General features: G+C 46.8%; 2 protein-coding genes across 3 annotated transcripts; one reads left to right on the top strand and one right to left on the bottom strand.

The window, feature by feature from the left end:
* Positions 1 to 38,244: 38,244 nt before the first annotated feature.
* Positions 38,245 to 43,460, top strand: LOC109759604 (ribonucleoside-diphosphate reductase large subunit). 2 transcript variants are annotated; one of them, XM_020318428.4, is made up of 17 exons: positions 38,245 to 39,029; positions 39,132 to 39,193; positions 39,282 to 39,369; positions 39,621 to 39,884; positions 39,965 to 40,205; positions 40,294 to 40,370; positions 40,718 to 40,888; positions 40,963 to 41,055; positions 41,152 to 41,301; positions 41,382 to 41,468; positions 41,542 to 41,706; positions 41,788 to 41,907; positions 42,120 to 42,322; positions 42,399 to 42,548; positions 42,633 to 42,780; positions 42,887 to 42,979; positions 43,080 to 43,460. In XM_020318428.4, the coding sequence occupies exons 1-17, from the start codon at positions 38,802 to 38,804 to the stop codon at positions 43,197 to 43,199; spliced, it is 2,460 nt and encodes an 819-aa protein (XP_020174017.1). In that variant the 5' UTR covers positions 38,245 to 38,801; the 3' UTR covers positions 43,200 to 43,460. The 2 variants fall into 2 exon arrangements, with proteins under 2 accessions (XP_020174017.1, XP_020174016.1); XM_020318427.4 differs by having other exon boundaries at positions 38,557 to 39,029; positions 42,399 to 42,780.
* A 684-nt stretch (positions 43,461 to 44,144) lies between these two features.
* Positions 44,145 to 45,122, bottom strand: LOC109759608 (CASP-like protein 1C1). The gene is made up of 2 exons (XM_020318433.4): positions 44,880 to 45,122; positions 44,145 to 44,776 (listed from the first exon to the last, which is right to left on the bottom strand). The coding sequence occupies exons 1-2, from the start codon at positions 45,032 to 45,034 to the stop codon at positions 44,443 to 44,445; spliced, it is 489 nt and encodes a 162-aa protein (XP_020174022.1). The 5' UTR covers positions 45,035 to 45,122; the 3' UTR covers positions 44,145 to 44,442.
* Positions 45,123 to 72,089: the final 26,967 nt, after the last annotated feature.

Genomic DNA, 72,089 nt, shown 5'->3' with positions numbered 1-72,089 from the left:
CATGAAGACATTCCAGCCGCTAGTGCTGAAGAAACTGAAAATGAAGAATTCAAGAACCAGGCTGCCACTGAAGAGGAACCAGAAATTCCTCAGCCTGAAGAACCTGAGATTGTGATTCCTGAGGTTGTGATGCAACTCACTGACACTCCTCTGCCCAAACCAAAGGATCCTTTCTCCAGGAAACAAAAATTCAAGACTGATGCCTTCTTTGGCGAGCATGTATTCTTCATTGATTACAACCCCTATGACTCTGCTCGCATAAGGAAGCGGCATTTCTGGACTACCAGTTAGGCAAATTTCTATTCCTTAGTGCTGTTTGACAAAGACAAAGTCTTCGATCATGAGCACATTCCTCACGTGGACATGGAATCTCTGTCGTGCTTCGTGCCAGTCCTCAGTGTTCTTCACGACGCTGGACCGTTAAATTTCTGCACTGACATCTGTGATTGGAATGAAGAACTTATTCTTCAATTCTATGCAACGCTGCACATCACCGGAAATTCTGAAGATGTGAATTCATGGGTGCTGGACTGGATGTCTGAAAACACTCACTACAAGGCACCAGCTACTGAATTGCTTCGTGCCTTACCTCTCAGTCCGCCCCTTGAAGGTGCTTGTTGCATCTACAATGAACCTGAGCTAACCGATCACTACATGCAAGTGCTGATGAAGCCTTTGAAGCCACGTCAGACCTCAAGAACAAAATTCCTTGTGAAGGAATTGTTGTATGTGCCTCGGACTGTCTATCGCATTCTGACGAAGACATTGAGTCCAATCAAGGGCCACGACTCAAATGAAGAAGAAGTCGTTGGCATCATGAAGAATCTGCTTTTCAATATCATTCATGGCATTCCCATCAACTTCCATGATTTCTTCATGAGGACTCTGGCTAATGTCGCCATGTCACCATTTGAGTTGAAGCCTTATGCACCTTGGATTATGAGATTCATCAGGACAAAGTCTTCACTCAACTATAAAGCTGATACACTGAACCATTGCAGCTACTTGCCCCCAATTGAAGTCCTCAAACGAACATTTTCCTCAGCGGATGAAAAGGGCAAGGCTACTGCTGTAATTGATGAAGGCAGTCATCCATTGGATGGACAATTTTGCAAGGCTGCATCCTACTCCACCAATGATGACTCTGCCACCCATGACTCTGCCGCCAACGCACCCAAGCAAAATCCTCAAGGCACAGCACCCAGGGTGATGACTGACCATGAGCTACTCCTCAGTCTTCACCAGAAGGTTGATCGCAATCATAAATGGGTCAAGCGTCAGCTTGGTTCAATTCTTCACAACATGACTGCTACCCACAATGCAGTGAAGAAAAACCACTACTACCTTCATGAAATCCTCAACCGCACCTGGGTTGTTCTGTCTCAAGTCTATAGTGAAGAAGATCTGAAGACAATGGGTCTCAAGGACGATCTTGACGGGGTTGCACCTCCTCCGAAGAAGTACAAGAAGGTCAAGGTTCCTTCCTTGGTGGCCAGCTCCTATTCTTCATCACGTGACACTGATGAAAATGAAGATTTGGACGACACTGCGGCAGGCCCTACTCCAACAACCGACCCCAACAACACTGACGCTCCTTCATCACCTTGATATTCTTCAGGGGCGTTAGTCCTCATTTTCAACCCTTTTGGTCATTTGATGACAAAGGGGGAGAAATTTGAGTTAGTCTTCAAGCGGGTCTATTATATGGGCATTTTTTTCTAAGTTGCAACTCTCGTTCTTTTGAAGACTTTGCTGGATCGAGTTGTAAACTTAAACTCTATGGTGACCTGATACTTTTGTTGTTTCTTCTGCATGCTTATTCCTCGTTAATGTTATTGCACGCATGCTGAATTACATCAGTCACCATATTTCATCATGCATTTCAAATTCTTCATATATTATGTCAAATGCGTGTATGAATTACAAGATATAGGGGGAGATCTCCATGATTCAACTCTTCAAGTGTGCATTGCTTCAAAAGCAAATTCCTCACTATGCACATCTTCAGGGGGAGTTCTTCTATATCTTGCAATCAAATTCCTCAATATCAGTATTTACACATCATATGTTTATCCCCGTTGAAAACTTAACATATATTATCATCAATCACCAAAAAGGGGGAGATTGTAAGTGCATCTAGCGCCCCTTAGTGATTTTGGTGTATTGAAGACTTATAGGTTAAGGGACTAATGCGCTTGTGAGTGTACACAGATCTATAAGTCTATGAGGAGTTTGATGATTACAGAGAAAGTCGACCCCTAAAAATGAAGTTCTTCGACTGAAGACTTTGGGTTTCTGAAGACTTTCTGAAGACCTTGGAAGTGAAGAAATTGGTGTGACCTTGAAGACTTGGTATTCATTTGAGGAACATGAAGCGTGAAGACTTTTGTTTTCGTAGTTTCATTTTCTCTTTCTTGAGTCATAGGAAACACCGTACTGTTAAAGGGGGTCGAGGAAATACTAAGGAAAAATTTCCATGTGATGCTCAACTCAAAATCCTACACCTACCAATCCCTTCGAGTGAAGCCATTGGAAATCTCATACAGTTCAGTCATATTCTTCAGTGACGGAGACGAAGTTCTTCTGGTCTCTGAGGAATTTGTTCTGACTGAGGAGTTAGGAATTCGCCAGTGCGGATTGCCTACACAGTGAGGAACATGATAGCCCTGAGGAATTTGAACCTCAAATTTCCAACCGTTGTTGTGCTATGCGCCAGCTGTCCCAAAATATCTACCCACCTAACGGTCATATCATTGAAGGGCATTTATGTCTTATCATGCGGGCTGCTCCCTAGGCTATAAATAGCCACCCCCTACAACCACTAGTTGGTTGGCTACTCCGAGAGAAACTAACACTTGTCATTTGAGAGCATCCCATCCTCCGAGGACTTTGAGCGAAAATCATCAAGTGAGGAAAAACCCCAAACCCAAACACCTACAAACCCAAAGTGGTTGAGCATCACTGAAGAGATTGATCCTGCGTGGATCCGACGCTTGTTACCTTTGAAGACTGTGCTTCTTCCAGACGGTTAGGCGTCATGGTCTAGAGCATCCAAGAGGAAATTGTGGATCGCCGAGTGACCGAGTTTGTGAAGGTTTGGAAGTCACCTGAAGACTTACCACGAGTGATTGGACGAGGTCTGTGTGACCTTAGTTCAAGGAGAATACGGTGAGGACTGTGTGTCCGGGACTGGGTGTCCTCAGGTTTAAATACCTAGCCGCTCCAACCAGACGTACAACTGAGACACCAGTTGGAACTGGTCTACCAAATTATTGTCTTCACCAAGCCAACTGGTTCCATTTCCTCAACTCTTTCATTTCCTCATTCCTGTGTTGTGCAATTGTTCATATCTGTGTTTGAAGACTTTGACTGAAGACTTTCTCAATTTCCTCAGTCTGTTTGTCGTCATCCTGTGTTATCCTGTGTTTACGCTTTCTGTACTCTGTGCTTGTTTTCATTTCATCATGATGGCTATGCTTGTGCTCTGCTATGCATACTTGTGAGTACTTATTCCGCTGCAAGTAGTTCTTCGCTAAGGAATTTCCTCACCCACAAATTCCTCAGTGAAAAATTTATAAAAATCGCCTATTCACCCCCCCCCCTCTAGTCGATATAACGCACTTTCAATGCTAGAATTGTATTAACCGGAAACATAATACTTGTGTGAATACATAGACAAACAGAGTGTCACTAGTATGCCTCTACTTGACTAGCTCGTTGATCAAAGATGGTTATGTTTCCTAGCCATAGACATGGGTTGTCATTTGATTAACGAGATCACATCATTAGGAGAATCATGTGATTGACTTGACCCATTCCGTTAGCTTAGCACTCGATCGTTTAGTATGTTGCTATTGCTTTCTTCATGACTTATACATGTTCCTATGACTATGAGATTATCCAACTCCCGTTTACCGGAGGAACACTTTGTGTGCTACCAAACATCACAACGTAATAGGGTGATTATAAAGGTGCTCTACAGGTGTCTCCGAAGGTACTTCTTGGGTTGGCGTATTTCGAGATTAGGATTTGTCACTCCGATTGTCGGAGAGGTAGCTCTGGGCCCACTCGGTAATGCACATCACTTAAGCCTTGCAAGCATTGCAACTAATGAGTTAGTTGCGGGATGATGTATTACGGAACGAGTAAAGAGACTTGAAGGTAACGAGATTGAACTAGGTATTGAGATACCGATGATCGAATCTCAGGCAAGTAACATACCGATGACAAAGGGAACAACATATGTTGTTATGTCTGACCGATAAAGATCTTCGTAGAATATGTGGGAGCCAATATGAGCATCCAGGTTCCGCTATTGGTTATTGACCGGAGACGTGTCTCGGTCATGTCTACATAGTTCTCGAACCCGTAGGGTCCGCACGCTTAAAGTTTCGATGACAGTTATATTATGAGTTTATGAGTTTTGATGTACCGAAGGTTGTTCGGAGTCCCGGATGTGATCACGGACATGACGAGGAGTCTCGAAATGGTCGAGACATGAAGATTGATATATTGGAAGCCTATATTTGGATATCGGAAGTGTTCCGGGTGAAATCGGGATTTTACCGGAGTACCGAGGAGTTACCGGAACCCCCCGGGGGCTTAATGGGCCATAGTGGGCCTTAGTGGAGAAGAGGAGAGGCGGCCAGGGCAGGGCCACGCGCCCCTCCCCCCTAGTCCGAATAGGACAAGGAGAGGGGGGCGGCGCCCCCCCTTTTCCTTCCTCTCTCCCTCCTCTTTCCCCCCTTCTCCTAATCCAACAAGGGAGGGAGTCCTACTCCCGGTGGGAGTAGGACTCCTCCAGGCGCGCCTCCTCCTGGCCGGCCGCACCTCCCCCCTTGCTCCTTTATATACGGGGGCAGGGGGCACCCCATAGACACAACAATTGATTTGATCTTTTAGCCGTGTGCGGTGCCCCCCTCCACCATAGTCCACCTCGATAATACTGTAGCGGTGCTTAGGCGAAGCCCTGCCTCGGTAGAACATCAACATCGTCACCACGCCGTCGTGCTGACGAAACTCTCCCTCAACACTCGGATGGATCGGAGTTCGAGGGACATCATCGGGCTGAACGTGTGCTGAACTCGGAGGTGCCGTGCATTCGGTACTTGATCGGTCGGATCGTGAAGATGTACAACTACATCAACCGCGTTGTGCTAACGCTTCCGCTTTCGGTCTACGAGGGTACGTGGATAACACTCTCCCCTCTCGTTGCTATGCATCACCATGATCTTGCGTGTGCATAGGAAATTTGTTGAAATTACTATGTTCCCCAACAAAACTCATGTGTGTTGAGCCTCTCAAGTATGTCAGACGGATCGAGTGTCTTGAAGTCAGGGTTTTCTTGAATCATCAGGGCAAGGGTGTCGAACAAGCTGTCAAGTGATCTCAGGAGTGTCTTGACGATTTCATGCTTGGTGATTTCAATGGCGCCGAGAGCACGAAGCTCATTTGTGATGTCAGTGAGGCGATCAAACGTGAGCTGGACATTCTCATTGCCGTTTCTCTTGAAGCGGTTGAACAGGTTGCGAAGGACACTGATCCTTTGATCTCTCTGGGTTGAGACGCCTTCGTTGACCATGGAGAGCCAGTCCCAGACTAGCTTCGACGTTTCCAGAGCACTCACATGGCCATATTGTCCTTTGGTCAGATGATCACAGATGATGTTCTTGGCAGTAGAATCCAGTTGAACGAACTTCCTGACATCAGCAGGGGTGACACCTTCACCAGTCTTGGGAATGCCGTTCTTGACGACATACCAGAGGTCGACATCAATGGCTTCAAGATGCATGTGCATCTTATTCTTCCAGTAGGGATATTCAGTGCCATCGAAGACAGGGCACGTATCGGAGACTTTGATTATCCCTGCAGTCGACATAGCTAAAACTCCAGGTGGTTAAACCAAATCACACAGAACAAGGGAGTACCTTGCTCTGATACCAATTGAAAGTGCTAGTTATCGACTAGAGGGGGTGAATAGGCGATTTTTATGAAAGTCTTCAAAACATGGGAGTTTCAAAGACAAACGATAGAAATGAACCTATTGACATGCAGCGGAAGGTAGACTACACTAGGTAGGCCATAGTCAAGTATTCAATGAAGTGAAAGCACGAAGACTAATAGCAGCTAGGTAGTAATGATCAGGATGGAAGATAGTGTGAAGCCAAACAACAATAGAAGTCACACGGTGAAGTCAAACAGGTAACACAGGCAGGCAATGACTTCACGAAGACAAACTGTAAATAAAGAGAGGGAGAAGATAGAATCAGTCACTTGGTGAGGACAGGGATTTGTTGGACCAGTTCCAGTTGCTGTGACAACTGTACGTCTGGTTAGGGAGGCTGAGATTTAACTCAGAAGACCGTGTCTTCACCTTATTCCCCTTAAGCTAAGGACACCCAGTCCTCGCCCAATCACTCTGGTAAGTCTTCAAGGTACACTTCCAAACCTTCACAGACTTCGTTCACCGGCAATCCACAATGACTCTTGGATGCTCAGAACGCGACGCCTAACCGGCTGGAGGATTCACAGTCCTCAAGTGTAACAAGTCTTCAGGTCACGCGGACAGAAAGACTTCAGTGATGTCTAACACTCTTTGGTTGAGCATATCTTCAGTCACTCTGACTTTGTTCACTTGGACCCCAATTAACAGTACGGTGGTTCCTACGACTCAACAAAGAAGAAAAGGAAACTACGAAACAACTATGTCTTCGCACTCCATAGTCTTCACGTGAATGTCTTCTCGAGTCATAAGCTTCGATGTGATTGTCTTCACATACCACCATTGTCTTCAATGTCTTCACACATTTTTAGGGGTCATCTCCAGTAGGTAAACCGAATCAATGAGGGACTACTACCTGTGTTATCCTGCAATTCTCACAAACAAATTAGTCCCTCAACCAGGTTTGTCATCAATACTCCAAAACCAACTAGGGGTGGCACTAGATGCACTTACACATAGTATCGGATCCGGCTTGCCTACTCCCTCCCCATGCTTTCATCCGTGCTCCCACTTTATCCTACGGCTGTCTTTTTCTTTTCTTTTCTAATCTAATCACCCCCCTGATTTTAAGGGGGTGGGGCCGGGCCTTATTTTGTTCCAATCAAATCAAGCAACGTATGCGGGAGCACGGATGGGCGCACGCGCGGGGAGCAGGCAAATCTCGTCCCATAGTATCATCGTAGAATGACCACAAGGATCCACTGGTCGGTTCTGCATAAGGGAACCAAAGGGCGTTACTACGTGTGTAACAAATAAATTTTGGTTAGGTTGTAAAAGTGACGTGGATTCATAGGACATGTTGATGCATGATTTATCTTTCTGAGCTCCCCACGCCCCGCAAAGTACTCGGATACACATTTTTTGTGGGGTGTGGGGGGCCTTGTTTTTGTCACTTTAGTTTCTGCCCACTTTATTTATGCCACTTTAGATTGTTCACATTTTAATTTTGTCACTCTTGGCAATTGTGCATTGTCAAAAGCTAAGAGTGTCGCAAGTGAAATGAAATAATTTTGCTTTTGCCACAAATAGCATTTGTGATACATTATCAAAAGCCAAGAGTGACAAAAATGAGATGTCAAATTCTAGAGTGGTATAAACAAAGTAGGCAAAAACTAGAGTGGTATAAACAAAGTGGACAAAAACATAGTTTTTCCTTTTTTTAGCTTGTACCAGGTGCAAAGGCACTCCTCGAAACAGGCTCGCGCCCCGCTTTATAGATAAAGCACCGACTAAAGTACACAGCCGAACGATACACCATGGAGAGGTAGCCCTCTTACAAAGCAGATCCTGAGATCTCGGTATGATGCAGACCTACTAACCGAAGAAGAACAAGGGGAGATCAGAGTACAACGCCACGCCTTAGCACACCTAGGCTCCACAACGGCGCCCTCAAGAGGGAGAACGGCGCATAGCGTCGCCACTGCCGAGTCCGAAGTGGCACTACTAGGGAAAAGCCTAGCAGTAGCGCGGGTATTTGCAGTAGCGCGGGGTCCCGCACTACTGATACGGCGCTACAGCTAACATGTATCAGTAGCGCATGTTGCCCCACGCTACTGCTATACATGGCTAGCAGCAGCAAGCTTTAGTTCAACGCGCTACTGCTAATAGCTGCAGCGCTTTTAACTTGGGCGCGCTACTGGTAAGAGCACGCTGCTGCTAACTTTTTCCCCCTCACTACTGTTAGTTTTATTAGTTTTTGTTTTTTTCTGCATATTTGTTTTGTATTTGAACAGGCTTTATACAATAATCTTTAGCATATCATACACATACAAATGTAATCATAGCATCAAATCATGTCATCATCATAATCATCATCCAACACAAAATGGTCTCTCGTCATCATCTCGAAAATAGCGATACAAGTCCCGATTACTTGCAACTACATCGTCATCCATCTAAACAATGATATACGTGAGAAGAGCTATCACTATGAGTGAGAGCGGAACTATGCAGTACATGAGTTCGTATCCCTCTCTCGCATTAGCATGAACCTAAACTAACTACTGGCTGTCGCTCGGAAACCGGAAACCGGTACACCGGGGCCTGACACTCCGGCCACTCATCGTATACTCCTGGCGTTGCACTTCTTCGTCATCGATGATCTATGCACCTGCATCGTCACATGAGTCAATGATATGCAACATACATAGTTGAGCAACGGAAAGAGACGGACTTGGCAAAAATAAAAGCAACATATCATCAGCATAAATAACAAAGTTCATCGTACCCAAAATGCCCTAACCAGAGTGATCTTCGCTAGTTGAGGACGACGGTTTAATTAAATCACAAATAAAGTTTCTCGTGCATAACTCAAAGTTTTGTCATTCGGAAAGTATGGACTAACGGACACATTGTCAATCACTCCAACATGTCGTTCCATCCATCCAAGTCAGGGAGATAGTCCCCGAGCTTAGTGTAAGCCTTCAGGCCAAGACGCTTAGCGGCTACGCGTGTTCGGACGTCTTCCCGCGACATTTGCCCTTCCTCGTAGAACTGACCTGCTTTGTCGAGGACCTCCTTCATGATGACTTGGGCAAGTTCACGCTGGATGTGACAGAACTCACCTCGAAGTCGATGATCCGGGATATCTCCTACGTTCTTTGCCCATTGCAGAATATGGGCATCGCCGGATTTAGGTGACATGCGAAGGTTCTGCTGATCCCGTCTGTACTCCAGCATGTGGTGTAGGACATAGAATCCATCACTAAGAGTATCACTCGGTTGCTGGATGAAACAGAAGTCGGTCTTATGGCCGAAGGCGGGCCTGTCGTCCCTTCTCTTCTTGTCCTTGACCTCTCCACCACGTACGCCGTAGTAAAACATAGCACTGTCGAGAACAGACTTGATATGGGTGTAATCCTTTTTGTTCATGTTCTTCCACGAGTCCAAGTAAAGAGCGTGGGAGTATCGGGGGTAGAGGATGATGAGGACGGCGCGCCCGCCGCTGCGCAAAATAAGTACACCTCAAATTAATTAGCCTCCACCGTGCAAATGAATGATTGATATCGAAGGAAGGATATTTGTACGGATGACTTACACGGGATGATAAGGCACGAGAATCGCCTCCTTGTCCTTATTGGCAACCATGAAATTGGCGATGTAGTCCCTCGCGTATTCACGGTGCTCTGCGCAGACTGCCAAGAAGCTCTCGTGCATGAAGTACGGGTCAGCGACACACATATAAGGTATCTGCTCAATCCCGATGACGTAGTTCATGTACAAGGCATAAAGGCGGACAAACGTAAAATCCAGCTTCTTCAAGTGAAACATGTCAAAGATGTAATCGAATCGAAGGAAGAACTTGTCGCGGTGCATGTGTGGACGTACGAACTTTGCCGCGGCACGTTAACCACGTAGAGTGGGTATCCTGGATTTTCTGAGGCGATGAGGCTTTTCACTCTCCGCAGCACATCGTCATGAAGTCTCCTTAGATCGCCGTGTGTGGCCTCTAACGCTGCCTTAGGTAGGATTGGTTCACCGGCGATATGCGAGTTTGCCGCACCGGGGATAGGTATACGGTCTTGAACCCGAGGCTGCTGAGGCGGCTGGATCATAGAAGCAGCTTTGTTGCCTTTCCTCGGTCTCTTCCTATGCTTCTTTGGTACTGGAAGGTCGTCTATAATACGTTCAGCCTCCGGAGGCGGCAATTCAGGCACCGACTCATGACGCTCAACCCCTCAGTACTCATCATAGGCGCCAGTATTGAGATACTGTTTAGTGTCATTGTCATCATCATCCTCATTTATGGCAACGTCATCAACGACTAATGGAGCCTCTTCCTCACCCCGTCCGCTATCACCTAGCAAGACAGCCGACGCTAATTGGGTAGGTGGGGTGTTGATGTTCATACCTTGCTCGGGCTGCATGCTCGTGGGTGTGCTCCAGGTCGCCTCCAGACGAAGCAGACTCTTTGGCCACAACAGGTGTTGTGGAACGTAGTAATTTCAAAAAAAGTTCATACGCACACGCAAGATCATGGTGATGCATAGCAACAAGAGGGGAGAGTGTTGTCCACGTACCCTCGTAGACCGAAAGCGGAAGCGTTATGACAACGCGGTTGATGTAGTCGTACATCTTCACGATCGACCGATCCTAGTACCGAACGTACGACACCTCCGCGATCTGCACACGTTCAGCTCGGTGACGTCCCACGAACTCACGATCCAGTAGAGCTTCGAGGGAGAGCTTCGTCAGCACGACGGCGTGATGACGGTGATGATGAAGCTACCGGCCCAGGGCTTCGCCTAAGCACTACGATGATATGACCGAGGTGGATTATGGTGGAGGGGGCACCGCACACGGCTAAGAGATCAATGATCAACTTGTGTGTCTATGGGGTGCCCCCTCCCCCGTATATAAAGGAGTGGAGGAGGGGGAGGGTCGGCCCTCTACTATAGCGCGCCCTGGGGAGTCCTACTCCCACCGGGAGTAGGATTCCCCCCCCCCCCTCCAAGTAGTAGGAGTAGGACAAAAGGAAGGGGAAGAGAGAAGAGAAGGAAGGAGGGGGCGCCGCCCCTCCCCCTAGTCCAATTCCGACTAAGCCTTGGGGGGCGCGCGGCCTGCCCTAGGCAGCCCCTCTCTCTCTCCCCCTAAAGCCCAATAAGGCCCATATACTCCCCGGCGAATTCCCATAACTCTCCGGTACTCCGATAAATACCCGAACCACTCAGAACCTTTACGATGCCCGAATATAGCCTTCCAATATGTCGACCTTTACGTCTCGAACATTTTGAGACTCCTTGTCACGTCCCTGATCTCATCCGGGACTCCGAACAACCTTCGGTACATCAAAACACATAAACTCATAATACCGATCATCACTGAACATTAAGCGTGCAGACCCTACGGGTTCGAGAACTATGTAGACATGACCGAGACTCATCTCCGGTCAATAACCAATAGCGGAACCTGGATGCTCATATTGGCTCCCACATATTCTACGAAGATCTTTATCGGTCAAACCGCATAACAACATACGTTGTTCCCTTTGTCATCGGTATGTTACTTGCCCGAGATTCGATCGTCGGTATCTCAATACCTAGTTCAATCTCGCTACCGGCAAGTCTCTTTACTCGTTCTGTAATGCATCATCCTGCAACTAACTCATTAGTTACATTGCTTGCAAGGCTTATAGTGATGTGCATTACCGAGAGGGCCCAGAGATACCTCTCTGATACTCGGAGTGATAAATCCTAATCTCGATCTATGCCAACCCAACAAACACCTTTGGGGACACCTGTAGAGCATCTTTATAATCACCCAGTTACGTTGTGACGTTTGATAGCACACAAGGTGTTCCTCCGGTATTCGGGAGTTGCATAATCTCATAGTCATAGGAACATGTATAAGTCATGAAGAAAGCAATAGCAACATACTAAACGATTAAGTGCTAAGATAACGGAATGGGTCAAGTCAATCACATCATTCTCTAATGATGTGATCCCGTTAATCAAATGATAACTCATGTCTATGGCTAGGAAACTTAACCATCTTTGATTCAACGAGCTAGTCAAGTAGAGGCATACTAGTGACACTCTGTTTGTCTATGTATTCACACATGTACTAAGTTTCCGGTTAATACAATTCTAGCATGAATAATAAACATTTATCATGATATAAGGAAATATAAGTAACAACTTTATTATTGCCTCTAGGGCATATTTCCTTCAGTCTCCCACTTGCACTAGAGTCAATAATCTAGTTCACATCGCCATGTGATTTAACACCAATAGTTCACATCACCATGTGATTAATATCCATAGTTCACATCGCCATGTGACCAATACTCAAAGGGTTTACTAGAGTCAGTAATCTAGTTCACATCGCCATGTGATTAACACCCAAAGAGTACTAAGGTGTGATCATGTTTTGCTTGTGAGAGAAGTTTAGTCAATGGGTCTGCCAAATTCAGATTCGTATGTATTTTGCAAATTTCTATGTCTACAATGCTATGCACAGAGCTACTTTAGCTAATTGCTCCCACTTTCAATATGTATCCAGATTGAGACTTAGAGTCATCTGGATCAGTGTCAAAACTTTCATCGACATAACCCTTTACGACGAACCTTTTGTCACCTCCATAATCGAGAAACATATCCTTATTCCACTAAGGATAATTTTGACCGTTGTTCAGTGATCTACTCCTAGATCACTATTGTACTCCCTTGCCAAACTCAGTGTAGGGTATACAATAGATCTGGTACATAACATGGCATACTTTATAGAACCTATGGCTGAGGCATAGGGAATGACTTTCATTCTCTTTCTATCTTCTGTCGTGGTCGGGCTTTGAGTCTTACTCAATTTCACACCTTGTAACACAGGCAAGAACTCTTTCTTTGACTGTTTCATTTTGAACTACTTCAAAATCTTGTCAAGGTATGTACTCATTGAAAAAACTTATCAAGCGTCTTGATCTATTGCTACCTCTTGAGCACTGCGTTGGTTTTCCCTTGAAGAGGAAAGGGTGATGCAGTAAAGCAGCGTAAGTATTTCCCTCGGTTTTTGAGAACCAAGGTATCAATCCAGTAGGAGGCCACGCACGAGTCCCTCGCACCGACACAAAGAAATAAAATCCTCGCAACCAACGCAATAAAGGGGTTGTCAATCCCTTCACGATCACTTACGAACGTGAGATCTGATAGATATGATAAAATAATATTTTTGGTATTTTTATGATAAAGATGCAAAGTAAAATAAAAGGCAAAAGAAATAACTAAGTGTTGGAAGATTAATATGATGGAAAATAGACCTGAGGGCCATAGGTTTCACTAGTGGCTTTTCTCGAGAGCATAAGTATTACGATGGGTAAACAAATTACTGTTGAGCAATTGATAGAATTGAGCATAATTATGAGAATATCTAGGTATGATCATGTATATAGGCATCACGTCCGCGACAAGTAGACCGACTCCTGCCTGCATCTACTACTATTGCTCCACACATCGACCGCTATCCAGCATGCATCTAGAGTATTAAGTTCAAAAGAACAGAGTAACGCTTTAAGTAAGATGACATGATGTAGAGGGATAAACTCATGCAATATGATATAAACCCCATCTTGTTATCCTCGATGGCAAAAATACAATACGTGCCTTGCTGCCCCTACTATCACTTGGAAAGGACACCGCAAGATTGAACCCAAAGCTAAGCACTTCTCCCATTGCAAGAAAGATCAATATAGTAGCCCAAACCAAACTGATAATTCGAAGAGACTTGCAAAGATAACCAATCATACATAAAAGAATTCAGAGAAGATTCAAATATTGTTCATAGGTAAACTTGATCATAAACCCACAATTCATCGGTCTCAACAAACACACCGCAAAAGAAGATTACATCGAATAGATCTCCACAAGAGAGGGGGAGAACATTGTATTGAGATCCAAAAAGAGAGAAGAAGCCATCTAGCTAATAACTATGGACCCGAAGGTCTGAGGTAAACTACTCACACATCATCGGAGAGGCTATGGTGTTGATGTAGAAGCCCTCCGTGATCGATGCCCCCTCCGGCGGAGCTCCGGAAAAGGCCCCAAGATGGGATCTCACGGGTACAGAAGGTTGCGGCGGTGGAATTAGGTTTTTGGCTTCGTATCTGGTAGTTTGGGGTACGTAGGTATATATAGGAGGAAGAAGTACGTCGGTGGAGCAACATGGGGCCCACGAGGGTGGAGGGCGCGCCCAGGGGGGTAGGCGCGCCTTCCTACCTCGTGCCTTCCTGGTTGATGTCTTGACGTAGGGTCGAAGTCCTCTGGATCACGTTCGTTCCGAAAATCACGTTCCCGAAGGTTTCATTCCGTTTGGACTCCGTTTGATATTCTTTTTCTGCGAAACTCTGAAATAGGCAAAAAGCAGCAATTCTGGGCTGGGCCTCCGGTTAATAGGTTAGTCCCAAAAATAATATAAAAGTGTATAATAAAGCCCAATAATGTCCAAAACAGAATATAATATAGCATGGAAAAATCAAAAATTATAGATACGTTGGAGACGTATCAAGCATCCCCAAGCTTAATTCCTGCTCGTCCTCGAGTAGGTAAATGATAAAAACAGAATTTTTGATGTGGAATGCTAGTTGGCATAATTTCAATGTAATTCTCTTAATTGTGGTATGAATATTCAGATCCGAAAGATTCAAGACAAAAGTTTAATATTGACATAAAAATAATAATACTTCAAGCATACTAACTAAGCAATTACGTCTTCTCAAAATAACATGGCCAAGGAAAGTTATCCCTACAAAATCATATAGTCTGGCTATGCTCTACCTTCACCATACAAAGTATTTAAATCATGCACAACCCCGATGACAAGCCAAGCAATTGTTTCATACTTTTGACGTTCTCAAACTTTTTCAATCTTCATGCAATACATGAGCATGAGCCATGGACATAGCACTATATATGGAATAGAATGGTGGTTGTGGAGAAGACAAAAAAAGGAGAAGATAGTCTCACATCAATTAGGCGTATCAACGGGCTATGGAGATGCCCATTAATAGATATCAATGTGAGTGAGTAGGGATTGCCATGCAACGGATACACTAGAGCTATAATTATATGAAAGCTCAACAAAAGAAACTAAGTGGGTGTGCATCCAACTCACTTGCTCACGAAGACCTAGGGCATTTTGAGGAAGCCCATCATTGGAATATACAACCCAAGTTCTATAATGAAAAATTTCCCACTAGTATATGAAAGTGATATCATAGGAGACTCTCTATCATAAATATCATGGTGCTACTTTGAAGCACAAGTGTGGTAAAAGGATAGTAACATTATCCCTTCTCTCTTTTTCTCTCATTTTTTGGGCCTTTTCTCTTTTTATGGCCTTTTTTTGGGTCCGGAGTCTCATCCCGACTTGTGGGGGAATCATAGTCTCCATCATCCTTTCCTCACTTGGGACAATGCTCTAAAAAATGATGATCATCATACTTTTATTTACTTACAACTCAACAATTACAACTCAACAATTACAACTCAATACTTAGAACAAAATATGACTCTATGTGAATGCCTCCGGCGGTGTACCGGGATATGCAATGAATCAAGAGTGACATGTATGAAAGAATTATGAACGGTGGCTTTGCCACAAATACAATGTCAACTACATGATCATGCAAAGCAATATGACAATGATGGAGCATGTAATAATAAACGGAACGATGGTAAGTTGCATGGCAATATATCTCAGAATGGCTATGGAAATGCCATGATAGGTAGGTATGGTGGCTGTTTTGAGGAAGGTATATGGTGAGTGTATGATACCGGCGAAAAGTGCGTGGTATTAGAGAGGCTAGCAATGGTGGAAGGAAGAAAGTGCGTATAATCCATGGACTCAACATTAGTCATAAAGAACTCATATACTTATTGCAAAAATTTACAAGTTATCGAAGCTAAGTATTACGTGCATGCTCCTCGGGGGATAGATTGGTAGGAAAAGACCATCGCTCGTCCCCGACCGCCACTCATAAGGAAGACAATCAATAAATAAATCATGCTCCGACTTCATCACATAACGGTTCACCATACGTGCATGCTACGGGAATTACAAACTTTAACACAAGTATTTCCCAAATTCAAAACTACTCAACTAGCATGACTCTAATATCACCATCTCCATATCTCAAAACAATTATCAAGCATCAAACTTCTCATAGTATTCAACACACTCATAAGAAAAAATTACTAATCTTGAATGCCTATCATAATTAAAGCAAATTACCACGCTGTTTTGTTGGACTCTCAAAATAATCTAAGTGAAGCATGAGAGAACAATAGTTTCTATAAAACAAATCCACCACCGTGCTTTAAAAGATATAAGTGAAGCACTAGAGCAAAAACTATATAACTCAAAAGATATAAGTGAAGCACATAGAGTATGCTAAAAATTTCCGAATCAAGTGTGTCTCTCTCAAAAGGTGTGTACAGCAAGGATGATTGTGGCAAACTAACAGACGCTCCAAGAAAAACACATATCATGTGGTGAATAAAAATATAGCTCCAAGTAAAGTTACCGATGGAAGTAGACGAAAGAGGGGATGCCTTCCGGGGCATCCCCAAGCTTTGGCTTTTAGGTGTCCTTAGATTATCTTGGTGTGCCATGGGAATCCCCAAGATTAGGCTCTTGCCACTCCTTGTTCCATAATCCATCAAATCTTTTACCCAAAACTTGAAAACTTCACAACACAAAACTTAACAGAAAATCTCGTGAGCTCCGTTAGCGAAAGAAAACAAAACACCACTTCAAGGTACTGTAATGAAATCATTCTCTATTTATATTGGTGTTAAATCTACTGTATTCCAACTTCTCTATGGTTTATAAACTATTTTACTAGCCATAGATTCATCAAAATAAGCAAACAACACACGAAAAACAGAATCTGTCAAAAACAGAACAGTCTGTAGTAATCTGTAACTAACGCAAACTTCTGGAACTCCAAAAATTCAGCCAAAATAGGACGTCCTAGAAAATTTGTTTATTGATCAGCAGCAATTGGAATCAATATTTTATCACGTTCTGGTTATTTTTAACAATTATTTTCGTGAACAGAAAGTTTCTGGAATTTTCAGCAAGATCAAATAACTATCATCCAAGAAGATCCTATAGGTTAAACTTGGCACAAACACTAATTAAAACATAAAAACACATCTAAGGTATTGGGACTCGGCAAGGTTGTCATTTCTCATGATCTCACGATCGAGAAGGTCATGCTTGTTGAGTCCCTTGCATACAATTTACTTTCCGTTCGTCAACTTGCAATCATGGGCTTTGCCACTTTCTTTGATATTGATACCGTGGCCCTCTTGTGGATCAAGACTCTTAAATTATCCTTTGTTGGGCATGTCGAGAATGGTCTATATGTGATTAACTTTTCGGAGCGACCCACTAAGACTGCGACATGCCTAATGGCTAAAGTTGACGTGGTATGGCTTTGGCATCGCCGTTTAGCCCATGTCAATATGAGATCTTTGCAAAGTCTTCTCAAGGGGGACCATGTCCGTGGACTAACGAATGTTAGTTTTGCTAAAGATCATGCTTGCAGTGCTTGTATCGAAGGAAAGCTACATGAGAAGGCTCACCCTCCCACGACTATCATTTACTCGAAGAGGCCTTTGGAGCTCCTTCATTTGGATCTCTTTAGGCCTCCATCCTTTGATAGTCTTGGGGGTAGGAAGTATTGCTTGGTGATTGTGGATGACTATTCAAGATACACTTGGGTGTATTTCTTCAAGAGGAAGAGCGAGACCCAACAAACCGTCATTGACTTTGCAAATGAAGCCCAACGTCAACACAATGCAAAGATCTTGACAATAAGAAGTGACAACGGCACCAAGTTCAAGAACTACACCTTGGATGAGTTTCTTAGTGATGAGGGGATCAAGCATTAATATTCCGCACCTTACACCCCTCAACAAAACGGTGTTGCGGAGAGGAAGAACTGGACGTTGATGGATGCGGCAAGGACCATGATAGCGCAATTCAAGTCTCCATACAACTTTTGGGCCGAAGCCATCAACACTGCGTGTCATGCATCCAATCGGCTCTACCTCCGCAAGGGCTTGAACAAGACTCCATATGAGATACTCACCGGTAACAAGCCCAACCTCAAGTACTTTCGGGTGTTCGGGTGTAAGTGTTTCATTCTCAAGAAAGGTGTTCGGTTGTGTAAATTTGAGGCTAGAGCTTATGAGGGCATATTTGTTGGTTATGCTACAAACTCTCATGCTTACCGTGTCCTCAATAAATCCACGGGACTTATTGAGGAGACGTGTAACGTGGAGTTTGATGAGAATAACGGCTCCCAAGTGGAGCAAAGTGGCACTTGTGATGTAGGTGATGAAATTCCTCCTCAAGCCATAAGAAGAATGGGTGTTGGTTTTATCCTACCCATTGAGGAACCCCTTGTGGCCGAAGGAGAAGGACAATGCTCCACTCAAGTGGAGCCATCACCAACCCAAGGCCCACACGCTTCTGAAGAACAAAGTGAAGGCCATCAACCTCATGAACAAGATCAAGGGCAAGATCATGCTCAAGACGGTGTTGACACACCAAGTGATGCCCAAGGTCAAGTTCTCTCTCCGAGCAAGTTCAAGATCAAGAACAAGCTCAAGACGGCGCTCAAGATGATCAAGTGACCGCTCCTCAACTCACCACCGAGGAGGAATTGGAGCGTCGTGCCACCAAGGTTGCATCCAAGCTCTCCACCAAGGGTCATCTCATGAAGAATGTGCTTGGAAGCATTCAAAAGGGGGTAAGCACTCGTAGACAATTGGCAAACTATTGTGAACATCACGCGTTTGTCTCTTGTGTTGAACCCCAAAAGGTATATGAAGCACTCGAAGATCCGGATTGGCTTAATGCCATGCATGAAGAACTCAACAACTTCGAGTACAACAAGGTGTGGAGATTAGTGCCAAGGCCAACAGGGAACCACAATGTCATTGGAACCAAGTGGATATTCAAGAACAAGCAAGATGCTCATGGGACCATCATTCGCAACAAGGCACGATTGGTGGCACGAGGCTACTCCCAGGTCGAGGGTATCGACTACGGTGAAACCTTTGCTCCCGTTGCTCGCCTCGAATCCATTCGTTTGTTGATTGCTTATGCTTCTCATCACAACTTTAAGTTGCAACAAATGGATGTGAAGAGTGCTTTTTTTAATGGTCCTATTAATGAGTTGGTTTATGTCAAGCGACCCCCCGGGTTCGAGGATCCCTACTTTCCTGATCATGTGTATCAACTCGATAAGGCACTCTATTGCCTTAAACAAGCCCCACGTGCGTGGTATGACCACCTTACCGAGTTGTTACAAGATCGTGGGTTTGAATGTCAGGACCCCGATTCCAAGTCACACCGATCTAGCCTGTAACACCTCATATCACATTGCGGCCTCACGCACGGTACTCCCACGGGTGTCGCCTTACCATGGCCCGGGACCGTTTGCGCCTTTTGGCTCACGTATATGACAATGTCGCTAGCATCCATATGACAGAGAACCCGGGCCGACATGGCTAGTCGTGAACCCAAAGCGGCACTAACGTATGGGGACAGGCATACATGAGTCCACATCGAACGTGTCGGTCAGCAGCGTGTGAATCCGGGCTGTAGCACTGGGCTAACAGGACTCCGGGAACCCGGGCTGTAGCAGGCTAGGCAGGACTCCGGATGTCACCGCGTGACATTTCCCCGAAGGGACAGACACAGGAACGATATGACTCACATGCCGGCCAGTCAAGTGTTCAGAGCAGTAGTGCTGGGCTAGCAGGACTCCGGTGAACCGGGCTGTAGCGGACTACTATGGCTCAAGGAGGCACCAGACTACATTTCCCCATAAGAGAGGCTGCTAAAGATAAACAACTAGATTGTCGGATCCCACACATACCAAGCATTTCAAACATACACACAATATGCTCGATATGTGCAAATACAACATGGCATCACAACAAAACTCTACAACTCAAGTACTTTATTTAAAGGGCTCCGGAGAGCCTTACATAACTTGTTCATACAGATAGGGGTCACATGACCCGACACTCAAGTCATACAATCATACAAGCACATGCGGAAGTAAACTGTCTGGGTACAGACTCTAGAAAGAAAGAAGGCTTGACGAAGCCTGTCTATCTACATAGGCCCTTCACAAGCCTAGATCACCACCTGGGTGGCAAGTCACCCGTCGTCGTCGAGTTCTACGTAGAACCCGTCAGAAGGGGCGGTGTTGTCGTCTGAAACAGTAATTAAAGCAACATGAGTACAAAGGTACTCAGCAAGTCTTACAACAGATCCTACTATACATGTTCATTCTCAAGAAGGTAGTGGGGTTATTGCAGCAAGCCAGCTTTGACTCTTGGCTAAGCTATCCTACGATACACCACTTGTGAAATAGTTTTCGCACACGAGTCCACTAATCACCAATTCAATACTCCACCGTGGATCCTCCCTCGTCATCCACGAGAGGGCCATCCGCGGTACTCACACTTATCTTGAGGCTTTTAGTAGTATCCATTTACTTGTCTATGAACTGCATAAGCGACCAAGTAGTCCTTTACCGCGGACGCGGCTATTCGAATAGTTTCATACCCTGCAGGGGTGTACTTCGTCACACACGCTCTCACCACTTATCGTCGCTACACGACGTGTACTCGGCAACCTTCAAGCGGAAGCCCAACGTGGGTGTCGGCCACAGCCTACCTAAACACTCGAGTCTCTAGTCCAGGTTTATCGCCTATTCAGGTTCCATCCGCAGGGAGTCCGGCCGAGGTTTCCACATACGGCCCCGAACGATGTGTGCAGGGTTCCCGGTCACCAAACGGGCGACTCGGTACACCGGGCCACGAGCCTACCGCATCACAGCCCACCCCTTGGTCAGCGCTGTCCACGGCCTCCAGCTTACTACAAACACCAAAAACTGCGTGCAACTCCTGGACAGAGGACAAGGGTGAATAAGAAGCCGAGGGGGTCCATTGGTTTCGGGCCCAATGTGTGGTAGTAGCTGAATCTTAAATCACGCATACAGATCTCAGTTCTTAGGGACGGTCTCAATGAAACAACCCACCATGTACTCCTACATGGCCTCCCATCGATACCTTTACCAAATCGTGTTCAACACTTCACTCTCTTTACCGACACACACACTTTCACTCTAGTTCATCACCCTGATGAGCCAGACCTGACACAACTCTAAGCATAGCAAGCATAGCATTGTAGGAACACACAACATGGCTCAATCAACTCCTACACATGCTAGTGGGTTTCATCTAGTTACTGTGGCAATGACAGGTCATGCAAAGGAAGTGGGTTCAACTACCGCAACACACAGCAGTTTGAATCGCGTTGTCTTAATGCAGTAAACGAGAGCAGAAGCGAGAAGATGGGTTTGTATCGAAATGATCAATGGGTTGCTTGCCTGACGGAGTGGTGGTGGGATACTGCCCTTCAGTTGGATACTCGTGAATATCCTCGGAGGCAGGACCTACCACGATGAGCATACCGAAGCACAATCAACACCAAGCAAGTGCAACAATATGATGCATGCATGAGACATGGCAAGATGGATGTGTTGGGCTAATGCAACTAAGACCAGATGGGTTTGGACTAATTTGAATCAAAGATTCAAATTCCAAGTTCATAAATGGCCCATATTAATGCTTTATCTTGTTCTGTATAAAACAGTAGGTTAACTTGCTTAATCATGCATGAAACCAGTACAGATGGATAGAATGGATTTTTTCTGATCATTTTTCATATATAAATCTTTTCATTCTGAGCTATAGATTATTTTCTATGATTTTTTGAAGTTTGTGATAATTTCTGGAATTTCCAATATAAGAATAATTCCAGTAAATGCTTTACTGCGTCAGCCTGACGTCAGTGTGACGTCAGCAGGTCAACGGGGTCGTCCAGGTCAAACCTGACGTGTGGGTCCCCTGTGTCAGTGTCACTGTTAGATAATTAGTTATTTAGGATTAGTTTTAATCTCTAACTTAGGTTAATCAGCAGGCGGGCCCCACTTGTCAGTGACCCTGGGGGGTCAAACCGTGGTCTAACCACGTTGACTCGCCGGCGTTTAGCCGCCGGCGACGTCCAGACGCGGCGGTGGTGTGCGGGATTGCTCCTCCGGCGACCAAAAGGACGGCGGAGAGTACCTACGTGTAGCTGGGGGCGAACCGCGTCGACTGGTGGTGGTGGTGGAGCTCGGGGTCGCCGGAATCGACGCCGGCGACGAGCCGGGCGGCTGCCGGGGTACGGGCGTGGTTGAAACCGTAGCTAGAGAGCACGGCGAGGAACGTGTGAGGGTGCTACGGGTTCCTGGCGTTGCGGTGAAGCTAATGGCTACGGTGATGCGGCCGTTGGATGGCCGGAGCCTCGTCGGCGACGAGCTCGTGCGGCGGCGCGTACGGGTGAGCTTCGTGCGGTAGCTACAGAGCTCGAGAGAGAGAGAGGAGAGGATGGGAAGGTGGCCATGCTCACGGCGGTTGCGACGGAGCAGGCGGCGAGGTCGGAGACGAGCTGTAGCAGTGGCGACGGCGGAGGGGATCTCCGACGGTGAGCGGCGAAGGCGAGGTCGGTGACGAAGCTTCGGGGCAACCGAGCGCTCGGGGCTCGGCTTGCTCGAAGGAGTGGGCAACGGCGGTGCTGTAGGACGCGGTGGTACGGCGCGAGGTCGACGGTGGGCGCGGTTACTCCGGTGAGGTGTCTGCGGCGGCGTCGACCATGGTGGGGAGAAGGCGAGGGAGAGGCAACGGGGGAGAATGACGGTGTCCAGAGGCTCGGGGCGCGTCGAGGGAGGTCGGCCAGCGCATCCGCGGCGAGGGCGGCAAGCAGCTGGCGCCGTGGCGAGCTCGCGCTCGCCGGCGTCACCTCTCTGCCTGCTCTGGCGAGAGCAGGCAGCTGACTGGCGCGGGCCAGCACAGTGCTGGGCCGCCAGGTGGGCTGCCAGGTGAGTTTCTCTGCCTTCTGTTTTTTTCTCTTTTTATTTATTTCTGTACTGTGTTTTGAAATAGTAAAAATACTATTTCATTTGGAAAAATCCTGAAAATATTCTGGGGCACCTTTGAGATTATTCCCAACAGCCTAAAAATACCTTCAAGATTATTTGGGCATTTGAAAATATTTATAGCATTTAAAATGCCCAAATGCAAATACTTATGGCTTGTGCAAAAATCCAAGATGGCCTCCAAAAATATGAAACCATTTTTGGCAGAGGTTTTAGCCAAGACCAAAGGTGGTGAACATTTATGGAGGGCATTTCTGGTTCATTGAAAAGAATTTTAGTAAACCCTAGTTGTTCTAGGGGGGGTGCTGGGGTTTCTGGCATCCCCATTTCAGGTTTCTGTGAAATGTAGACATGATGCAACACTCTAATGCATGAACTAACTAGGATGTGACTACTCACCCCCACTCAAAAGAATCTCGTCCCGAGATTTAGGATCCGTTGGAAAGAAGGTGGGGCACTCAAGTCGAAGACGATCCTCCCTTTCCCAGGTAGCTTCTTTCTCGGAATGGTGTGACCATTGAACTTTGAGAAACTTGATGTTTTGGCGTCGAGTGGTACGCTCGGCTTGATCAAGGATGCGAACGGGATATTCCCGATATGTGAGATTATCTTGGAGATCAAGCGTTTCGTGGTCCACTCCACGGATAGGATCCGAGAAGCAACGCCTGAGTTGAGATACGTGGAACACATCATGAACCTTGGAAAGATGCGGAGGTAGTTCCAATTGGTAGGCAACTTCTCCTCGCTTGGCAAGAATGCGAAAGGGTCCAATGTAGCGAGGGGCCAATTTGCCTTTGATACCGAATCGATGGGTTCCCTTTAAAGGAGTCACCCGAAGGTAAGCCTTCTCGTTAACCTCAAAAGTCATAGCCTTATGTTTGCGATCATAATGGCTCTTTTGGCGAGATTGGGCTGTTTTCAATTTCTCACGAATAATGCGAACCTGCTCTTCTGCTTCCTGGATCATATCCGGGCCAAAGAGTTGTCTTTCCCCGGTTTCTGACCAGTTAAGAGGCGTTCGACATTTCCGTCCATAGAGAACCTCGAAAGGGGCTTTGCCCAAGCTAGCTTGGTAACTATTGTTATAAGTGAACTCGGCGAATGGGAGGCATTTCTCCCAATCCATGCCGAAAGAGATGACAGAAGCTCGGAGCATATCCTCCAGAATTTGATTAACTCGTTCTACCTGACCACTTGATTGAGGGTGAAAGGCGGTGCTAAAAGAGAGACGAGTTCCCATGGCATTTTGGAAACTTTCCAAAAATCGAGAGGTAAAGAGACTTCCACGGTCTGAGTTAATTTCCAATGGAACACCATGAAGAGACACTATTCGGGAGATGTATAAGTCTGCTAGCTGGCTAGCGGTTATACTCTCACGAACAGGTAGGAAGTGGGCTACTTTGGAAAGACGATCGACAACAACGAAGATAGCATTATTCCCTCTCTTGGTCCTGGGAAACCCGGTAATGAAATCCATACCAATTTTATCCCATTTCCATTCGGGAATAGCCAGAGGCTGAAGGGTGCCAACAGGTCGTTGATGCTCTGCTTTAACACGTCGGCAGACGTCGCAGTTAGCAATGTATTGAGCAATTTCTCTCTTCATCCTAGTCCACCAAAACCTCTGGCATAGGTCTTGATACATTTTAGTACTACCGGGATGAATGGTGAGAGGAGATTCATGAGCTTCCTTAAGGATCAATCGTCTCAGGTTGCGTACCTTGGGAACCACTAGACGGTCTCCAAAGAACACGACACCTTGGTCATCAACGGAGAAACAATCCGCAACTCCTTTCTTGATGTTTCTCTTAATACGGGAGGTTCCCGGATCTACCTTCTAAGCTTTGATGATCTGATCCGTAAGGGTAGGTTTCGCCACCAGGGTGGATAGAAATCCTTGAGGAACAATGTGAAGGTTAAGCTTGCAGAATTCCTCGTGGAGAAGTGGTTGACTTTGTTGTAACATCAAGTTGTTACAATAGGATTTACGGCTTAGCGCATCAGCCATGACGTTGGCTTTGCCCGGGGTGTAAGTAATTCCTAAGTCGTAGTCGGAGATCAACTCGACCCAACGTCTTTGCCTGAGATTCAAATCCGGTTGGGTGAAGATGTATTTCAGACTCTGGTGGTCGGTGAAAATCTCGCAACGATTACCGAGAAGGTAATGTCGCCATGTTTTGAGTGCATGGACTACGGCTGCAAGCTCTAGATCATGTGTGGGATAATTATCCTCATGTGGACGCAACTGCCGGGAAGCGTAGGCAATCACATGACGGTCTTGCATGAGTATGCAACCTAGTCCTTGTCGCGAGGCGTCGCAATAGATAACAAAGTCCTTAGAAAAATCTGGTGGTACGAGTACGGGGGCAGATGTCAGGCGTCTTTTCAGTTCCTGAAAGCTGAACTCGCACTGTGGGGTCCACTCGAACTTTTTATCTTTCTTGAGGAGTTCGGTTAGAGGTTTAGCAACCTTGGAGAAGTTCTCGACGAAGTGACGGCAGTAGCTCGCTAAGCCAAGGAAACTCCGAACTTGTTTAACCGTTTCAGGGGGAGTCCAGTCAAGGATGGCTTGAACTCGCTCGGGATTGACAGCAATACCTTTACCAGAGATCACGTGGCCTAGGTAGGTCACTTCTGGCAACCAAAATTCGCACTTGGAGAATTTGGCATAAAGGCGATGCTCTCTGAGTTTTTCTAACACAAGTCTAAGATGTTCGGCATGCTCTTTCTCGTTCTTCGAGTAGATAAGGATATCATCGAGATAAACCACGACGAACTTGTCTAAGTACTCCATGAAGATCGAGTTCATCAAGCGAGAAAAGGTGGCTGGAGCATTGGTTAACCCGAAGGACATGACTGTATACTCGTATTGGCCATAACGAGTAACAAAGGCCGTTTTAGGAATGTCCCCGTTCTTGATTTTGATTTGATGGTAGCCCAACCTCAAATCCATTTTAGAGAAGACTGAGGATCCAGCGAGCTGATCATACAGATCGTTGATCCTGGGAAGCGGATACTTGTTCTTGATTGTGACTAGGTTGACGGGTCGGTAATCTACAACCATCCGATCCGTACCATCCTTCTTCTTGACGAAGAGGACGGGGCAAGCCCACGGAGAAGAACTAGGACGGATGAAACCCTTTTTCAAGGACTCATCGAGTTGTTTCTTAAGCTCGGCTAGCTCTAGGGGTGCCATCTTATAGGGTCTTCTAGAGATTGGGACGGTTCCTGGAACAAGGTCTATCACGAACTCAACATCCCTGTCAGGTGGAATACCTGGCAGTTCTTCAGGGAAGACATCCGGGAAGTCACGGACTACCGGCACATCTTCGAGGTCTGGAAGGGGGTTGGCATTTAATGAGTAAAGCTGACGTTTAGACACTCGGGTCAAAACATTGACTGTCTTGCCCGACGGATGGGTGAGTTGAACAGTTCTAGTAGAGCAATCAATCTTAGCATAATGGGCTGACATCCAGTCCATACCCAAGATGATGTTTATGTCCGAGGACTTGAGAGCTATTAGTGATGCAAGGAAGACCAGTCTGTCAACAAGAATTTCATTTCCATGGCTTATCTTAGAGGTTTGCCATCTAGAACCAGGAGTTTGAATTTCCATGGAAGTAGGCATGTCACTAAATGTGGTGTTGTGTAATCGAGCATAGCTCTCAGAGATAAATGAATGAGATGCTCCAGTATCGAAAAGAACAGTTGCCGGATGGCAATTAACAAGGAGCGTACCAAGGACGACGTTGGGATCCTCATGAGTTCCTTCAGCTGAGACATAGTTGACATGGCCACGTGCTGTGGTGGCTGGCTTGGCGTAGTAGGTCTTTCCTGCTGGCTTACCACGGCCAACGGACTGTCCAGGTTGATTGAGGTTGTTTCGGGGGCACTCGCGCAAATAGTGACCCGTTTCTCCACACTTGAAGCATGTCACAATATTGGGGCGTGGAGCAGCATTAGCAGCGGGGCCACCATAAACCTTGGGCGGTGCATGCTGCTGGTTGGGGCGAGGCGCCTCGAAGGATGGCCTCGGAGTGAACCTGGGTGGCAGAGCAGTATTTGGAATCCAGACCCGGCGCTTCTGGGATCCGGAGCCAGATGAGGAACCAAAGTCACGAGAGTGCTTGCGTGTAGCGTCATAGTCAGTTTGTCCTGTCTCGGCACTGATGGCCTTATTGACCAACTTCTGGAAAGAGGTGCACTCATGCAGACGGAGATCACGGCGAAGCTCGGGGCTAAGTCCCTTGCGGAACCTTGCCTGCTTCTTGGCGTCGGTGGATACCTCTTCAGGAGCATAGCGTGCTAGATTTCCAAACTCACGGCTGTATGCATCCACGGTCAGTCTGCCTTGGGTGAAGTTGCAGAATTCCTCCCGCTTACGATCCATGAGACCCTCCGGAATGTGATGCTCATGGAAAGCCTCACTGAATTCAGCCCAAGTAGTGATTTGGCCAGCTGGGCGCATAGCCTCAAAGTTCTCCCACCAAAGGCTAGCAGGGCCTTCGAGGTGATAGGCAGCGTAGGTAACCTTATCAGCTTCGGCTACGTTGGCAGAACGTAGCTTATGGGTGATGCTACGAAGCCAATCATCCGCATCAAGGGGCTCGACGGAGTGGTTGAACTTCGGTGGGTACAGCTTGATAAAGTCATTGATGGACACCAGGTCGTTCCTCTGGTGACGTGCAGTATTCTGCTCAATTCGCTCTAGCAAGCAGTTAGTCTCACGCTTGTTTCTTTCTGCCTCCAGCATAACTTCGGCCAGTGAAGGCGGTTGGGGCAGATCCTCCGCCCTGGCTGCATTGGCTTCACCCTGCGCCTGGACAGCAGGGTTGTTGCGGGTGTTAACCATCCTAGGAGAAACAAAGCAACGGTTTAGACGGGGATGGCTAAATCTTGATAGGGAAATGCGGAATGTAATGGATAACACGGAATGCAGAGATGACCATCAGTATGACATGGTAACATGGCAACATACATATACCAACGGTCATACACGCCATACATAGTGTAGTACAAGCCCAGGCCAAGGTACAACTACGATGAAGGACGATACATCTCATCAGAGGCATTCCAAGCTCCTATACATTATTTTTCTACACCTCCGGAACGTGATACACACCAAGTCGTATCCCACAAGACACGCAGGACTGTGGAGATTACAACTGTTACATTACTAGTAGAACTACTACCAACTCAGACGTCCCCGTAGTAATCCTCATAGAAGTCACCGCCATGTCCTGGGAGCTGAACATGATCATCCGGAAACAGTCGGTCCTGTGGAGCTTGCGGTCCATAGGGACTCGGGTGTGGCCTTGGTCCAACAAACGGTGGTAGACGGGGTCCACGAGGAGGGGTGATGCCTCCTACATCATGCCATTCCATACATTCTGGCAGACCAGATCGCACGGGGTATATGTCCCTCATGTCCATAAACCCAGCTTGCACGGCAGGTGCAAACCGTGTCAGGGTGGCCCAGTGATCAGCACGAGCATTAAAGAGCTCCATTCGCAAGGCACGATTCTCACGGTCCTTGTCCTCAAGCATCTCGGTGGTGGTACGGAGTAGTGATCCCTCATGGGTAGAATCACAGTAAGTGGCCTGATAGTACCCCTGTGCCCCAGGGAGTGCTGCTGGCATATAGCAGAAGTCGGTGTTCTAAAGCAAGGCAGTCCTGGCTCGCATGATAGTCATCATTGAGTAAGCTGCGTCCTGCACAGACATCTCGATAGTAACCCCAAGTCCATAAGAGCAATGGAGGGGTTCAGTGGCTCCAGGGTAGGATGGGTAAATCCTGACGGTGCAAAGATATTGACTTTGATTAAAGTCTCGGAACTGCTCCTCGACGGTATACTCGGGATACCAACGATAGCCAGTCTCAACCATCACTCGGACCAACATGGCCGTGTGACCAGGTACGCCGATGCACCGGGTCAGACGAACCACTTGGTTTTGGGAACGGGTGGCCATCTGAAAGCACGAAATAATGCAAGGCATTAGTATTTCTAGGAGAATTTGGACAGCATAATGGCTGTAAATGCTCGAAAAAGGATTTGAGACATTCGCAACAGTTTGCAGTACCACTCAACAACATCATGTCAGGGTTCTGGTTCAACCGACAACATACTAGGGTAGTAGAAACTGAACCGAAGCATGGAACCAACAATCCTATAAGTTACTACGGATTAGTAACACGTGAACCTGATAGAGAGGAGAGAGCCTAGTCCTTAACCCGCGTAGAATGAGAAGAGTACGACTCAGATCAGAGGGCATGAGGTAAAGGAGTAAAAGCACCTTACGTTCCCTCCCACAATCAATTCCCCTACATATAACTAAAGCATTTCTAGACTCGACATCGACCAGTTTGGCTTATCGCACCTACAGGCAGTCCGGCTCTGATGCCAACGCTGTCAGGACCCCGATTCCAAGTCACACCGATCTAGCCTGTAACACCTCATATCACATTGCGGCCTCACGCACGGTACTCCCACGGGTGTCGCCTTACCATGGCCCGGGACCGTTTGCGCCTTTTGGCTCACGTATATGACAATGTCGCTAGCATCCATATGACAGAGAACCCGGGCCGACATGGCTAGTCGTGAACCCAAAGCGGCACTAACGTATGGGGACAGGCATACATGAGTCCACATCGAACGTGTCGGTCAGCAGCGTGTGAATCCGGGCTGTAGCACTGGGCTAACAGGACTCCGGGAACCCGGGCTGTAGCAGGCTAGGCAGGACTCCGGATGTCACCGCGTGACATTTCCCCGAAGGGACAGACACAGGAATGATATGACTCACATGCCGGCCAGTCAAGTGTTCAGAGCAGTAGTGCTGGGCTAGCAGGACTCCGGTGAACCGGGCTGTAGCGGACTACTATGGCTCAAGGAGGCACCAGACTACATTTCCCCATAAGAGAGGCTGCTAAAGATAAACAACTAGATTGTCGGATCCCACACATACCAAGCATTTCAAACATACACACAATATGCTCGATATGTGCAAATACAACATGGCATCACAACAAAACTCTACAACTCAAGTACTTTATTTAAAGGGCTTCGGAGAGCCTTACATAACTTGTTCATACAGATAGGGGTCACATGACCCGACACTCAAGTCATACAATCATACAAGCACATGCGGAAGCAAACTGTCTGGGTACAGACTCTAGAAAGAAAGAAGGCTTGACGAAGCCTGTCTATCTACATAGGCCCTTCACAAGCCTAGATCACCACCTGGGTGGCAAGTCACTCGTCGTCGTCGAGTTCTACGTAGAACCCGTCAGAAGGGGCGGTGTTGTCGTCTGAAACAGTAATTAAAGCAACATGAGTACAAAGGTACTCAGCAAGTCTTACAACAGATCCTACTATACATGTTCATTCTCAAGAAGGTAGTGGGGTTATTGCAGCAAGCCAGCTTTGACTCTTGGCTAAGCTATCCTACGATACACCACTTGTGAAATAGTTTTCGCACACGAGTCCACTAATCACCAATTCAATACTCCACCGTGGATCCTCCCTCGTCATCCACGAGAGGGCCATCCGCGGTACTCACACTTATCTTGAGGCTTTTAGTAGTATCCATTTACTTGTCTATGAACTGCATAAGCGACCAAGTAGTCCTTTACCGCGGACGCGGCTATTCGAATAGTTTCATACCCTGCAGGGGTGTACTTCGTCACACACGCTCTCACCACTTATCGTCGCTACACGACGTGTACTCGGCAACCTTCAAGCGGAAGCCCAACGTGGGTGTCGGCCACAGCCTACCTAAACACTCGAGTCTCTAGTCCAGGTTTATCGCCTATTCAGGTTCCATCCGCAGGGAGTCCGGCCGAGGTTTCCACATACGGCCCCGAACGATGTGTGCAGGGTTCCCGGTCACCAAACGGGCGACTCGGTACACCGGGCCACGAGCCTACCGCATCACAGCCCACCCCTTGGTCAGCGCTGTCCACGGCCTCCAGCTTACTACAAACACCAAAAACTGCGTGCAACTCCTGGACAGAGGACAAGGGTGAATAAGAAGCCGAGGGGGTCCATTGGTTTCGGGCCCAATGTGTGGTAGTAGCTGAATCTTAAATCACGCATACAGATCTCAGTTCTTAGGGACAGTCTCAATGAAACAACCCACCATGTACTCCTACATGGCCTCCCATCGATACCTTTACCAAATCGTGTTCAACACTTCACTCTCTTTACCGACACACACACTTTCACTCTAGTTCATCACCCTGATGAGCCAGACCTGACACAACTCTAAGCATAGCAAGCATAGCATTGTAGGAACACACAACATGGCTCAATCAACTCCTACACATGCTAGTGGGTTTCATCTAGTTACTGTGGCAATGACAGGTCATGCAAAGGAAGTGGGTTCAACTACCGCAACACACAGCAGTTTGAATCGCGTTGTCTTAATGCAGTAAACGAGAGCAGAAGCGAGAAGATGGGTTTGTATCGAAATGATCAATGGGTTGCTTGCCTGACGGAGTGGTGGTGGGATACTGCCCTTCAGTTGGATACTCGTGAATATCCTCGGAGGCAGGACCTACCACGATGAGCATACCGAAGCACAATCAACACCAAGCAAGTGCAACAATATGATGCATGCATGAGACATGGCAAGATGGATGTGTTGGGCTAATGCAACTAAGACCAGATGGGTTTGGACTAATTTGAATCAAAGATTCAAATTCCAAGTTCATAAATGGCCCATATTAATGCTTTATCTTGTTCTGTATAAAACAGTAGGTTAACTTGCTTAATCATGCATGAAACCAGTACAGATGGATAGAATGGATTTTTTCTGATCATTTTTCATATATAAATCTTTTCATTCTGAGCTATAGATTATTTTCTATGATTTTTTGAAGTTTGTGATAATTTTTGGAATTTCCAACATAAGAATAATTCCAGTAAATGCTTTACTGCGTCAGCCTGACGTCAGTGTGACGTCAGCAGGTCAACGGGGTCGTCCAGGTCAAACCTGACGTGTGGGTCCCCTGTGTCAGTGTCACTGTTAGATAATTAGTTATTTAGGATTAGTTTTAATCTCTAACTTAGGTTAATCAGCAGGCGGGCCCCACTTGTCAGTGACCCTGGGGGGTCAAACCGTGGTCTAACCACGTTGACTCGCCGGCGTTTAGCCGCCGGCGACGTCCAGACGCGGCGGTGGTGTGCGGGATTGCTCCTCCGGCGACCAAAAGGACGGCGGAGAGTACCTACGTGTAGCTGGGGGCGAACCGCGTCGACTGGTGGTGGTGGTGGAGCTCGGGGTCGCCGGAATCGACGCCGGCGACGAGCCGGGCGGCTGCCGAGGTACGGGCGTGGTTGAAACCGTAGCTAGAGAGCACGGTGAGGAACGTGTGAGGGTGCTACGGGTTCCTGGCGTTGCGGTGAAGCTAATGGCTACGGTGATGCGGCCGTTGGATGGCCGGAGCCTCGTCGGCGACGAGCTCGTGCGGCGGCGCGTACGGGTGAGCTTCGTGCGGTAGCTACAGAGCTCGAGAGAGAGAGAGGAGAGGATGGGAAGGTGGCCATGCTCACGGCGGTTGCGACGGAGCAGGCGGCGAGGTCGGAGACGAGCTGTAGCAGTGGCGACGGCGGAGGGGATCTCCGACGGTGAGCGGCGAAGGCGAGGTCGGTGACGAAGCTTCGGGGCAACCGAGCGCTCGGGGCTCGGCTTGCTCGAAGGAGTGGGCAACGGCGGTGCTGTAGGACGCGGTGGTACGGCGCGAGGTCGACGGTGGGCGCGGTTACTCCGGTGAGGTGTCTGCGGCGGCGTCGGCCATGGTGGGGAGAAGGCGAGGGAGAGGCAACGGGGGAGAATGACGGTGTCCAGAGGCTCGGGGCGCGTCGAGGGAGGTCGGCCAGCGCATCCGCGGCGAGGGCGGCAAGCAGCTGGCGCCGTGGCGAGCTCGCGCTCGCCGGCGTCACCTCTCTGCCTGCTCTGGCGAGAGCAGGCAGCTGACTGGCGTGGGCCAGCACAGTGCTGGGCCGCCAGGTGGGCTGCCAGGTGAGTTTCTCTGCCTTCTGTTTTTTTCTCTTTTTATTTATTTCTGTACTGTGTTTTGAAATAGTAAAAATACTATTTCATTTGGAAAAATCCTGAAAATATTCTGGGGCACCTTTGAGATTATTCCCAACAGCCTAAAAATACCTTCAAGATTATTTGGGCATTTGAAAATTCACGAAAAAATTCGACATGACCTTTGCTAAAAAGTGGACAAATCGAGTTATTGAAATTTGCCGGAACGGAAATAAATCGCCATTCCAGCAAAACATAGGCCACTCGGAAACTCAAGAAAACATTTGCCGGAACGGAAATGGTTGACACTTCAAGAAAATCTCGGGGCGGTGGCGGGGACGGCGCGGCGCACACATCACGGGAGGTCGACGCACGGTGGCGGCGGAGTGGACCGCGGGCCGTGGCACTACGGCCCAAAGGGGCGACGCAGCGGCGGCAGGCGGGTAGGGGCGACGGCAGGAAGACCTCGGGGCGGCGGCGGGGACCGCGGGCCACGACGCTGCGGCCCGAAGGGGCGACGCAACAGCGGTTCGCGAGTCAGTGCAACCGTGGGGACGACCTCGGGGCAGTGGCGGGGACCGCGTATCGCGGCACTACGGCCCGAAGGGGCGACACAGTGGCGACGCACAAGTCGATGCAGCCGCAAGGAGAACCACGGGGCGGTGGTGCTGCGGCCCGACAGGGCGACGCAGCGGCAGCCCGATGCTCGATCGGCGGAGAGGCGCGCGGTACTCGGGACGATCTTCACGGGACCTGCGAAGGCGCGCGTAACCAACGGGCCAGGTCGGTCGCGCGGCGTAGATGAGGCGGATCGCGGCGGCGAACGGGTGATCAAGCCGATCGCGCGCGAGGTCAGGGACGCTGCTCAGTGGAGGCGAGGTGGCGGCGGAGTCCGGGATGAGGCCGGCGACGACGAACGGCGTGGGACGTCGTGCGAACGAGCTTGTCAGCACCGGCACCCGGGATGAGGCCCGAGCGACCAACGGAGCAGCAGTGCCCGAGTTGAGGCAGCCGACAAGCCTGATGTAGCCGTCCCGACGCAGCCGAGGACGAGACCGGTGAGGTAGACCACCGGGCCGCCATGCAGATGCGGCGGAGGCTGGTGACGTGGATCGATGGGCGGGCCGGCGCGCGAGCGACGGCTATGATTGACCGTCGCATGGTGCGAGGCCGCCAGGTCGGGGCGATGCAGGTTTCCTGGTCGGAGCAGGGCGGTGATGGCCGGCGCAGGGCGACGGGCGGACCGACGCGCGGACGGCGGCTGGCCTTGATGGGCTGCCTTGGCGCATGTGGACGCCGGGTCGGAGGAGAGGCCGGTTGGTCGTGCCGGGGTTGGAGTAGAGGCGCACGGGGTCGACGGCGGCGGCGGGCGACGCAAACCGATCAAGATTAGATCGAAAAACCAAAAAAGAAACGCCGATCAAAAACGACCGGCGAGAGAGCAAAAAAACCCGGAGCAAGGGCTCGAGAAAAAGACTCTCTAGGGCAGCCGGCCAACACGGTCGGCGGACGAACCCTAGATACGGGCGGCGTGGCCTCCGACGGCGGTCATGGAGGCCGACATCCCCGGGGGCGGCGCACGGGCGGAAGCGTCGGGCGGCGGCTAGGGTTTGGATTGGTTAGGCTGATACCATGTTAGAAGGGAGAGAGGGATTTGGTGGAATAGTTGAATGTATTGCTTGAGCCTCATAGGCATATATATCTCTACTATTAAAGGAGGATCGAACGTCATGATGGTTCGACCTCCTTCAATGGTTCGACCTCGTTCCCCGCCCTCCCCTTCGCACGATAGTTCTCTCCTCCCACGATAAAAGGAAACAAGAAAAGCCACGATAAGAAAAAAAAAGCAGCCACGACCCGGAACAAGGACACCTCCCACGTCCCACGTCCAGCAACCCCCTCGCTCCTCCCAATCCCCGTGTATCGCTCCCGAGAAAATTCACCACCGCCGTCCCTCACGCTACTAGCCGACGACGTCAGCCGCTTCATCGAGGTCGACGAGTCCCTCGACCCAAGACCCAACCCTTTCGCTCGCCTGCGTTGGTGGCTCCGTCAGTCTCGATGGGGTCGGTTACTAGATCTCAATCATCCGGCTCATCTCCGCGACGGCACCCTCGGGCCTCGGCTTCGGCGGCGGGTCGAACCAGATCGCACGTCGCGGAGGTGGCCGGCTGCGTGGAAGCTAGGCCTCCACCTTGAGCAGGGGACGGGAGTGGGACACATACACACGTATGCAACCCAGCAACCTCGGCTGCCGGTGTGCCGCCAACGACGAGCCCCGGCAGGTGGCGACTTTCATCTGCACCGGCACGAGGTGGTAGGACGAATTCCCCCCCTCCCGTGGGTTGCTCCAACTCTTCTCTCCGTCAGGTGCGTCTCATATATGTTCTTGTTTGGCTATAGGAACGGGACATGAGGGGAGTGAGAGGAAGGGTGAGATTGTTTTCCGTTGCTTCTTGATCTGGTAGGGAGAGAAAGAAAGATACAGTGAGAGGACGGGTACTTGCGAAAGTGCCCATCTAATCCTAATTTTTGTCAGAGATAGATGGGAGAAACATAAGCAATACAAGATCTTTGAGCCACAATTCAATTAGCACAGGATTCCCCAAAACATTTGCTCCACTCCTAATTCCACTGACCTTTCGTCGACGATGTGAACATCGCTGGAGCTTCTTGTCCTAGATTTTACACGACCATATGTGTTCTACTCACGGTGGAAAGGCCCACCTATGAGTGAGATAGAACAAAGGATGGCGGTGGAAGTGAGGCTACAACATCTGATCGTAAGTGGCATGATGTCAGTAAGTGGTGTTATGGTAGAGACAGTTATGGTGTTCTTATGGCATTAATGGGTGGACATCACATTGACAACGATGGTGCAAAAGACCTGACTTATGTTGATAGAATCCATGTGTTTTTAGCATCAAACATCATATAATTATTCAGTTTTCAACAAGTTTTCTTATAATGGTTCAAATGATGATGGATCAACTATTTGGGCTGACCTCATGCTGTTCTACGGAAGTTTGGTTTAGCATTTTGTTTTTCTCTACGGAAGACCATGTAATATGATTTGGAGGTCGTCGTTTTGCGGTTATTGAACTTTGAGTTTGTAATGTCTGTTCATGCCTAATAGTCAACATATACTGTAAAAGTTTAGGATCTAAAACATCCGGATACATCCGCCCATACTGGATGTGTATTTCTTCGAGATATACTAAATTGACATGTTGCTGGTTAATGCTTCATATATTATATAAGTGATCCATTTCACATGACTTCATCCGTTCAAATCTTGCTCGTATAGAGTACAATAGTTCTCTTATTTGGAGTTTAATCCATGTAAGCATGAAATTTTGCTCATACGGTAAGTACTTAATGGACTTGGTTTGCCACAAAATGAATTAACCGGCTTTGGTTTTGGCTGACCTGGAACGATGTATTTGAACATTGCACCTTCAGTCCTTTGCACACTCTTATTATTTGTTCAAGAAGTTCCTTATGTTTCTTTTGTTATGTGTATAGCTTTCAGCCTGCCACTATTCAAATCTGCAAGTGGCTGACGCCATATGTAGTTGCCAGCACTGCACGAGTTCAGAAATGAAGTATTCTGGTTTGACCATCTGAGTCTATATTATGTATGTGTTGTGAGATCCAACACTGATTTTGGGGACAGGACAGCAAGCATGGATGGCATACACACAGTCTATTCTGAACATGTCTACAGTAAGATCATGGATATATTATGGACAAATTTGTAAAGTGAAATTATTTTAATTTGTTGAAAATAAATGTAGGCTGCCTGCCGAGTCTTGTCTAGATTAACCTTCATTTAACATGTATTACATGGTGTGAAAATGATGATTTGAGTTAAAATCATTTTGCAATAGTTGCAGTTATGTAAATGAAAAATGTATTATATGTTTTGAATTTTACTACAGAAAATTGATGGCTGCAGATACATTTATGCAATGGGGGGGGGGGGGGGGGTGGATAGTTGGAGCAATGGAGAAGGAAATGGTGCATTTTGTAGTTACTATCCTCACAACTTATTTTATATAGGCAGTGTTGAGCGAAGCGATGACACATCATAGATGGAGTTGCAGAAAAAAGTAGTGCTTGTCGAAAATAATTATAGGTTGCCTGCCGAGTCTTCTCAAGATTAACGTTCATTTAACATGTTGTAGTATACGATGTGAAAATGATGATGTAGAATTTGCAGTTAAAATAATTTTGCAATAGTTACGGTTCTGTAAATGAAAAATATAGTCTATGTTTAAAAATTTACTACAAGAAACTTCTCTTTGCTATTACATTTTTGCAATGCAGTGGGAGTGGTAGAGGTGAGGGGTGGATAGTTGGAGCAATGGAGAAGGAAAAGGTGCATTTTATAGTTACAATCCTGACAACTTATCTTATATAGGAAATGGTGAGCGACACATCATAGATGGAGTTGCGGAAAATTCCAAGCACATACAAGGGTGAGGAAAGAAGAGACAATACACATTGTATTTCTACATGAAGGGGTTATATTAAGAGATGGATAGCATATTGGGCGTCGAAGAAGAAAAATGTGATATTCCGTGGCAACGCACGGGCACTCAGCTAGTATAAGTACAAAGACCAACTTGAAGTACAAGACAAGACAGGACCAAATCCTAGTCTATCCTATACTTTCTAATAATCCTTATACTCAACACTATGTTTGCAAAAAGGCACAAGTTTCTGCAGCAAAAAGAAAAAAAACTACGTACCAGTTCACTTGAAAAGCGTTTTTGAAGTTGCTGATATGCCGACCATGATAGAGTTGTTCTTAGCCATCAGTGGGTTTCAATTTGCGGCTCCTGAATTTGATTCTGGCGACGATGGTTAACGATGAGGTGGAGATGTTTTCAAGATTTGCTCGTTCAAATACTTTCTCCGAGGAGACGATCTCAGTAAAAAAGGAGACGATCGCAGTAAATGAATCTCTTGCGTGAATCTGAACTTTCGTAAAGGGCGTGCTCATCCAACGCTCAAAAAAGAGGGGAAAAGATGGCAGCGCAGCCTCAAACTTTTCCTGCAGAGACCAGAAGAGACTACGCATTTTTACCACTGGCCACCGCATCAGCATCTGCGTACGTCGGCATCGGTTCCTTCCCTCGCACACTTTCAACCGAATTCGATTCGCAGCTCGTAGTACCGCTCTGGACCGAGCACCCCTCCAGATCTCAACGGTCGCCGCGCCACCTTCTCCGGGAAGAAACAGCGGCTCGACCGGAAAAACAAAGCCGAAAATCACCCCGACGGTTCCCCAAAGTCCACGCCGCCGTGCCCAAAATCAGCGGCCGGCGGGCCGTGCCCAAAAAGCAAATCATCCTTCCCCAGCACGCTCCCCCCTCCGCCTCGGTTTCCCGCCCTCTCCCACGCGGACCACTCGTCAGCCCCCGCACACAGAGGCCACACCACACACACCGACGCGTGGGCCCCGAATGGGCTCCGGCCCACACCTCAGCACCTCCAGCGACGCAGCGCCAAAACCCGCGCGGGAAACGGCTCCCCGCCCGCGCGCCAAGCCCCGTCCAAACCCAAACATTTTCGCGCAATTTTTTTGCATCTGTATAATTATTGGCGGCCTGGGCGCGCCAGGAAGGCATTTAAACCGGCCCGCGCGAGGCCCCAAACCCTACGGCGCCACCAACCACCCCCCGCCCCTCCCCTCACCCAATCCATCCAACACCGCGGCGGCGGCGCGCGCAACCTGCTCGACGGAAGGCCTCCGAGGCGAAGATGTACGTCGTGAAGCGGGACGGGCGGACGGAGACGGTGCACTTCGACAAGATCACGGCGCGCCTCAAGAAGCTCAGCTACGGGCTCAGCCAGGAGCACTGCGACCCGGTGCTCGTCGCGCAGAAGGTCTGCGCGGGGGTATACAAGGGCGTCACCACCAGCCAGCTCGACGAGCTCGCCGCCGAGACCGCCGCCGCGCTCACCGCCTCCCACCCCGACTATGCCTCCGTACGTTCCCCCCTCTCGATCTATCTCTTCCCTTCCCTCCCGTTCCCCCCCTCTCGGCGCCTGCGTCTCCTGACTGACGGTTTGTTTGCCGCTCGTCTGTAGCTCGCGGCGAGGATTGCTGTGTCCAACCTGCACAAGAACACCAAGAAGTCCTTCTCCGAGACGTGAGTCACCACGCCTGTTTCCGCCATGATTTCGTTCTGTTGGATTTTGTGGATTTGGGTACTGACAAATTCTGGACTGTGGGTGCAGGATTAAGGACATGTACCTGCACTACAACGAGAGATCTGGGCTGCTGTCTCCGCTGATTGCCGAGGATATCTATGAAGTCATCATGAAGGTGAGGCCCATTTCTGACAGGAAATCCCTCTAAGATAACTGTTTTATACTGTAGATCAATAGGCGGGGAACAGTCGAATATAATATTTTGCCCTGAATTTACTGTTCCTTCACAATTATTTAATCTCCATAAGAATAGGATGATGTGATGTATTCTAGTATGCCCTGCTCTGTTCTGCTCTGTTTGTTCCACGATGTGCGTTGTTTTAACATGTGCCATGCTGCTCCTGATATTGTGACATTTGGTTCCAGAACGCCGCTCGGTTGGACAGCGAGATAATTTACGACAGGGACTTCGATTATGACTACTTTGGCTTCAAGACTCTGGAGAGGTCCTACCTCCTGAAGCTTGGTGGAGTTGTCGTGGAGAGGCCGCAGCACATGTTAATGAGGGTTTCAGTAGGGATACACAAGGATGACATTGACTCTGCCATCAGAACGTACCATCTCATGTCCCAGCGCTGGTTTACTCATGCTTCGCCAACCCTTTTCAATGCTGGCACCCCGAGACCTCAGGTAATGTGTGATCTGCCAACATAAATCCTCAATGTGAACCATGAATTTGTTTACTAACAGTTTCAATTTTCATGATGCAGTTGAGCAGCTGTTTCCTTATCTGCATGAAAGATGATAGCATTGAGGGAATCTATGATACTCTCAAGGAATGTGCTGTCATAAGCAAATCTGCTGGAGGGATTGGTGTCTCAGTTCACAACATTCGTGCTACTGGGAGTTATATTCGAGGAACAAATGGGACATCCAATGGGATTGTTCCTATGTTACGTGTCTTCAATGATACTGCTCGTTATGTAGATCAAGGTGGAGGCAAGAGAAAGGGTGCGTCTTACTCTTCTGTTAACAGTTCCTTATGACTCATTCTAATTCCATGGTCTTCTGAAAATTCATTCATTGTTTCAAAAATCAGGTGCCTTTGCTGTATACCTGGAGCCCTGGCATGCTGATATTTTTGAGTTCCTTGATCTGAGAAAGAACCATGGCAAGGTAAAATGTTAACCTTGCACTATCTAATTACCGTTGTTGTTTTGAAACTTAAGTTCATAACCATTCAAATCTTCTGTACTATCTATAACATTCGAATTTACCTGTTACCTTTAAAGAGTATTCCATCGTACAGATGCCTTTGCAAGTCTTAGTTTGCTGCAATTTATGCCCATGCAAGAAGATAGTGCATATCAACATAATATCGATGTAGTACATTTGTGCATAGTATGGAGGCTTTTAAATAATCATCTGCTTACTGTAACCCAAACCTATGTGCTTTGTTTGTGATCTGTGTTTCTGTCATATACTATCTCTGGAAGGCGTTCTGATGAATGCCAATTTAACAGGAGGAGAACCGTGCAAGGGATCTTTTCTTTGCTCTCTGGGTTCCTGATCTTTTCATGCAAAGAGTACAAAATAATGAGGATTGGTCCCTGTTTTGTCCCAATGAAGCTCCGGGGTTGGCTGATTGCTGGGGCGAGAAGTTTGAGGAATTGTACAAGAAATATGAAAAAGCAGTAAGTTCAAAGCTTTATCCATGTATATTGAGTTAAAAAGGAACAATCTTCACTAATCCACTTTCTGGTTTCAGGGCAAGGCGAAAAAGGTTATTCCAGCACAGACCCTCTGGTTTGACATTCTGAAGGCACAGATAGAAACTGGCACACCTTATATGCTCTATAAGGTACAATTCAATGTCAAGACATTAGATTGTATTCCAAGTTTTGATGCTGTCAATGATCTGGTTCCAATGATATTAATGCTCTTAATTTATCTGCAGGATTCATGCAATAGGAAAAGTAACCAGCAGAATCTGGGCACAATCAAATCTTCAAACTTGTGCACTGAGATAATTGAGTTCACAAGTCCCGAGGAAACTGCTGTCTGCAACCTAGCATCTATTGCTTTACCACGTTTTGTAAGGGAAAAGGTATACATTCTCAGTGCCCTGGATTCTATCATTGTCATGGAGGTTGTATTCTTATGCCTTACAATAAACTTCTGTTGCAGGGTGTCCCAATAGAGTCCCATCCATCCAAACTTGCTGGTAGCAATGGATCAAAAAATAGATACTTTGACTTTGACAAGCTAGGCGAGGTTTGCTCAGATCCCACTGTAGATCCTCATTTCTGGCCTGTCAAATAATGTCCTAACATACTGTTTTTGCCAGGTTACTTCAACTGTTACTTTCAATCTAAACAAAATAATTGATATGAATTATTATCCGGTTGAAACCGCAAGGAGGTCTAATATGCGACACAGGCCAATTGGCATAGGAGTTCAGGGCTTGGCAGACACATTCATGTTACTTGGCATGGCATTTGATTCACCTGAGGTACCTTTCCCAGTTAATAAACTCTGGCATCTGTTCCTTTCTGGCTTAGCCAATATGTAACAAATGCATTCTCCTTTTCAGGCTCAGCAATTGAATAGGGATATTTTTGAAACTATTTACTACCATGCTCTGAAAGCTTCCGCTGAACTGGCGGCTAAAGAAGGCCCTTATGAAACATATGAAGGGAGCCCTGTCAGCAAGGTTTTCCTCTCCCTCTACAAATCTCTCTTTTTAGTTAGTGAAAAGAGTCCAATTTTCAAAAGAGAAAACAGTGTAATGTTGCCTTTCCTTGTAGTTTTCTGTCCAATTTCCCCCCTAAATTTGCATCCACTCACCTTAGTGACTGAATCACTGGTTGGAAAGTAACAAGTTATCTTCTTCCTAAATTTTGTTCTCTACCAACTACCTTGCAGGGCATTATCCAACCTGACATGTGGAATGTAGTGCCATCGACCAGATGGAACTGGCCAACTTTAAGGGAAACTATTTCTAAAGTTGGAGTAAGAAACTCTCTTCTGGTGGCTCCAATGCCCACTGCTTCCACTAGTCAGATTCTTGGCAACAATGAGTGCTTTGAACCCTACACATCTAACATCTACAGTCGGCGGGTTCTAAGGTTTGTAAATACAGTCTTAGTGCTCACATTCTGAACTCTATGTGCATACCATTGATTTTATTTACCATTTTTCCAGTGGGGAGTTTGTCGTGGTTAACAAGCATCTTCTCCATGACTTGACTGAGATGGGTATCTGGACACCTGCTCTGAAAAATAAGATAATTTATGAAGATGGTTCTATTCAGAAGATGGAAGAAATCCCTGATGATCTTAAAGCAATTTACAAGTATGTGGTTCACCCTCCTCTCATTACATTCTACTGGATGCAGTCGATATATGTATCTGAAAGTTTACTCAATTATTGTATCAGGACTGTTTGGGAGATTAAGCAGAAAACTCTGGTTGACATGGCTGTTGATCGTGGATGCTACATCGACCAGAGCCAGAGCCTTAATGTCCACATGGATCAACCAAACTTTGCAAAGCTAACTTCGTTGCATTTCCATGCTTGGTCCAAGGTAACTCATCATGGGGATTCTGAAGCTTTTTCTTAAACCCTCAACATTTTGTATCAAATCTTAAAACTGACAAGCAATGGTGTGCTTAATCTTTGGTTTGTGCCAGGGCCTGAAAACTGGGATGTACTATTTGAGAACAAGGGCAGCTGCTGATGCAATCAAGTTTACTGTGGACACTGGCTTTCTGAAGGTCAATGGGGTACGTGTTCTGGCCATCGGCTCTGCATCTATTTTGCTGTCTTTCCAACCCAGTTGCTCAAAACATCACCACTCATAATGAATACACATGATTTTTGCAGGATGCTAATGGCACTAATGGCACTAACGGCAAACTAGCAGAGGAAGACGATGAAGCCAAAATGGCGCAAGTCGTCTGCTCCTTGAGCAACCGGGAAGAATGCCTGGCATGCGGGAGCTAGATGCATCTCTTGCATCTGTTTTTCTCTTAACCAAGGCAGGCATTACACAACCAAGTGGTCTGATCATTGGCGTTGAATAATTGAGAAGTGAGTCGTTTATGACTTTATGTAGGTGTGGTTGGGTTTAAGATCTGATGAGTTCCTTTGCTGGGCAGCCCTTGACGGCTGAGTTGCCAACGTTGGCTTGTGTTGTATTTGTACTATCTAAAAACATGGGTTGCTGCAGCTGTAATGTATATATATGTATCATTGTTTGTCTTACTGATTTGTCCCGTTGTTGCTGTTATACTTGTATGCATTAATGTGCAAGTGTTTTTGATGGTTTTGATTTTTCCTGTCAATTTGTCTCTGGGTTTAAACTAGAACTGGCGCTGCTTTTTAATAAACGAGTAATAGCCCTTGTACGTTGGGAGAGATATGCACTGATAATGTGACCTAGTTGTTTCATTTGTAAATAAATTCCTCTATCACTCCAAATTGATGAATATCATTACAATTTATTTTCTCCATGTTATTGTCAAGTTTATGTGGATTGACTAGCCCTTTTCATGTTTGGACTTTTGGTTGTGTTGACTAGCATGTTAGTATTTTTTTAAGAAAAGAATTACAATCTATACTTTAATAAAGGATGAAATATAACCAAATTGGAGATGCCCTTAACGCCCATAACCTAGTAGGTGCGAATAGCTCACCAAACTGCCTTGTCTTATGCACAATGGTGTGGAGTCCCTTTTATCTGTCTACCTGACCTCATAGTTGTTTTTTCTCGCGGAAACCTGCTCAATGGTCAGTTTACTCGAGAAAGAGATTCTGTCAGACCATCGTTGATTTTCCTTTTCTTTTGAGGGTGACATCCTTGAAAACCAGTACGCAAGACAAGTTCCATACAAGAGCTAAATGCGAACTTCCAAGGACTGACACCTCTTCACCTTGCTCAAAATATGAATTCAAGAATACTATCATTTCAAATCTTCAACACCAATAACGACATGATCGGCATAACGAAAAAAAATATTTTCTTCTCAAACATCTCGCCACATTTCGCCCTCGGTCTGCTGTCGGTCCGTCCGTCAGGCCAAATGAAGAAGATGAAATGATCGACCGTAACCAAAACAAATCACGGAACAACACAAACAATTATACTACTATGTTTCAAAAAAAAAAACAATTATACTACTAGCGAAATTTGCGCGACCGCCTGGTACATAGATCATCAACGGTATATATAGCACTAGAATGCTAGCTAATGGCACGGGCACATGGTATCGGTGACCGCGTGGAGGGAGTGCATGATGATGAGGAAGTAGACGACCAGCGCGACGAAGCCGGCGATGAGGGCTCCCATGACCTGGTTGCAGTAGCCGTGCACCTGCTCGCAGATCGGCAGCCACCCGGCGTGCTCGTTGCCGTTCCTCCCCACCTCCGCTATCGCGCCCGTAGCCGCCACGGCGCCGGTGAGCACCATCCCCATCACCACATCGGTCATGACGACCAATCTCGAGGCGGCGCCCCCGGGCGGCACGAAGGCGACGAGCAGGCTGTAGACGCATGCCACGGCGTATGCCACCACGAAGAAGCTGCATATATGCCAAATCAACAATGAAAATGCGCAACGATCTCCACATATAAGTTAAACACAACCATACGTGAAATGTAGTCACAATTAATATTAGTACTTACATAAATGACGGAATGTGAGAGAATTTGGCCTCGATTTCCAAGCCGAACAAGCTGGTGGTCTCGCGGCTGGTCACCATGATTATCGCCGCGGCGGCCGCGGTGACGGCCGCGACGAGCCTGAGCACGACGGAGATGAGCCGGTGCAGCTTGGCCATGGCGGTGCGTTGATTACGCGGGTGTTGTGAATATGGTCGCTAGCTGTCAGTGCTAATCAAGGGGAGAACAAGATCCCAGACACTTCGGGGGATGATGCCGATTAAATAGATACACGTAGTCCGATTTCGTGGGGTAGTTTTGGTTGTTCAGCTACGTTGGAAGAGTAGGAATAACTAAATGTGCATAGGTGGGCAGATTTGTTGGTAAGCAACTTCAGCGTAACTTGTCTCGCCATGTTGAATATCCCGTGTCTCTGTGATCAGTATTCAGTAGTCAGATCCCATTCCCAGTGCCAAGATTTCTTCTCATGAAACGAATTCAAGTGTAGCGACAACAACAGAAATGTCGCACAATTTTCTCACGTTGCCCGACTATCATGGTACCAAGAGTCCAAGATGTTGACATCCCAACAAGAGGAAGGCTTGCTTTTGGCCAACAAACGCAGTTTGGTGTCGCTTTTACCTTTCAGATTTGTATTCGGTTGTTGCTTTTTTATTATTTAGTTTTATTTAAATTATGAATGGTGTCTGTTTTGTGAATCCTACGCTGAAGGTTGGTTGGCAGACTTAGGGCAACTCCAACACGGTTCACCAATACGAACATCACCAAATGCTTGCGGACATGTTTAGACATGTCCGCGGTCAGGAATAGTGGTGAAGGCCATTTAACGGGAGTCACCAAATGTCCGCCACTTTCCTGAAAAAAATAAAACAAACCAAATGACTGCCTTTGGTCACTTTAACAGATGCGTCACTTTGACAAATGTATACAGATCAACAGCAACTCAATCATCCATTTAAATTCAAAAGCACTCCCTGAAAGATGTTCAAGAAGTTTTTAAATTTCATCGATGCCCAAAGCAGACTTCGTCTCAAGCTTCCTCTTCTCGAGCTTGAACTTCTTCATAGGTAATTGATCCAGTTTGCCATGGGCATTGAGCTCACCCAATAATGCATCATTGTAGCTTCCACTTCGTCCTATGGCAGAACACTCATGTGTGTCCAGGCTAGACAATGACCTGATCAACAAGTTGCAAATTGAGCAAATGAACATAATGACCAACACGTAGAGCACCAAGAAGCAACACTTACGAGCTCTTTGAGTGATGCCCCCCTTGGCCATCTTGCTCGCACTTGTACATACACACTACAATACTTGTTGACGACATTTGAATGATGTACAATCGATGGAGTAGTGACCTTAGTCCGCGATCATGGATCACTTTCATGTCGTAGGGAGCATAGTGCTTGTGCTCATTGAACCAAACATTCATGTCGTAGGTGAGGGAGTCCTGGATTAGGGGGTCCTCGGGCAGCTGGCCTATCTCTCGTGGTGTTGGGGATATGACCCCGAGATATAACCCGCCCAGGAAGGGCCGGGTTAGACCATTGGCGACTCCTGGAGTTAAGGCTTCAGACACGCCCAAGTACTGAAGGGGCGACTCACAAGATGGGCCGACTTAAATCCCAAGACCAGGAGACAGCGTGTGGCCCAAAGGTGTAAGCCGCCATATGATGATTTGCCTTACCAGGCAAGGTGAGCTAGAGTATGACTCGGTCACGGATCGTAACCCGACCCAGACTCTTGTAAGCCGGCGGCCTCGACCTGTATATAAAGACGAGTCCCCGACATAGAATAGACAGGTTACAATCAATCGAGAGCTAGGTTAAGTGAATCCGCTCCCTTGTAATCGATACTCAGGCAATAAGCAACAAGAGAAGGAGTAGGCTTTTACCTCCACTGTGAGGGGCCGTACCTGGGTAAACTCATGTCTCTCGTCCCGCTCAACCCCGTCAAGCTAATCACCGTAGCGATGGCCTCGCACCTAAGTCCTTTCACTAGGGCATCTGCCGTGACAAAACCACGACAGTTGGCGCTCACCGTGGGGCCAGCGCACGGTGGTTTCGAGTTCTCGAAGGGCTCCTTCCCAGGGATCGAGGGATACGCCGTTGGCAGGATGACCAAGAGTCGCCGCGACAAGCTCTACATCGACGATGCTGGCTGGGGCCCGAGGCTGACTCAATCGAGTACGGGTACTCGGTCCCCTTCGGCGGAATCCACGTCTTCATCGGCAAGATCGGCGGATCAGAGCGTGAGCCGGGTATCTGCACCGACATCATCGAGCCGGCTTGGCGCGCGAAACCCGCCCGGGTCCAAGCCGGGCGGAAGCACATTTTCGTGGCCTTCACGCAAGGTGTGGAACTTGCAGAAAATTCCGCATCTGGAGGAGAGACTCTCATCTACTTAGGTGATGAGTCCTCGACCGGAGAGACGGAGTCAATCTACCAGCTCCAAAATGGGTTTGGGGGCTGTTCCGATGGTGACAGTATTCCGAACCCCTACGAGCCACCGAGCCGAGCCGCCATCTTCATGGCAAGTACGATGCCGGCTCTCAACAGCACGACGGCTGGAGTGACAGCCGCTATTGACCCTCAGGATCCGGCTCAGTCAGACCGTCGGCTCAGGTCTTGTCTGAGTTGATGAATGAGTTGACAACCTTAATGGGGACTGAGGTTACGGCGGAGAACCAAGCGGAGAGTAACGCAGAGATCGCAAAGCTTAGGGAGCAGATGACCAAGGCCCAGGAAGATATCAATGCTGAAAACACCTGGATGGCAACGGTGCAGGCTTAAATTAATGCTGAGTCGGAACACTTGAAAGCAGAGGCTTGGCGTTTAAGTATGGATCAGAACGCCTCCAATGCAGTTCTTCGGAGGAGGCACCAGACCCGTTTGCCTTTAAATTATGAGCCCATGAATCTGTTTAACACGCCGGGGGAAGGACCTAGTACTCCACCGGTTATACCCCCGACTGCAGAGGCGCCTGGGAACAGGGCGACGACTCAGCCTCGTCAGTCAGAGCTGGCCCGTAGGGGTCAGACCCCGCCTCAACGTTTTGCAACACTGCCGGGTCACTTTTCTAACCCGGTGGATAACATGGTAGCAACGGCCACCCAGCTCAGTGCGCTCCCTATTACTGGTGCGACGCCCATTGAAGTCGAGGCACAGAATGCCATTGAGCTCCTTCAAACGGCGGTTGCACAGCAGGAGAAGTATTCATACAGTTGTGCTCGCTTGCACTCAACTCCTCTCCCAAGCCAAAGCTACAGTCGGCACATTGAGTCGCCCGTGGTCTCCAGTAGTGAGCAGCGCCGTAACCTGCCCCGTGACGACCCGCCCCGTGATAACCCGCCCCTTAACCCGAGGAGTCATGCTCAGGCGATTGTGGATGAGGCCAGAGCCCGCCATGAGGCGGCAGCGACGATTAACCAGGGGGCTTATCAGCAGCCTCCGGTGACACCTTCAGCCTCGGTGGGAGCCGGGTCAAATTCCAGGACCATCGGGCTGCCGTGTCTTGTGCCGGCTTTGCGTAATGAGCATTTGCCCAAGGATTTCAAACGCCCTCGCAAGGTGCCCAATTACACGCCGGACCTCCCTCCAGAGGCTTGGATTGAAAGTTATGAACTGGCCATGGAGATGTTAGACGTCAGCGATGCAGTTTGTGCTAAATATTTCACCATGATGTTGGAAGGACCGGCTTGCACATGGCTGAAGATCCCGCCCCCTAACTCCATTAATACTTGAGTAGAGTTGAAGGACACCTTTATCAAGAATTTTGAAGGAACTTGTAAGCAACCTTTGACGATTGTGTATTTGGAGCACTATGTGCAGCGAGAGGACTAGTCAGCTCATCATTGGGCTCAACGGGTTGCAACCATCATCCATACTTCGTACAGTATTGGGGCGGCTCAGGCTGTGCTGCTTTTGGAGCAGAACTGTCACTTTGACCCCCTCAAGCAGAAGCTCGGTCGGTTTAAGCGTAAATGTACAGATATGGTCAAGCTTATGGATGTACTTACCAGGTAGCTCTAATGATGATAAATCTGGTAAGGGCAAGAAGAATGTAAGTGGCAAGGGTCAGCAGCAACACGCCTCTGCTCAGCATAGCAATCAGAATAACCAAGGCAATGGGGGGAAGCGCAAGTATTCTAACGGCGGGTTAGATTTTGTGGCTAACACCAACGTCGGGTTTAAAAACTAGCGTCACAATGGTAATGGCAAGCCGCCTTTCAGTGGAGGAAAACCTTTCAATCTTTAGGCAATGCTCAATGACCCCTGCTCGAAACACAATTATCCTAACAAGCCATCCACTCATGCTTGGAAGGATTGTTATATCATGCAAGAGTTCAGGAATCATAGCCTTCACCAGCATCATGGTAATAATAACGGGTCGCCCGGCGGGTCAGGATCTGGTTTTCAGGGTTTTGGCTTTGGTGGTGGCGGCTCAAATTTTGGCTATCAGGGTCAGGGTAACCATGGTGGTCATAATCAACAGTCTGGTCAGGGTAATCAGCAGCAAAATAATCAATCAGGATATCAGAGTAATCCAAAGCAGCTTAATGGTGGACAATATCACATCTTCACTACAAACACATGTAAGCGTGACCGGAAGGTCCATAAACGAGCAGTCAACATGATTGAGCCGGCAGTGCCTCAATATTTAAGGTGGTCAGAATAGGTAATCACATGGAGCCGGGCGGATCACCGCCCTGGGTTGATGATCCAGGTCATCAAGCACTGGTGGTAGCCCCTCAAGTGGGCGGTTATAAATTCACGAAAGTGCTTATGGATGGTGGCAGCAGCATCAACATCTTGTACTATGATACTTTCCATCGGATGAGCCTCACAGACAAGCATCTTAAGCCGTTCTCCACAGTGTTTCATGGAGTGGTGCCTGGCAAGTCGGCTTACCCTGTCGGGAAGATATCACTGGAAGTGGCCTTTGGTGATGAGCACAACTATAGAGCAGAGATGCTATGGTTCGAGGTGGTCAAGATCAAGAGCCCATATCATGCCCTGTTTGGACGGTCGACTTATGCCAGGTTTATGGCTCACCCTTGCTATGTGTATTTGCAGCTCAAGATGCCAGGGCCTGACAGAACAATAACGGTCCACAGGAATCGTAAACTCGCCCTGGAGTGCGAGGAAGGAGAAGCGGCTTATGCAGAGTCGGCCTATGCCACGGAGGAGCTCAAGTATTACAAAGATAATACTAACCCGACTGATATTACCCCTCTAAAGAAGTCCACTACAAAGACAGACCCGCCACTTAAGTTTAAGTTGGCGAAGGATACACAGCAAGTTGATTTTGTCCCTGGTGATTCCTCTCAACAGTTCACCATTGGGACATGGATGGATCCAAAATAGGAAAGCGCGCTCATCAAATTCATCCGTGAGAATCGGGACATCTTTGCATGGAAGCCTTCTGACATGCCAGGTGTACCGAGAGAGTTCGCTGAGCACCGGCTTAATATTGATCCTAAGATGAAACCTGATCGCCAGTTCCTCTGTCGTTTTAATGAGGAGAGGTGTAAGGCTATTGGAGAAGAAGTGGCCCGGCTCCTAGCTGCTGGGTTCATCATTGCGGTGTTTCACCCTCAGTGGCTGGCTAACCCGGTGCTTGTGCTTAAGAAGAATGGCACTTGGCGTATGTGTGTGGACTATACAGATCTTAACAAGGCTTGTCCAATTGATCCTTTTGCTCTCCCCCGTATTGACCAGATTGTGGATGCCACTACAGGTTGTGAGAGTTTGTGTTTTCTAGACGCTTATTCTGGTTATCATCAGATCAAGATGGTAGTGGAGGATTGATAACCCACAACACTACAAAAAAAAGACACATCCGTGACATTTTGGGCCGAACAAAAATCTTTTCTGTCATACTTATGACACTTCTATGACGATAATTGTGACAAAACCCGGTATCATCATAGATGCGGTGGGGTCCTACTTCTATGACAAAAAATCATGACAGAAAATGGGCTTTTCGTCCTGGGCGGGCCGGAGACGCAGCTGCATGACATTCTTTGGGCCGTCCATGACGGAAAAACCGTGGTAGAAGCGAGGGCGCGGAAAATATCGGGGAGTCCCCGGTTACGGTGGGTGGTCGGGGGCCGAGCGATGCGCGTTTCTCTCGTACGTACGCGCGTGTGTGCGAGGCATTGGGCTATAACTGAACCCGAGCGATTGCACTCTAGGCTACCCGTTACTGAACCCAAGCGATCGATCGATGGCTGTTAACTGAACCCGATCGAGCGATTCCTTCGCTACTGCTGCTAACTGAAGCCGATCGATGCTGCCTCTGGATGAATAGTGAGTGTTGCGGGGGGGGGGGGGGGGCTGGATGAAAAGTTCCCGGTGGGGGTGGATGAACAGGACCCCGTGGTGTTGCTTCTGGATGAACAGTACCCCGATCGATCGAGCCGGTTGGGGCTGGATGAACAGGACCCCGTGGAGGGCTAGATGAACAGGACCACCCCGTGGAGGGCAGGATGAACAGTAGACGGTGGAGGGCAGGATGAACAGTAGCCCGTGGAGGGGTGGTTGAACAGGAGCCCGTGGAGAGGGCTGGTTGAACAGTAGCCGGTGGAGTAGCGCGCGGTGGAGGCTGGATGAACAGGAGCCCGTGGATGAACAGTCGCATGTGGAGGCTGGAGGAGGTCGACGGTGGATGAACAGTAGCCCGTGGAGGCTGGAGGGGGTCGACGGTGGAGATGAACAGTATCCCGTGGAGTCCCATTTTGCGGTACACCACACCCCTCCCGATGAACATGACCCCCGTTTCGATCGTAGCGCTCCAACACAAGTCCATTTCCTCCGTTTTGCGGTACGCCACACCCCTCCCGACCAACAGGACCCCCGTTTCGACCGTAGGATGTCCATTTCCTCTGTTTTGCGGTATGCCAGACCCCTCCCGATGAACAGGATCCCGTTTTGAACGTGGCCGATCGAACACAAGGCCGCTTCCTCCGTTCTGCGGTACGCCAAGCCTCGTTTCCATCGGCTGTTCCGTCCAGGCCCTCTCGATGAACACGACGACGCATTCCGTTCCGACCCAGCCGGTTGGCTCCCTATGAACACGATGACGACGCTGTTTCTCCGTTCCGACCCAGCCATGTACACGAGCCATGGCCGTACGTATGCGCGAGTAGGCGTTCGAGACCCTACCCGTATGTATGTACGTGGCCGTATTTTCTTTCTTGAACACTGGCCGTTGTACGTACGTGTACATGCTACGTGCGCGCCTCTACTACGACACGTGCGCGCCTCTACATCGACCAGTATGTACGTACACGTTCGCGACCAGAATGACAACGCTACGTACGCTTCGACCAGGTGGGTCCCGACTGTCAGGCACTTCCTTGCCTGCGAAGATGTAGCTGGTGGGTCCCAGCAGTCAGGGGGCGAATCATTTTTTTTGCCCGGACGCACTTCCTTGCGTGCGAAGATGTAGCTGGTGGGTCCAAGCAGTCAGGGGAAACGTTTTTTTCGCGAAATACGGTGGCCCGTCCGGTGGGTCCCCGCTGTCAGGTGGAGGAATAATTATTTTGCGCGTAATAAGGAGGCACTTCCTTGCTGCGGCCGTGGACCCAGCTGCCAGCCTCTCCACGTACAGTCCACGTCCGATGGAAGCCATTCCTTGACCACGTTGACCACGCCGCGCCGAGAGCACCAGGGCGGTGGACGACGGCGAGGCCTAGGAAGGGGACGCCGCGGAGCCGGGGAAGACGCGGCAGTGGATGCCCACACGTAGAGGAGTACGAGGGTTCACTGGTTCGCTGCGGTGTGAGGCTGCCGTCGCCGCAGAATAACAGGGGATGTGGGTGAGTAGAGGGATGGCCTAGCCAGTGGTGGGAATAGTAGGGGGCGGTGAGGCCTCCGCGGCAGTACAACCGGTCACGGGAGGCAGGAGCATGCGGCACGACCGGCGCTGCTTTGGGCGGCTGGAGCAAGAAGACCAGAGGTTGAAGAAGCACTACGGCCGTTGGAATGGACATCGTACGGTCACTGGAGCTAGAATCGTTCATATTGACTAAGTTGACAAAGCACTCCGTCCCCGTCAACTTAGTAGGCCCACAAGTCAGCCTCCCACCAAGGTGGGTCCCAACTAGCAGGGGGAGTATTCATTTTTTTGCGTAATAAGGAGGCACTTCCTTGCGTGCGAAGATATAGCTGGTGGGTCCGACCTGTCAGCGGTGGGAACGTTTTTTTCGCGAAATACAGAGGCCCTTCGAGTGGGTCCTAGCTGTCAGGTGGAGGAATCATTATTTTGTGCGTAATAAGGAGGCATTTCCTTGCGTGCGGCCGTGGACCCAGCTGTCAGCCTCTCCACGCACAGTCTACTTCTGATGGTGTCGTTCGTTGACCACGTTGACCACTCCGCGCCGAGCGTATCCAAGGTGGTGGACGACGGCGAGGCCTCGGATAGCAACGAGCCGGTGATGGGAAGACGCGGGAGTAGAGTCGCAGACGGAGAGGTGTACGAGGGTTAACTGGTTCTGGTGTGGTGTGGTTCGGCAGTCGGTGGAGAAGAACAGGAGGTGTGGAGGGGTGGAGGGATGGCCTGGCCAATGGTGGAGTAGCGCTTCACAGCGAAGCGTGCTAAGCAGAGCTGCTAGCAGCAGGAGGCGGGAGCAGGTGGTCCCGACGGCGCTGGAGGAAGAAGACGAGAGATTGAAGATAGATGCCGGTCGTTGGATGTAAATCCAACGGCTAACAATGTCAGAATCATTTGTTTTGTTGACTAAGTTGACAACGACTTGCATTGTATTCGGCCTATTGGCCCACATTTCAGCCTCCAAAAATGTGGCACGTATTCAACCAATTTTTCAAAATTTACAGTCTTTTTTTTGCGGGGTAGAATTTACAGTCCATTTGATCTCTTTTTCTTTTGAATTACAGTCCATTAGCTGGGCTGGGTGAACAAATAATGTAGCGTCCATGCGGCCCATTTATGTTTTTCCTAAAAAATTACAGGCCATTTGCACTTTCTCGAAATACACGATTTTGCCGGGCTGATTCTAATTATAATGTTGGGGTGGGCGCAGCAATGTTATCAAAAATAAACAGGGGCTGAGCATTTTGTTATATATATATAAATAATAAGTGATTTATTATTACATTGGTCCTTAAATCTTACCAAGCTTTTGTACACAATCATCAGGATTTTCGTTGCCAAAAAAAATCCAGGATTTTATTGTTAAGAAATTATTTTTATAAGTTAACAAGATGTGGGATATTGTTTTCTTACACATGTAAGTATCTGTTAAATATATGATGACAATAACAATAATATATAATAACATATAAAATAATTTAAATATATATAATATAGTTAGAAGGGAAACATAAGTTGGACTAGGCGTTCCTATTCTTATATAGAAAAATAGAATAGACCTCTGCGTTTTCTTCAAAAAAATTACATAAATTGGGCTGCCGATGTTTCAGGAAAACTAAAACCTCGGATGGGAGGTCCATAGGCCGGTCGATACATGACAGCCCTCAAGAAAATACAAACAGCCTTATGGACCTCCCATCCGAGGTCGTGGGTTGCGCATGTTAAAAAAGAAAGCCTAGACGGGGCAGCCCAAAACCCAGCTGATACTTGCTGCCCCAGTGATAATAAATTATACCTGCCAGCTCCCCGGCTTCGTTGTGAATTTATCTCCTATAGCAACTACGTTGAAGCACCTAAAAAAATGTAACTATGTTGACAAACCTGTGGGCCCCAACGTCAGTATAGCATTAGGTGGAAGTATTTTTTCAATGAGGCACTTACTTGCTTACGGCCATAGACCTGGTGGGTCCCGACTGTCCGCCTCTCCACGTACAGTCCTCTCCAGATTCCTCTCATTTGTTCAGCATGTTCACAACGGCAGACAGCGGCGTCGCGGCGAGCGCACAAAGGCGCAGGAGGAGATCCGACAACCTGAGGAAGTGCCTTATTAGTAACGAAACAGCTGAACTAGCCCAGTGGCCGAGTGACACTACCCGACAGCTGTTCCGCCCGGGTTCGATTCCACCTGTGCAGAGAAAATATCTCCAAATTTTTTGCCTCTGCCTTTATTGACATGTGGGTCCCAATTCTCATCTACGCACATCATGTCCTACACTTGCCAAAACTTCGTCCCTCGTTTTCTCTATTTTTCGCACACTCGACATTGTGTGGGCATTTTGAAAATAGCATATCGTTTTGACTGTGCATCATATGAAGATGTGCTATGCATGAATGTTGATCAACATGATGTTAACTGGCTGGTAGTTCCAGTTTCGACCATGAATAAAACTTACAGCATGATGTTAACACTGTTTGAAAAGGTTGTGTTAATATAAATGCTCTGCCTCTGAAAGTTGCAGTTTCTTACCTGAAACTGAACTTGGAGTTTCTTCTCTGAGAATCACATTGTCTGCACTTTTATACTCCTATGAAACTACATTTTTTAAGTGCTAAAAATAGATCTCTAGAATTCATAAAATACTTCATATGCTCAATACTGCAAATCTGAAATTCAAAAGACATTCATATCTGATCTCAAAATACACAACACAAAACACAATTCACAACCTGCAAATACTAACAACCCCAAGCTCCTCCTGACAATTCACAACCTGCCCGACTATTGGTCTGGGGGGGGGGCAAATCCCTCCTATTCCTCGGCGGCAGACAGCCACCCCGTGAGACGATGTGAACGGCGAGGGAGAGGATGGCGGGGAAGCGTCGTCGGGCCAACTGTTTTTCTCCTCTTGCAGTTGGGTTCGGTCGACGAAGACTCCACCAGCTCGCTCTGGCACGTCACCCTCACAAACGGCACCATGTAGATGCTCGATCCTTCAATCTCTGGTGGATGCTCCATCTGGGATCGATACTCCCACCACCGCTCCCTCACGATCGGATTCGGTGAATCTGTTTGCTCCATGGCCCAGAGGAGCAGCTCTATGTACTCCCGCGCGACTCCCTCCGGGAGTATCGCCGCCTTTTCGCTCTGTTGCAGATATTTGGCCATGGATGTCGCCGTCGCCGCTAGTTGATCCTTGTTGTCAAACCAAGACTGTATCTCCAACATCCTAGCTAGCTTCACAGGGTCGCCGTCTGCGATCCTCACGTATCGGTTGTACTCCTCCATCGATCTACTTCTCCACAGCACCTTCACTCGCCGGCGGTGGTTTTTGAATGTAAGAGGAGAGGAGCAGCGCTGGTTTTGGTTTAGAACGGGAGAGGAGCGACGCTGGTTTTGGATTGGAATAGGAGAGGAGGGGCGGTGGTTTTGAAATGGAAGAGGAGAGGAGCGGCGCTGGATTTAGATTGGAACAGGAGAGGAGCGGCGGTGGTTTAAGAGGAGAAGAGCGGAAGAGCGGCGCTGGTCTTGGAAGTATTTTTTTGTTTTGCGTATTTTGGGTCAAAGTTTGACCACGTACTGTATTTGATAAGCAAAATGTGAATGCATGTCACCAAAAATTGTATTGTTTGGTTCGTATCTGAATGTACTTTCAAATTATATTATTTTTGCAATGTATAACATATATTTTATTTGCGAAAATCATGGTCAATTATGACCCAGAATAAAAGGGAGACTAGTTAATGTGGGGTCGCTTTCTTAATTGAAGGGTAAATTGATTTTGATCTTGATCCAGTCACAGCGCGCCGGCCCTCTCGTCCAATCCTAAATCGCCGCCGCACGCTCCTCTCCCTCTTCTCCATTGCAAAACCACATCCTCTCCTTTCCATCATCTCCATTCCAAAACCACCGTCTCGCCTCTCCCTCTTCTTCATTGCAAAACCACCTCCTCTCTCCTCGGACGAGGATCCCCTGACGTAGCCCATCCTGCCATTGAGACACTGACACATGGGTCCCACCAAGCGCGGGGCCCACCTGTCAGCGACTGAAAGGCAGGGGAACCTCTCCTCTCCATCATCTCCATTCCAAAACCACCGTCTCGCCTCTCCCTCTTCTCTATTGCAAGACCACCGTCTCTCCTCCCATCTTCCAAAGATAGCACCGGACCACTCAGAAGGACATCTATGGAGGGGATGCAGCAGCGAATCTGGCAGATCATCGGCGGCGACCAGGCAAAGTTAGCCAGGTTGAAGGAGATCCTTACTTGGTTTGACAATGAGTGGGAGATTTCGAGGAAGGTGAGGGCCATGTGGCAATGTATGCGAAAGAGCGAGACGACGACGATGAGGGCGGCGATGTACTCCTCGGCGGCAGTCACGCCGCAGTCCTTCGAGTTCATCGAGTATCTCCTCTGAGCGATGGAGCAGACATATTCGCCCGAGGCGAAAGTCAGGCGGAGGTGGTGGGCGTACAGGTCGAAGGTCGAGCACCCAGAGGATAACGAATCGATCGAGTACGGTGTGCCGTTCGTGAGGGTGCAGAGCCAGCCGGAGCCACAGGAGTATTCGTTCTCCCGCCGCAAGAGGAGGCCAGATGGTGCGATGTTGCTTCCCCGCCGTTCTCCACGGTTCCCTCGACGCTCGCCTCGTTTCAACGGCGTCGGTAGGGTTTAAGGTAAGCTTTGCACTAACCTAATCTTCCATCTGCTCATGCTTACAATCAGTGTGACAACTAATAAAAATCATGCTTACAATCAGTCTCCGAGTACTACGCCAATCACCCTAAAATAGGTCTGGACCTTTGGGTCAAAGTTGTGACACTGTGTACAAATAAAGAAAAATAGATTGGTGCTTCTTTCAGAAAAGAGTACACCCCTAGAAAACTGCCAATATAAGCTACTAGTATTTTTTTAAGTCTAAGCTACTAGTATTTGGTTAGAGGATTTGTTGCCGAGAAAGATCCGTCCACAGTGAGCGCCACACATCCCACTGATGGTGGTGGATGCCAATGCTTAGATGGAGCAGGGTTGGTGTCGGTAATTTTTACTTGGCTCCTTGCACTCTGCATATATGCCGGTTCCATCCGTACATTTGTGCAGTTCCACCAAAATGCAGCTGAATAACCCTGTTTGCACAGATAATGAAAAGGCGTGATTACATTATAGTGGCACTAGTTGATGAAACATACACTAATAAACAAAAGAAAATATTACATCATACTGGAAATCGACCCAAGTCTCCCCGATACACCTTCTGCCAGTGATGAACATCAGTGTACAATGGTAGTACAAGGAGGGGCCTTGAGACATTCAAATCTCTATTTTTGTGCAGATCAACTAAAATTAAGCACCCCAGTTTGCAGAAACGCTTAAACATTAACAATGGGACTAGTTGATGAAACATACATTAACAAAGAGAAGCACTTTCTTTATCTACATTGGAAATGAAATGATAGAGAGGACACTCGCTCTATTTTAACTGTATTATTACTTCATTTTATCAGTGACACTAGGGCCGAGCAGGTGGCAAACGAGGTGTACCGTGCGTCGCAAGGATGAAGGCCGGGGGTGCTTAGACTGGGATGCTGAAGCTGGCTCTTTCAGTCCCTATCTTCCCCCTGATGTTTCTGTGGTAGCATTTGGGTTGTAATCCAAACTTGGTCGAGCTGGTGCTGCGTCCCCCTACCTGCCTAGCTTATGTGGCGAACTTGTCTCCTGCTAGTACTCAGTCCGTTCTAGTAGTAGTTGCATAACTGCCCGTTTACACTGAGATGTTGTCGGATAATGGTTCTCTATGGTTGGGTTTCTTTAATGAAGTCAGAGGGAACCCCCTCTTTCGATATATATATAAAAACAGTGTCACTAGCGGTGCCAAAACTTTGCCTCAAATTAATAGTGCCACTATATTAAGGTGCAAAATAATAACATTACTGCTTTATCATGGCAGTGCCAAAACAGTAGCACAAGAGCAGGATCAACATGCAGGATCTTGGGCAAACGGTCCGACCAAAAAGGAACATACCTCGTGATGGGAACCATATCTGCAGTCAACGCCATCGTAGAAGGGATGACACCAGTCACCAACATGGATGATTCAATTCATGGGACTTTTTGGTGCAGTTCACCTAAAATGAAGCAATATCCCATGAGCTAGCAGCTTCTTCTTCTTCTTTTTTTAAGAAAAGGGCTCCAGCCCCGGTTCCATTTCCATCAGAAAACTAAACCCACAGAGCTTCTTCATTAGTTGCAATAAAATTGAGCAACATCAAGGTTGGTCGTGAAGCTCCTGGAGAGTAGGCGGACCAGGACAGTTGCATCTCTAACGAAAAGAAGCAACTTATCTTAATGGGAAATTTAGCAGGACATGAAAAAGTGCCATTGATTCATATTACTGGAGGCATTACATTGAAAACAACATTGGTTTAACGTGTCCTTACTTTTGACAGTGCGACTGCTACATTTTACCAGTGGCATTACATAAGAGCGGCTCGGGGCAACAAACATCAGAAGAGGATATCTGGGTTGGTCCCATTTTTGTTCGGTATATAGCCACCTTATACTGTGTGAGGCTAGCAAATCTAGTGCTGGACTTACTCTGTTGACTTGTCCCCCAGTCCCCACTTTCTTTCCTTTTTCAACCAATAGATCGGGTTTATATTGAGTTTGTACTGCGTTTCCTTTATTTCCCTATTAGACCTAGAGACCACTTGGATAGCCACTCTCTGCTACTTTTCGCCCCCATTATTTCCTCTTTCGACCAAGTCCTAGATTCAGGTAACAAATCCTCCCCCACCCCCATCCCCCTTTCTTCCTTGTTTGAACCAAGTACTACTAGATTCGAGTGCATGAACTAGTTTTACCCCTTAACAGTAAAAAATTAGGTGGTTTTCGAACAGCTGATGGATCCTATCTACACGAGGGGGCCTGAGAAATAGTAAAAGATACAAATGCAGCGACATCAGGAGCTCGGTAAGTAGAGCAAGGCCGGTTTCGAAGGAAGTTATACCTGAGGGTCGCCGGGATGTCGCTAGGTGGGCGGCGGGAGGCCGGATCTTCCCACACTACGGCAGTGAGGAAGAAGGGGTGGGAGGCCCTCCCTTGCCAGCGATGCTTGGGAGAGAACGGCAAGGCCCGCTGATCGGGACGCGCCGGTAGTGGGTAAGAGCTATCGTAGAGGATGACCGCGTGAACGTCGCACCTTCTCACCTTCCCCGGCGGAGAGGATCCGGCTGGATCTGTGACCAGCGGTGAGTAGAGAGAGAGTGTGTGGCCACCGCTGTTGTGTTTAGATCTGGAGAGGATGAGACAGTGTGAAGAGAGCAACACTAGCAAGCAAGCGCGGAGGCTCCTGATACGTCTCCAACGTATCTATAATTTTGATTGTTCCATGCTATATTATATTCCGTTTTGGATGTTTAATGGGCTTTATTATACACTTCTATATTATTTTTGGGACTAACCTATTAACCGGAGGCCCAGCCCAAATTGCTGTTTTTTTGCCTATTTCAGTGTTTCGTAGAAAAAGAATATTAAACGAAGTCCAAACGGAATGAAACATTCGGGAACGTGATTTTCGGAACAAACGTGATCCAGAGGACTTGGAGTCTACGTCAAGAAATCAACGAGGAGAGCACAAGGCAGGGGGGCGCGCCTACCCCCCAGGCATGCCCTCCACCCTCATGGGGCCCACGTTGCTCCACCGACGCACTTCTTCCTCCTATATATACCTACGTACCCCCAAACCATCAGAGGCATCCATGAAAAAATCTAATTCCACCGCCGCAACCTTTTGTACCCGTGAGATCCCATCTTGGGGCCTTTTCCGGCGTCCTACCGGAGGGGGCATTGATCACGGAGGGCTTCTACATCAACACCATAGCCTCTCCGATGATGTGTGAGTAGTTTACGACAGACATTCGGGTCCATAGTTATTAGCTAGATGGCTTCTTCTCTCTCTTTGGATCTCAATACAAAGTTCTCCACGATTCTCGTGGAGATCTATTCGATGTAATCTTCTTTTGCGGTGTGTTTGTCGGGACCGATGAATTGTGGGTTTATGATCAAGTTTATCTATGAACAATATTTCAATCTTCTCTGAATTCTTTTATGTATGATTGGTTATCTTTGCAAGTCTCTTCGAATTATCAGTTTGGTTTGGCCTACTAGATTGATCTTTTTTGCAATGGGAGAAGTGCTTAGCTTTGGGTTCAATCTTGCGGTGTCCTTTCCCAGTGACAGCAGGGGCAGCAAGGCACGTATTGTATTGTTGCCATCGAGGATAACAAGATGGGGTTTATGTCATATTGCATGAGTTTATCCCTCTACATCATGTCATCCTGCTTAAAGCGTTACTCTGTTCTTGTGAACTTAATACTCTAGATGCATGCTGGATAGCGGTCGATGTGTGGAGTAATAGTTGTAGATGCAGGCAGGAGTCGGTCTACTTGTCACGGACGTGATGCCTATATACATCATCATACCTAGATATTCTCATAACTATGCTCAATTCTATCAATTGCTCGACAGTAATTTGTTCACCCACCGTAATACTTATGCTCTTGAGAGAAGCCACTAGTGAAACCTATGGCCCCCGGGTCTATTTTCCATCATATTAATTTCCCATCAACAAGCTATTTCTGGCACTGTTTATTTTGCTTTCTTTACTTTTAGCCTTTATTATAAAAATACCAAAAATATTATCTTATCATATCCATCAGATCTCACTCTCGTAAGTGACCGTGAAGGAATTGACAACCCCTTTATCGCGTTGGTTGCGAGGTTCTTATTTGTTTTGTGTAGGTGCGTGGGACTCGAGCGTAGCCTCCTACTGGATTGATACCTTGGTTCTCAAAAACGGAGGGAAATACTTATGCTACTTTACTGCATCACCCTTTCCTCTTCAAGGAAAAAACCAACGCAGTGCTCAAGAGGTAGCAAGAAGGATTTCTGGCGCCGTTGCCAGGGAGTCTACGCCAAAGTCAACATACCAAGTACCCATCACAAACCCTTATCCCTCGCATTACATTATTTGTCATTTGCCTCTCGTTTTCCTCTCCCCCACTTCACCCTTGCCGTTTTATTCGCCCTCTCTTTTCATTTCGCCTCTTTTTCGCTCGCTTCTTGTTTGCTCGTGTGTTGGATTGCTTGCTTGTCACTATGGCTTAAGACAATACTAAATTGTGTGACTTTACCAATACCAACAACAATGATTTTCTTAGCACTCCGATTGCTCCTCTTACCGATACTGAATCTTGTGAAATTAACACTGCTTTGTTGAATCTTGTCATGAAAGATCAATTCGCTGGCCTTCCTAGTGAAGATGCCGCTACCCATTTGAATAGCTTTGTTGATTTGTGTGATATGCAAAAGAATAAAGACGTGGACAATGATATTGTTAAATTGAAGCTATTTCCTTTTTCGCTTAGAGATCGTGCTAAGTTTGGTTTTCGTCTTTGCCTAAAAATAGTATTGATTCTTGGAATAAGTGCAAAGATGCTTTTATCTCTAAGTATTTTCCTCCCGCTAAGATCATCTCTCTTAGAAACGATATTATGAATTTCAAGCAACTTGATCATGAACATGTTGCACAATCTTGGGAGAGAATGAAATTAATGATACGTAATTGCCCTACTCATGGTTTGAATTTGTGGATGATTATACAAATTTTTTATGCCGGATTGAATTTTGCTTCTAGAGATCTTTTAGATTCGGCCGTGGGAGGCACTTTTATGGAAATCACTTTAGGAGAGGCTACTAAACTCCTAGATAATATTATGGTTAATTATTCTCAATGGCACACTGAAAGATCTACTAGTAAAAAAGTGCATGCAATAGAAGAAATTAATGTTTTGAGTGGAAAGATGGATGAACTTAGGAAATTATTTGCTAATAAAAGTGTTCCTTCTGATCCTAATGATATGCCTTTGTCCACTTTGATTGAGAATAATAATGAATCTATGGATGTGAATTTTGTTGGTAGGAATAATTTTGGTAACAACGCGTATAGAGGAAACTTTAATCCTAGGCCGTATCCTAGTAATTCCTCTAATAATTATGGTAATTCCTACAACAACTCTTATGGAAATTTTAATAAGATGCCCTCTGAATTTGAGACTAGTGTTAAAGAATCTATGAATTCGCAAAAGAATTTCAATGCTTTGCTTGAAGAAAAGTTGCCTAAGATTGATGAATTGGCTAGGAACGTTGATAGAATTTCTCTTGATGTTGATTCTTTGAAACTTAGATCTATTCCTCCTAAGCATGATATCAATGAGTCTCTCAAAGCTATGAGAATTTCCATTGATGAGTGCAAAGAAGGAACCGCTAGGATGCGTGCTAAGAAAGATTGCTTTGTGAAAGCGTGTTCTTCTAATTTTTGTGAGAATAAAGATGAAGATCTAAAAGTTATTGATGTGTCCCCTATTAAATCTTTGTTTTGCAATATGAATCTTGATAATGATGGGACTGAAGATGATCCACCTTTACCTAGAAGGCGTTCCAAAAATTCGGAGTTTTTAGATCTTGATGCTAAAATTTGTAAAAGTGGGATTGAAGAAGTCAAAATTTTAGATAGCAATGAACCCACTATTTTGGATTTCAAGGAATTTAATTATGATAATTGCTCTTTGATAGATTGTATTTCCTTGTTGCAATCCGTGCTAAATTCTCCGCATGCTTATAGTCAACATAAAGCTTTTACCAAACATATCGTTGATGCTTTGATGCAATCTTATGAAGAAAAACTTGAGTTGGAAGTTTCTATCCCTAGAAAACTTTATGATGAGTGGGAACCTACTATTAAAATTAAAATTAAAGATCAGGAATGCTATGCTTTGTGTGATTTGGGTGCTAGTGTTTCCACGATTCCAAAAACTTTGTGTGATTTGTTAGGTTTCCGCGAATTTGATGATTGCTCTTTAAACTTACACCTTGCAGTTCCACTATTAAAAAACCTATGGGAAGAATTAATGATGTTCTTATTGTTGCAAATAGGAATTATGTGCCCGTAGATTTTATTGTTCTTGATATAGATTGCAATCCTTCATGTCCTATTATTCTTGGTAGACCTTTCCTTAGAACGATTGGTGCAATCATTGATATGAAGGAAGGGAATATTAGATTCCAATTTCTGTTAAGGAAAGGCATGGAACACTTCTCTAGAAAGAAAATTAAATTACCATATGAATCTATTATGAGATCCACTTATGGATTGCCAACCAAAGATGGCAATACCTAGATCTATCCTTGCTTTTATGCCTAGCTAGGGGCGTTAAACGATAGCGCTTGTTGGGAGACAACCCAATTTTATTTTTAGTTTTTTGCTTTTTGCTTCTGTTTAGGAATAAATATTTGATCTAGCCTCTGGTTATATTTTTTATGTTTTAATTAGTGTTTGCGCCAAGTTAAACCTATAGGATCTTCTTGGATGATAGTTATTTGATCTTGCTGAAAATTCCAGAAACTTTCTGCTCACGAAAAAAATTGTTAAAAATTACCAGAACGTGATATGATATTGATTCCAATTTCAGCAGATCAATAAACAAATTTTTTAGGTCGTCCTATTTTGGCTGAATTTTTAGACTTTCAGAAGTTTGCGTTAGTTACAGATTAATACAGACTGTTATGTTTTTGACAGATTCTGTTTTTCGTGTGTTGTTTGCTTATTTTGATGAATCTATGGCTAGTAAAAGAGTTTATAAACCATAGAGAAGTTGGAATACAGTAGGTTTAACACCAATATAAATAAAGAATGATTTCATTACAGTACCTTGAAGTGGTGTTTTGTTTTCTTTCGCTAACGGAGCTCACGAGATTTTCTGTTAAGTTTTGTGTTGTGAAGTTTTTAAGTTTTGGGTAATGATTTGATGGAGTATGGAACAAGGAGTGGCAAGAGCCTAAGCTTGCGGATTCCCATGGCACTCCAAGATAATCTAAGGACACCTAAAAGCCAAAGCTTGGGCATCCCCTCTTTCGTCCTCATCCATCGGTAAATTTACTTGGAGCTATATTTTTATTCACCACATGATATGTGTTTTGCTTGGAGCGTCTTGTATGATTTGAGTCTTTATTTGTTAGTTTGACACAATCATCCTTGCTGTACACACCTTTTGAGAGAGACACACTTGATTCGGAATTTGTTAGAATACTCTATGTGCTTCACTTATATCTTTTGAGCTATATAGTTTTTGCTCTAGTGCTTCACTTATATCTTTTAGAGCACGGTGGTGGATTTGTTTTATAGAAACTATTGTTCTCTCATGCTTCACTTAGATTATTTTGAGAGTCCTATAAAACAGCATGGTAATTTTCTTTAATTATGATAGGCATCTAAGATTAGTAAAGAAAGTTTTTTCTTATGAGTGTGTTGAATACTATGAGAAGTTTGGTGCTTGATAATTGTTTTGAGATATGAAGATAGTAATATTAGAGTCATGCTAGTTGAGTAGTTTTGAATTTGAGAAATACTTGTGTTAAAGTTTGTGATTCGTAGCATGCATGTATGGTGAACCGTTATGTGATGAAGTCGGAGCATGATTTATTTATTGATTGTCTTCCTTATGAGTGGCGGCCGGGGACGAGCGATGGTCTTTTCCTACCAATCTATCCCCCTAGGAGCATGCGCATAATACTTTGTTTCGATAACTAATAGATTTTTGCAACAAGTATATGAGTTCTTTATGACTAATGTTGAGTCCATGGATTATACGCGCTCTCATCCTTCCACCATTGCTAGCCTCTCTAATACCACGCACTTTTCGCCGGTATCATAAACCCACCATATACCTTCCTCAAAACAGCCACCATACCTACCTATCATGGCATTTCCATAGCCATTCCGAGATATATTGCCATGCAATTTACCACCGTTCCGTTTGCTATGACACGCTCCATCATTGTCATATTGCTTTTCATGATCATGTAGTTGACATTGTATTTGTGGCAAAGCCACCGTTCATAATTCTTTCATACATGTCACTCTTGATTCATTGCATATCCCGGTACTCCGCCGGAGGCATTCACATAGAGTCATATTGTTGTTCTAAGTATTGAGTTGTAATTCTTGAGTTGTAAGAAAATAAGAGTGTGATGATCATCATTATTAGAGCATTGTCCCAAGTGAGGAAAGGATGATGGAGACTATGATTCCCCCATAAGTCGGGATGAGACTCCGGACTAAAAAAAGAGTGAGAAAGGCCATAAAAAAGAGGAGAAAAGGCCAATAAACAAAAAAATGAGAGAAAAAGAGAGAAGGGACAATGCTACTATCCTTTTACCACACTTATGCTTCAAAGTAGAACCATGATCTTCATGATAGAGAGTCTCTTATGTTGTCACTTTCATATACTAGTGGGAAATTTTCATTATAGAACTTGGCTTGTATATTCCAATGATGGGCTTCCTCAAAATGCCCTAGGTCTTCGTGAGCAAGCGAGTTGGATGCACACCCACTTAGTTTCTTTTGTTGAGATTTCATATACTTATAGCTCTAATGCATCCGTTGCATGGCAATCCCTACTCACTCACATTGATATCTATTGATGGGCATCTCCATAGCCCATTGATACGCCTAGTTGATGTGAGACTATCTTCTCCCTTTTTGTCTTCTCCACAACCACCATTCTATTCCACATATAGTGCTATGTCCATGGCTCACGCTCATGTATTGCGTGAAGATTGAAAAAGTTTGAGAACACCAAAAGTATGAAACAATTGCTTGGTTGTCATCGGGGTTGTGCATGATTAAATACTTTGTGTGATAAAGATAGAGCTTAGCCAGGCTATATGATTTTGTAGGGATAACTTTCTTTGGCCATGTTATTTTGAGAAGACATAATTGCTTAGTTAGTATGCTTGAAGTATTATTATTTTTATGTCAATATTAAACTTTTGTCTTGAATCTTTCGGATCTGAACATTCATACCACAATTAAGAGAATTACATTGAAAATTATGCCAAGTAGCATTCCACATCAAAAATTCTGTTTTTATCATTTACCTACTCGAGGACGAGCAGGAATTAAGCTTGGGGATGCTTGATACGTCTCCAACGTATCTATAATTTTTGATTGTTCCATGCTATATTATATTCTGTTTTGGATGTTTAATGGGCTTTATTATACACGTTTATATTTCTTTTGGGACTAACCTATTAACCGGAGGCCCAGCCCAAATTGCTGTTTTTTTGCCTATTTCAGTGTTTCGCAGAAAAAGAATATCAAACGGAGTCCAAACGGAATGAAACCTTCGGGAACGTGATTTTCGGAACAAACATGATCCAGAGGACTTGGAGTCTACGTCAAGAAATCAACGAGGAGAGCACGAGGCAGGGGGGCGCGCCTACCCCCCAGGCACGCCCTCCACCCTCGTGGGGCCCACGTTGCTCCACCGACGTACTTCTTCCTCCTATATATACCTACGTACCCCCAAACCATCAGAGGCATCCACGAAAAAACCTAATTCCACCGCCGCAACCTTCTGTACCCGTGAGATCCCATCTTGGGGCCTTTTCCGGCGTCCTGCCGAAGGGGGCATTGATCATGGAGGGCTTCTACATCAACACCGCCTCTCCGATGATGTGTGAGTAGTTTACCACAGACCTTCGGGTGCATAGTTATTAGCTAGATGGCTTCTTCTCTCTCTTTGGATCTCAATACAAAGTTCTCCACGATTCTCGTGGAGATCTATTCGATGTAATCTTCTTTTGCGGTGTGTTTGTCGGGACCGATGAATTGTGGGTTTATGATCAAGTTTATCTATGAACAATATTTGAATCTTCTTTGAATTATTTTATGTATGATTGGTTATCTTTGCAAGTCTCTTCGAATTATCAGTTTGGTTTGGCCTACTAGATTGATCTTTCTTGCAATGGGAGAAGTGCTTAGCTTTGGGTTCAATCTTGCGGTGTCCTTTCCTAGTGACAGTAGGGGCAGCAAGGCACGTATTGTATTGTTGCCATCGAGGATAACAAGATGGGGTTTATATCATATTGCATGAGTTTATCCCTCTACATCATGTCATCTTGCTTAAAGCATTACTCTGTTCTTATGAACTTAATACTCTAGATGCATGCTGGATAGCGGTCGATGTGTGGAGTAATAGTAGTAGATGCAGGCAGGAGTCGGTCTACTTGTCACGGACGTGATGCCTATATACATGATCATACCTAGATATTCCCATAACTATGCTCAATTCTATCAATTGCTCGACGGTAATTTGTTCACCCACCGTAATACTTATGCTCTTGAGAGAAGCCACTAGTGAAACCTATGGCCCCCGGGTCTATTTTCCATCATATTAATTTCCCATCAACAAGCTATTTCTGGCATTGTTTATTTTGCTTTCTTTACTTTTAGTCTTTATTATAAAAATACCAAAAATATTATCTTATCATATCTATCAGATCTCACTCTCGTAAGTGACCGTGAAGGGATTGACAACCCCCTTATCGCGTTGGTTGCGAGGTTCTTATTTGTGTTTGTGTAGGTGCGTGGGACTCGAGCGTCGCCTCCTACTGGATTGATACCTTGGTTCTAAAAAACTGAGGGAAATACTTACGCTACTTTACTGGATCACCCTTTCCTCTTCAAGGAAAAAATCAACGCAGTGCTCAAGAGGTAGCAGCTCCTGCCTATATAGTGGAGTACTAGTTTTCTTTTGTCTACCGGCCGGAGCCGGCTTGACCTCGGCAATGAATGTCGAGAAGTCTTCATGCACGTGCCCCGGAGGCGCAGTTGTCGTCATTTTGATCTAAAGCACCGGATTATAACATATAACACGAAAAATGCCACATGACAAGAAATCATAACCTCATTGCCCAAAGGAGACAAGATGAATCCCGACGGACAAACTAGACGAGGATCAAAGCTCAAATTAAAGATAAACTCGTAGAAAAGGGGTCCGTCGATAGATGTCCTAATTAACATAGCCGGCTTGACCTAGATGGCAGTCGAGTAGTCTTCGTGCATGTGCCCCCAATGACTAGCCCAACTCGGTTGTCGCTGTTTAACCCTCGCAGTGATCCGAAGCACATGACACCTAATTTTGCGAGATGACAAGAAACCTTTTTTTAGATTTTTCACCAGAACTACAGCCCTGTACAACACAACCTGCACGATATGTAGACGATAGCCAATCCAGGCGTGTCTGCTGGAGTCTGGTCACATGCATGGACGAACTGATCTTCCATGTCTTGCAGGGATCGTCCAGGTACCAAGGTGGAGTATGTGCTTCTATTAACTCAGCCGACTTGTGGGGCCGGGGAGTGTGCCTATGGTCGGTTCTCAATTGCGGTCCCACATGTGTGTGCAAATGCAATATGACGCGCGTTCCATTCGGAGAGCGGCGTGCCAGACCGACCGACCGTATGGGGTGCGACGCGAACGTGACGGGCATGCTGTATACTCCGTACATGTGTACCACCGTTTTCTTGAGGCTTTGCTCCATGGCGCAATCCATGGATACAAAATTAGTATACTGTACTATTTAAAAGTCGAGGGCGGGGCTTTTCCCACGCGGTAGGCGGGGCAGTTCCGCCTAGTCGGTTCGACAGAGACGCGAGAAGATGAGGGAGTAGGCTGCTGCAAACGTAGGGCTGTGTGATTTGACAGTGAGTTACTGCTGGACAGGTGGGGCCCGGTGATTTGACTTGCCATTATCATTTTAACTGCGGCGCTACGACCGGCTTGAGTCTCCCGATTCCTGACCACCTCCATACAGGTGCCTCTCCCGATGCTCCACCATGTAGAGGCTGGCTCTTGCTTGAGAGCCCACTCCTCCACTTTTTCCTTGCCTCTTTCCCCCACACATGCAAAAATGCCATGTAAAGCGGGCTTATAGCCCACTATTGTACTTGATCCTACAGGTGCTAAGCCTGCCACATAGGCATAAAGTCTGATGTGGCAAGTTAATTAAGAAGACAGAGACTAGTTTGGTGACCCCAGGAAGAAACGGTGCTAAGCGCGTGTACCTAGATGAAGCAAACTTAGCAATAAAAAACTAAGCACCTATGCATTGGGGACTTGAGTTGCTAAGCCATTTAATGCCCATAGCACCTCATCTAAGCACCATTTCATTGGAAGAGGTCACTCCTTGGCAAATGCAATAAATACTACGAAGAAAGAGATAGAGAGAAGTAAACAAAAAATACTCTTATAGCCAACCTTATAGCTAACCTTGTTGTATGAGTGACTAAGTGATGACTATGCATGACATGCCAACATCAGATAGCCTAACGCACCGTGTTAAATCTCCAAGGGCGCGACCGCGCGAGCGAGGCGACGGTCGTGGTAGGCGCGACCATGATACGGGTGCTGGCAGCCCTTGGATCTGAGATCGAACGGTCGCATGCTAAGTTGGTGAAAATTTGCAGAATAACCCTCTAGGATAGGATATTCACCCATAGGTCTAGAATCACGCCTTGCAACCGTTCGATCTCAGATCCAAGGGCTCTCAGAAGCCCGTATCATGGGAGAATGGAAAGCTTCGTATCACCTGTAATTTTCCTGACGCTTGACATGACATCGAAAGCCATTTAATTGGGCGTCGAGTAGAGATGACATCTAATTGGCCCCCCATAGTACTGTGCATGAATCCATTTATCCACCAGGCAAGCCACTACCCTGCCATTCGCACGCGCCCCCCACTCGACATTTTTACAATCGATAAACTGCTCCTAGTCGTCCCGTCCTTTCACATTACGGCAATTCCACTAATCCTAACCCTCCTCCCAAATCCATGGCGTCCCAAATCTCCATGATCGGCGGTGAGTACAAGGTTAGAACCATCACCGGCGATGAGTTCGACGTCATCTACACCCATTCTTCCGCAATAGTGAAAGAATGCCTTGCTCGCTTCAAACGCATGTTCGAAAACTCAAATGATGAGTGGGTCGATGGGCTAGATGTTGAGTACACCACAGTCATGGGAAGCGAGAAGAAACTAAAGGAGGCAGAGAAGAAGAAGCCCGCCGTGATCCAGGTTTGCGTGCATGACTTATGCTTGGTCTACCACATATGCCATGCCGACATTGAGTGCGAGGAATTTAAGAAGTTCCTCAAGGCCGGCCGAGTCAAATTCGTTACTGCAGACTTTAGGAACGACAAGGAAATCCTGGGTCGGATAGGCCTCGTTGTAGGCGACCCCTTCGACCTCCAGAAGGAAGGGCTGGTGCCCTCCTTTGATCAACCTTCAATGCTGACCCTGGCAGGAGCCATGGTTCATCCTTCGTACGATAAACTAGAGAAACCTCCGTACACGTTTCATCGTCATGCATGGCAGTGGAATGTACTAGATATGGACCACATCCACTACGCTGCAATGGATGGCTACCTTTGTTTCAATATCTACAAGGGTTGGATGAAGAGCAAGAGCCAAGTGTGCGGTTCAAGCAAAGAAGTATCGCCCAAGAGAAAGAGGGACAAGGACGAAGTCTAGGACGTGGACGAGGACTCCGAGTAAGGTGGCAGTGTCGTTGCTCATGGTGGTTCTAATGCAGTGTCTACCGGATTAGTTGCTTAGTTTAATTTCTGGTGTGCTTAGTTTTATTTGAGGGGTGTGTTGTGCTGAGCCCCCAGCAGAACTATGTTATGTTTCTTCTTGTTATATTTCGTACATTTCATCTTTTAGTTGGTATAGTACTACCACTCGTTTCTTGACATTATATACGTACAATATATATGGCCAACATCATATAGCCAACAGTTTAGCTGTTAAAGAATTTTGGGGTGCTTAATTTTGTCAAAGAATTCCAGGGTGCTTAGTTTTATTTGAGGGGTGTGTTGTGCTGGACACCATTAACTTATCATTGTGAGAATCGGCTTATTTTTGTCATGTAACATGGTCAATGGGGTTTGACATGAAAATAACAATGTCTAATGGCATTTCTGAGCAAACATCTAACTTAACGATGGCATTTTTTAGATATCTAATTGCATTTTTGAGCAGGCATCTCACGGATCGATGGCATTTTTTGAGTAGTTGTAACTTCTAATGGCAAAACTGAGTATTGATACACAACTAGTGGCATAAATAATAAGAACCCAAGAATTAAATAGGGCTAATTTCTTTATTTCTTTATTTCTTTATACCTTTGTGTGCGAAACAATATACACTGCCTACCGCTAGATTTTCTTTACAGAGGCAACATAGAACTATATGAGTGCCCTGTTAAATTTTGGAATTATTCCAGGTTCGTTTGGCCTTTTTATACATTAATTGAGTTTCTGCTCATTTAATGTGCATAATTCAAATTTGAACTACAAGCACATGCTCCCGTGCACCAAAGTTGACTGAAAAATCACATGTGTGTCCTCGGGTGAATTTCTAGGTCCCATGCAAGAAATGGGAATGAAATTCAAACATCTGGGCATCGTGGTTCGGCCGAG

This window comes from Aegilops tauschii, chromosome 7 (genome assembly GCF_002575655.3).
Source record: "Aegilops tauschii subsp. strangulata cultivar AL8/78 chromosome 7, Aet v6.0, whole genome shotgun sequence".
Taxonomy (NCBI): domain Eukaryota; kingdom Viridiplantae; phylum Streptophyta; class Magnoliopsida; order Poales; family Poaceae; genus Aegilops; species Aegilops tauschii.
Note: the sequence above shows the minus strand (reverse complement) of the source record. Positions and strands in the feature narration are given on the sequence as shown.

Coding starts and splice junctions, on each gene's coding strand:
- LOC109759604 (XM_020318427.4), top strand. CDS start 38,802: ATGTACGTCGTGAAGCGGGACGGGCGGACGGAGACGGTGCACTTCGAC. Junction 39,194..39,281: donor AAGAAGTCCTTCTCCGAGAC/GTGAGTCACCAC, acceptor CTGTGGGTGCAG/GATTAAGGACATGTACCTGC. Junction 42,781..42,886: donor ATTTCCATGCTTGGTCCAAG/GTAACTCATCAT, acceptor GGTTTGTGCCAG/GGCCTGAAAACTGGGATGTA.
- LOC109759608 (XM_020318433.4), bottom strand. CDS start 45,034: ATGGCCAAGCTGCACCGGCTCATCTCCGTCGTGCTCAGGCTCGTCGCG. Junction 44,777..44,879: donor TCTCACATTCCGTCATTTAT/GTAAGTACTAAT, acceptor GCATATATGCAG/CTTCTTCGTGGTGGCATACG.